General features: G+C 40.3%; 1 protein-coding gene across 4 annotated transcripts; it reads right to left on the bottom strand.

Annotated features, from left to right (window-relative positions):
* Window positions 1-17,712: 17,712 nt before the first annotated feature.
* Window positions 17,713-42,631, bottom strand: LOC143025332 (dnaJ homolog subfamily A member 2-like). Of its 4 annotated transcripts, XM_076184824.1 has the most exons (10): window positions 42,476-42,631; window positions 35,818-35,964; window positions 32,856-33,016; window positions 32,568-32,648; window positions 32,262-32,395; window positions 28,525-28,706; window positions 27,564-27,723; window positions 27,050-27,177; window positions 20,544-20,736; window positions 17,713-20,293 (listed from the first exon to the last, which is right to left on the bottom strand). In XM_076184824.1, the coding sequence occupies exons 1-9, from the start codon at window positions 42,551-42,553 to the stop codon at window positions 20,560-20,562; spliced, it is 1,248 nt and encodes a 415-aa protein (XP_076040939.1). In that variant the 5' UTR covers window positions 42,554-42,631; the 3' UTR covers window positions 17,713-20,293; window positions 20,544-20,559. The 4 variants fall into 4 exon arrangements, with proteins under 4 accessions (XP_076040939.1, XP_076040938.1, XP_076040940.1 ...); XM_076184823.1 differs by having other exon boundaries at window positions 17,713-20,736; XM_076184825.1 differs by lacking the exon at window positions 35,818-35,964 and having other exon boundaries at window positions 17,713-20,736; window positions 42,476-42,585.
* Window positions 42,632-72,089: the final 29,458 nt, after the last annotated feature.

Genomic DNA, 72,089 nt, shown 5'->3' with positions numbered 1-72,089 from the left:
AAAGAGAAGTAAAGCAAAAGGTAAAGGAGGCAAAGAGAAGAGCAGATGTGAAGTGGGGTAAGAGTATGACAGAAAATTTTGAAAGTAATAAAAAGATGTTTTGGAAAGAAATTAAGAGAGGAAGAGGAGGCGACTCAAATAGAGAAGAAAAGGTAAAAGGTGCAGATGGAGAGATGATAATGGAAGAGAAGGCAGTAAGGGGAAGATGGGCAGAATATTTTAGGGAGTTGCTAAATGTGAAGGAGGATAGGGAGGGAAAGATAGTTGCAGTGGGAAATGCTAAGAAAATGAGAGTGATGAGTGAGGAGAATGGAGGAGAAATAAGGAAGGATGAAGTGAAGGCAGTTGTTAAGATGATGAAAGCAGGTAAGGCACCTGGTCTGGATGGATGCCATGTAGAATGTCTAAAAAAAGGAGATACAGTGATGGTGGACTGGCTGGTGAGGCTATTTAATGTTTGCTGGAAAGAGGGTAGAGTGCCGGAGGACTGGAGGAGTGCCTGTATAGTTCCACTTTACAAGGGAAAAGGGTACAAGTGTGAATGTAGTAGTTTCAGAGGGATTAGCTTGTTAAGTGTAGTTGGGAAGGCTTATGGGAGGATCTTGATTGAGAGGATTAGGAGAGGAACAGAGGGAGTAATTGGTGAGGAACAGTGTGGATTTAGGACGGGTAGAGGTTGTGTAGATCAGATCTTTGTGGTAAGACAAATATGTGAGAAAGCTATAGGAAAGGGGAAGGGTGTTTTTTGGGCTTTTATGGATCTGGAAAAGGCTTACGATAGGGTAGACAGAAAGGCACTGTGGGAGGTTATGCAGATATATGGGGTAGGAGGAAAGCTTCTAGGAGCTGTCAAGAGTTTTTATGAGAGTAGTAGAGCTTGTGTCAGGATTAGAAATGGAGAGTGAATGGTTCGAGGTAAAGGTGGGACTTCGTCAAGGATGCGTTATGTCGCCCTGGCTGTTCAACTTATACATGGATGGGGTAGTGCGAGAGGTAAATGCAAGGGTAGTGGGTCAGGGATTCGAGATGGTTAAAGAAAATGGAGAAAAGTGGGAGGTGAGCCAGCTGTTGTTTGCTGACGACACTGCGCTTGTGGCAGGATCGGAGGAGGGATTGAGGAAATTGGTGACAGAGTTTGGGAGAGTATGTGATAGAAGAAAGCTAAAGATAAATGTGGGTAAAAGTAAGGTGATGAGATGTACAAGGGGTGAAAGTGGCAGTAGACTGGAAGTGAGCATTAAGGGAGAGCGACTGGAGGAAGTGGATAGTTTTAGATACTTGGTTGCAAATGTGGCAGGAAAAGGTGGAGTGAAGGTGGAGGTAGAATGTAGATTGAGAGAAGCGAGTAAATGCCTTGGTGGATTGAAGAGTGTAATGAGAAATAGACATTTGGGAATGGATGCTAAGAGGAGACTGTATGAAGGAGTGATTGTGCCAACAGTACTGTATGGGGCTGAAACATGGAACATAAGAGAGGAAGAGAGAAGGAGTTTGAATGTGTTTGAGATGAGGTGTCTGAGAAGTATGATGGGGGTTACTAGGCTAGATAGAGTGAGAAATGAGGAGGTGAGGAGAAGAACGGGGGTGGAAAGGGAGTTGGGAGATAGGGTTGATGAAAGAGTATTAGGATGGTTTGGACACATGGAAAGAATGAGTGAAGAAAGACTAGTAAAAGAGGTATGGAAGGCAGATGTGGAGGGAGTGAACATGAAGGGACGTCCTAGGATGAGGTGGATGGATGGGGTGAAGGGGGCTTTGGGGAAGAGGGGAATGTCTGTTGAGGAAGGACGGGAGAGGACAGAAGACAGGGGTGAATGGAGAATGGTTGTATATGGATAATGTTGTGATGCATGAGGTGGAATGGGCGGGAGGATGGGGGGTGAGGTAGTATGTGTGAGCAAAATTTGATGCAGCCCGAAGGGATTTCTCCCTGTCTTCTCCTTTTATGCATGGGGGGACGGAGAGGGGGGGTCGCCGATTTAATGAAGCGGCCTTGCTGTGGATGTGCTGTGTCTTGCGACACTGCTTCTGACCCAGGGCGGTGGACAAGGTGCAGGGATGACCCGTCATCCAGTAATGTGGTGCCGTCGATTGATTTAGTGTTTAACCAAGAGCACCTCCAATGGGAGTGATCAGAGATACCCACATAAGAACGATTTGGGAAATAAAAAAAATCAAGGTATACGCTGCCACCACCCAATCGTCTATATGGATATATCTGACCATAAATGGAAACTGCTCCTTGTTATTCACGTCTGACTCCGTCCCCTTTCCTCAGGTCGTTCGGGGTTGGTTCTGGGTAGCGAAAAGGCCTATGCCCAAGTGGGGGTAGTAAAAGAAAATAAGCGAAGGTCTGCTTTGTGTTAATTATTACACTGAAGCAAAAATATAGTAAGGAAATACAAAAGTATATTGTGGTTTTCTCCAACTAATCTATTGATCCTTACAATATGAAAAATATATGGGTATGCGAGACATTTAATAACACAGTTTTTTTCTTTCTTATGGGCATCATAAGTAAGGTCACAGGCACGTGGAAAAACGTAGTTATTTACGCTCCAACCTTCCGGTCACTGTATAAGTCTACTTATAATATTGTGTCTACCTTCAAGCACTGTGTCTACCTTCAACCCCGTATTCTTATTAGAGAACGATCACAGACAGAATCGTACTCTAAGGATTACACCCTCATAGCTAATATATATACGCAAAGTGTTTGTGAAGTACACTCCCTTAAACCCTGTTATCGGAATCATTTTTGGCATCAGATTAAAATTTTAGCTGCGCACAAAAAGAACGAGACGGCTATGTGTTCGTATCTATGGGTAAACTACTAACCTCCCTGTTGTATTATTTCGTAAAACTTCATTTCGCTTCTCAACAGAGCCCCTAGCTGCTACAATCTCTCCCTAAACTATTTCTCTAGTGGAATCCTGAACTGAAAGTTGGGAATTTTTCCTATTACTCTTAAAATTAATGGCCTTAGCTTACGCCTCTGTCCGAACGTTTAGTGACGTCACGGGTGGGCGGAGCTACGGTGCGCCCGCTATGTTCGAGAACATTCTAATGTCGTCTCGAAGCCTTAGTTGAAACAAAATCAGCTGAAATCTATTTGTAGCTATCTCCTATTGTATGTTTTTCTTCAATGATTATAGTAAGGCTCTTTGCCAACACATCTTGATAGGCAGACATAGAATAGAATAAATTCATGGTCTATTAAGGCTCTATTTTCTACTTTGCTTCTTGGTTGAGTAAAACCGTCACGACGTCCATAATACCCAGTCTCTCAAATCAACACTCAAATAAATAAATAGATAAATAAAACGAAATTCCAAAAATAATATCCCTTCAAAATTCCTGTCCTTACACTAAGATGGGAGGGAGGGTGGATGGGTGTGGAGTGTATTCAGGGATGGAATGGGTGGGAATGATTTTATGCCTTTTCCTTTTTGGCTACCTCCCTTGTAAGGGGGAAAAAGCCTTGGTATATGTATGTGTGTATGATTTTCATATAATTTGATCAAAGAGAAGTCACGTTTTTATCCTCTGTTAAATTACCGACCATAGCTACGAATACCGTCCGACTCACTAATTACCGAGCAAACCCGAACAAGGACGGTTTTTGCTCAAATGCACAATTCTATATAAAGAATTAGAATATGGTTGCATCATTTGACATATTTTCTTTATGGTGTGTGATTTCCATGTAATTTGATGAAAGATAAGTTACGTTTTTAGCCTCTGCAAAATTACCGGCAACAGCTACGATTCGTCCAGCCCGCCATCTATAATCACTGGTGGGATGGATCAAACGTTGCATTGTGTTTCTGTCCGGAGTGAATTATGCAGAGAGAAAATTGTTGGGAAAATAAAAACACGAGAACCTATATATATATTCAATGAAAAAATAAAAACTCAATCATGTTCAGAAGTCCAGCAGAATTATGTCATGATATTAAGCTAGTATGCAAAAATTCCCACCCACATGCACACCACTGTAATAGATCAGTGGTAGTATGGATCACGGATCCGGGACATAATCCCTCCCGGACACAAATCTCCCCGGACAAAATACCTCCGGACAATATCCCTCCTGGACAGAATCCCTCCACAAAAGTGAGCGGGCTGGACAAAATCCCTCCACATTATATACCATCACATGCAAAGTAATTAACATCTTACCTTACTGAGGTGCTAATGCATACAGTACAGACATTTATATACTTGTTTGAATAAATCATTTATGAAAACAGTTTATTGCTTCACTACTACACCTTACAAACATATATGAAAATATTATATATATATTAAGCTACATAAATATACATATATTCACATATACAGTCAAATATTATATGAGAATATATATTAAAATACATTGATATATAAATACATTAATATATTAAAATACATAAATAAACATATACTCAAGGAGGGATTGTGTCCAGGAGGGATATTGTCCGGAGGGATTTTGTCCGGGGGGATTGTGTCCAGGAGGGATTATGTCCAGACACCATGGATCACACAGAATTTCTTAAGTTTAGTTTATTACAAATTCCAACCATACCTTACTCGCAATTCGGCATAAACGTAGGTCGGGTATGTGTGTGTGTGTGTGTGTGGAGGGGGAAGGGGGGATTCAAATGAAAGAGAAGTTGCGTTTTTAGCCTCTGCTAAATTACCGACCACAGCTACGATTCGTCCAGCCCTCCATCCATGATCACTGGTGGTATGGATCAAACGGGATCAGGTGATTTCGGCCCAGGGTTTTTCTGGGCCGAAATCGACGGTGATTTCGGCTCAGCGAAAATAACCTTTTCAGCTTGAAGTTTTGGTGCCCTGTATAATTTCAATTTAGATAATTTATTTCATAAATTTAATTTCGTTTTCACACAGTATGTGCAAAAAATATTGTTACTTGAAATGATATATAAGTATTTTTTCAATTCTTTGTATAATATATTTTCTTTCAATAAGTAAATAATAATAACAACATTTGGAGGACTGGCCGAAACGTCCTACCCTGCAGAGTTCTGGCCGAAACGTCCTACCCTGCAGAGTTCTGGCCGAAACGTCTGGGACCGAAACATCCTACATTCGATGCGCTTCCCTCCTGCATGCTCACTAATGATGTTGAACTTCTGGGCTGGGTTGTTCAAAACAAAAATTTGCACTATCTTGGCGTTAAATATATCTTGACATTAAACATCATGGTAACACAGAGCGTTACCATGACATTTAACATCAAGATAAACTAACGCCAGAATTAGTTTTTTGAACAACCCAACCCTAGAGTCTGTAGTAACGTGATGTATCCTACGACCCGTCACACACTGATCTAAGAAATCTTCAAGTTCCTGTAGTTGGCAAGCGTAGTTCGCAAGGGTGTCCCTGCCAGCCAGCGGTCAGCCAATCAGGAACTTGGAAAGCTTCTCACGTTCCCGCCAGCCTCCCTAAAAGGTCGGCGTTTCGCCGAGATGGGCAGAACAGTACCCATACAACACCCGCCCGTCTGCCCCTCCCTCGCACCGCCACTGAATCAACTCTTCAGGAACTCAAACCCAACCTGGGGAAAAACAGGCAACGCATGCCCCACCTGTGGCTCATCAGGAACGCGCTCGCCAGCGGTGGTGGCGAGGAGATATATCTCCTTTGCTGCTGCCGGTCTGGTTACGGACCGATCTCTTCGTTGACGTCGGCAGGCGGGTTCACACCGCCCGCCTGTCACCCCCCCTCGCACCGCCACTGGATCAACTCTACAGGACTTCAAACCCAACCTGGGGAAAAACAGGCTGCTCACGCCCCACCTGTGGCTTAACAGGAACGCGCTCTGCACACGGGAAGTGAACTCTACTCACTTCCCGTAAGTTACACACACACACACCTCTCACGAACATAGCCACGCCACACGCAAAAACATCTACACTTACTTTTTCTTCGACTAAAATTCGCTTCCTTTCTAACTTTCTCTTCTACTACATCTTCTCATTTCAGTTTACCTCCCACTAAAGATTTTTCCGTTTTTCCACCTTTCTCTACTACTACGCCTCCTACCATTTTCTAAATTTTCGTTGGTGATCCTAATCCTAACCCCGGCGTCAGCACCTCCGTCCAAGCTCCCGGTCCATTTCTCCCGAGCCACGACCACCAATATACCCCTAATCGCTCGCAAATCGCCCGGTGGCAATAGCCCTCTGTTATACGCTACTATCTTTTTATTTTCTTACAGACATTCTTCCCCTCCCACAAAGCCCGATCCCGCGCAAGCGGGTGGTCTTTCCTAGAGATTCAGAATTCAGAACAGTACCTGACCAGCGCACAAACTTACATATCGTCCAGTCTTCTAGCCGTCCCATCGAGCCTCGCCGTCATCATCTGCTACCGCCTCGCTGACGTTAGGCTCCACTAAGCTGTGGCCTTAGTCCGAGCTTCACCTATATTTCTCATGTGACACTTATAGTGTCGCACCTTGTGGCTAATTACCAAAAGAAAGAGATTAGATATTTTGTGTTGATTTTCATTTGTCCTGCCGTTGTTCCGAACTAAAACTACTACAAAGTGGTGACCCCGGTGAAGGACAACTAGGATTATGGAAAGCATACAAGTGAAACTTCCCAGTTTCTCCCGTGACTTGGAGAGCTGGCTAGTTCACACAGAGGTCTATTTAGCCACTCAAGGTAACGTGCCGCTCTACCAACGGACGTCATCGCCCTTGTCCGTAACGTCATCTCCTCTCCTCCGCAAGAAGGCAAGTATTCCGCCCTCAAGACTGCCTTACGGAAGCTTTACACCAAGCCCGACGACCAGCTCTTCCAAGATATCCAGCATAGTGAACTCGTCGACATCACCCCGTCACAATTATACACCCGTATGGCCGCCCTCAACACCCGGGCAAAGGTGTCATTGCCCAAGGAACTCCTCCGCTCCATTCACCTCTCCAAGATGCCGGACGCCCTCCACTTACACCTGGAAGCTCTAGCCGGCGATAAGGACGACGAACAATACTGCGAAATAGCAGATAGATTGTTCCAACGTCATATCTCGGTAAAAGTCCGGTCAGCCAGCAGCTTCCACCCCAGTGACAAACCAGTGCAAAGTGTTCAGTGTAGTGACAACCCAGGTGTTAGTGACAATAGTGCTGAGTGAAAAAATTCCCGTGTCATATAGTGCCAGTGACCAAAGTGTGCAGCAGCTACGACAGGAAGTGGCCGACATGAAAGCTTTGCTCAACCAGTTTTTAGCCGAGAAGGGAAGCCATCAACCACCACGTAGCCCCGCTCCACGACAGGATACTACCTCCTGCTGGTACCATACCCGCTTCGGAGCCAAGGCGCTCAGATGCACGCAACCATGCGGCTGGTCGCAGGGAAACGCCAAACGCGGGGGTCGGTAACCACCCCTACCCCCGCTAACCATACCCACACCCTCCTCTCAGTGCATGATCGCCATTCTGGCCTATCCTTCCTGGTAGACACAGGTTCAGCCGTCAGCATCATACCCCCGACGGAAGAACCCAACCACGGTACACGTTGGTCATCCTACGACCTGCTCGCAGCCAACGGTACGCCCATCGCAACGTGCGGCAGCCACCACAGCGTCCTGGAACTCAGCGATGTCAAGTTCTCTTGAACATTCGTCATAGCAGCGGTACAGCAACCCATCCTTGGCTACGACTTCCTCCAGCACTACAATATGGTAGTTAGCACCAAGGACAAGTGCTTGTACCAAGGCACAACAAGCATACCAGGAACCACCACTAACGCAACTTCCCACCAGATATCGTCACTCCAGCCCGATGGCGATCATGCACGCATCCTGCAGGAGTTTCCCCAGCTAACATCGCCAGACAAGACCAACACCACCACCACCACCCCTCACAGCATCATGCACCACATCCAGACCGCCAGTATACAGCAAGTCTCGACGACTTTCCCCAGAAAAGTTGGCCGCTGCCAAACAGGAGTTCCAAGAACTCCTAGACCAGGACATCATCCAACCATCGGAGAGTGCTTGGGCATCACCACTCCACATGGTTCCCAAGCCACCCCCACCGCCCAACCAATGGCGGGCTTGCGGTGACTACCGTCAACTTAACCGCATCACGAAGCCCGACCGCTACCCCATCCCTCACGCTCAGGACTTCCACTTCAAGCTTCACGGGAAACAGGTCTTCTCTAAGATCGACCTGGTCAGGGCGTTTCATCAAATCCCTGTAGCGCCTCTTCGAATGGAAGATGATGGCCTTTGGCCTCCGGAATGCCGCCCAGACGTTCCAGTGGTTCATAGACCATGCCCTGAGAGACTTCGACTTCATCACCGTTTACATCGACGACATCCTCGTAGCCTCCGATACTTACGACCAGCACCGCCAACACCTCCGCCTCCTCTTCCGCCGCCTCCAAGATTATGGCCTCCGGGTACACCCGTCCAAGTGTCTCCTCGGAGTTTCATCTCTCGACTTCCTCGGACACCGTATCTCAACGGCAGGCCTGTATCCTCTCTCAAAAAATCGACACCATAAAAGACTTCCCACAGCTAACATCCATCAAAATGCTCCGACGATTCCTAGGAATCGTCAATTATTACCATAGATTCGTCCCCGACGCAGCTGGAAAACTCGCTCCCTTGAACGACCTCACCAAGAACCAATCCAAGCGGTCGGTCAAACCTGTGAAGTGGTCTTCCGAAGCGACCCAAGCATTCGGGCAAGTCAATGCGGCAATCGCTGAAGCCGCCCGCTTGTCCTACCCGGTAGCTCACGCCCCCACATTCCTTACCACCGATGCCTCCTTTTCAGCAATTGGCGCCGTCCTCCAACAGAAGATCAACGGCCAGCTCCAGCCTATTGCCTTTTTCTCCAAACATCTGGACCCTCTTCAAATTCGCTACAGCGCCTTCGACAGGGAACTGCTAGCCATAGTCTCGGCCGTCAAGCACTTCCTTTACTTCCTTGAAGGCCGACCTTTCGTCATCCTTACAGACCACAAGCCACTCGCCCATGCCCTAGACAGGGTCTCTGACCATCACTTCCCAAGAGTCTCCCGGCAGCTGTCATTCCTCTCCCAATTTGATACTCGAATTGAGTATATCAAGGGAGAGGATAACCAGGTGGCCGACGCCTTATCTAGAATCACCTCCAGCATCCTCCCTGACCACAACAGCGACTACTCACGCATCGTCGCATCTCAGAATAACGACAGTGAACTCCGCCTCCTACGTATGCACGACACCTCATCCTTACAGCTAAGACAGCTTCCTAACAACCCTGTACCATTGTGGTGTGCCGTCTCCACAGGCAAACCCCGCCCGTACATCCCCTCCTTCCATGACCACAGTCATCCGGACATCCGCGCGACACGACGCCTCATCACGGATCGAGTCGTCTGGTCAGGCATCAACAAGGTTGTCAGACAATGGACCCGGACCTGCCTCCCCTGCCAGACGGCCAAGGTTACGCGCCACGTCCACGCACCACTCCAGCGTTTTCCTACACCCACGGCACGTTTCCAGTCAACCCAAGTGGACATTGTGGGCCCCCTTCCGCCTTCTCGTGGCATGCGTTACCTCCTTACGTGTATCGACAGGTACACCAGTTGGCCAGAAGCGATCCCCCTTCCGGATATATCCGCCGAGACTACCGCCCGTGCTTTCCTCTCCGGTTGGGTATCCAGATTCGGCGCACCTCACATCATTGTCACCGATAGGGGCCCTCAGTTCGAATCTGACCTATGGTCCAGCCTCCTCAGGTTCCTTGGCACCAAACGCAACCGGACTAGCGCTTACCACCCCCAACCCAATGGACTCGTGGAACGGTTCCACCGCCAACTGAAGGAGTCGCTTAAGGCACAACCCTCATGCGACTGGGTCGACGCCCTTCTCCTGGTGCTTCTCACGATCCGCGTCACACCAAAGGTCGACAACGACATTTCCCCATCTCAGGTACTTTATGCTGAGAACCTTCGCCTCACTGGGGAAATTACCACGCCTGCCGTCATGCCCTCCTCCAACTTATCAAGGAGACATTCGCCAACACCCGTCCAACCCCCCCTCGCCCACCACAACCTCAACCGGAGCACCTTCCCCCGGCCCTGTCTACAAGTGACTACGTCTTCCTCAGGCGAGACTCCAAACGAACTCCTCTTCAACGCCCATACGATGGCCCCTTCCGAGTCCTCACCAGATCAACAAAACACTTCGTGATCAACCGTGATGCCAAACCGGATCGCGTCTCCATCGACAGGCTCAAGCCGGCCCACCTCCCCACCACTCCCCCTACCAAACCTCCAGGGCCACTACAATACCTCTTACAACATGGTCCTAACCCCATCCTCACCACCGAACCAAGTCATTCCCCACCCCCCGAAAAACTCTCCCCTCCAAACCAATACTCCCCGCCTGCCCCTAACTCACCACCACCACAGCACCTGCAGCAGCCCCCCCCCAAACTCACACAGATCACGCGTACGCGACGGCGAACCCTTCTCCTATCCCACAACCACACCCTTCTACAACTGTTCCCGGCACCCCCCAAGATCCTCCCCACCCCACGCCCCCGCTCGACCATGCATTGCAACAATTCTCACCCAGCCATATGTCTCCACAGCTCCATACTCAACCGACCTCCCATCACCAGGCCTCCGACCTCGACACCACCACCCTGCACTCGAGCCCCCCTCCATCAAGGCCCTCCTCGCCAGACATGCCCCCTGACGGCATGACCACTCGTTCGGGGCGATTGATCCGAAGGCCAGACCGGTTCAAGTACGTCGCGCGCGTCGCTCCCTATTCTCCTCGACGCCCGCTTTCAAAGAGCGGGAGGAGTGGTGTAGTGACGTGATGTATCCTACGACCCGTCACACACTGATCTAAGAAACCTTCAAGTTCCTGTAGTTGGCAAGCGTAGTTCGCAAGGGTGTCCCTGCCAGCCAGCGGTCAGCCAATCAGGAACTTGGAAAGCTCCTCACGTTCCCGCCAGCGTTTCGCCGAGATGGGCAGAACAGTACCTGACCAGCGCACAAACTACATCTCGTCCAGTCTTCTAGCCGTCCCATCGAGCCTCGCCGTCATCATCTGCTACCGCCTCGCTGACGTTAGGCTCCACGTCCAGCTACAACCATAAGCTCCACTAAGCTGTGGCCTTAGTCCGACCTTCACCTATATTTCTCATGTGACACTTCTAGTGTCGCACCTTGTGGCTAATTACCAAAAGAAAGAGATTAGATATTTTGTGTTGATTTTCATTTGTCCTGCCGTTGTTCCGAACTAACAATACAATTTTAGGCAACTTTTTGTGCAACAATTACACCATTTACCTTAGTCCACACATGAAAGTTGTATAATTTCAATTTAGATAATTTGTTTCATTTCATTTCATTTTCACACAGTATGTGCAAACAATATTGTTACTTGAAATGATAAATAAATAATGATAGCAACATTTGGAGGACTGCTATTATTATTTATTAATCATTGAAAGAAAATATATTATTAAAAGAATAATATATCACCGGCGATTTCGGCCCAGAAAAACCCTGGGCCGAAATCACCCGAAGCCGGATCAAACTCTCGATTGCGCATTGAGTAAAACCCCCCTTGTTCGGATTTGGTCTGTTGTCAGCGAAAATCACACATTCTAAAGAAAATAGTTCAAATAATTCAACTATATGCAACCATATGCTATTTTTTTTATATAAAATTACGCATTTGTGTAAAAACTGGTCTGTTATTAGTCAGTGAAAGTCACACATCTTAAAGAAAATAGTTCAAATAATTCAACTATATGCAATCTATTACACTAATAACACAATAGTAAGAAACTTAATAGGATGTATTTTGATCCATACCACCAGTGATCATACATGGCAGGCTGGACGAATCGTAGCTGTGGTCGGTAATTATGCAGAGGCTAAAAACGTATTTTTTTTTCAAATTACATGGAAATCACACATTATAAAGAAAATAGTTCAAATGATGCAACCATATTCCAATTTTTTATATAGAATTTTGCATTTGAGCAAAAACCGTCCTTGTTCGGTAATTAGCGTGTCGGACGGTATTCGTAGCTATGGTCGGTAATTTAACAGAGGATAAAAACGTGACTTCTCTTTGATCAAATTAAATGGAAATCACACATTTTATAGAAAATATGTCAAATAATGCAACTGTATATATATAAAATTGCGCATTTGAGCAAAAACCGTCCTTGTTTGGGTTTGGTCGCTAATTAGCTATTGCATATCTGATCTCAAACGGTATAGAGTACGTACATGACTTTGTATGTGTATATGTTACAGTAAGAATACATACCTAGGGATTACGCGTAATCCCTGAATGTTTATTCAGTGAATACGCGTAATCCCCGTTTCACTAACCTAACCTAACCGAACCTAAGGTAACCTAACCTAAACTAAGGTTAGGTTAGTGAAACGGGGATTACGCGTATTCACTGAATAAACGGTTAGTGAAACGGAGATTACGCGTATTCACCGAATAAACATTCAGGGATTACGCGTAATCCCTAGGTACGGGTTCTTACTGTAACATATACAGCATTGAAGACGGTTGTAGTCTCCTTAATTACAGATTAGATGTGGTTTATCAATTATTTTCATCGTGAACAGACAAGTACGTTGCAGAACGGGGACGTTTTGGTACTACCACACCGAGGACGTTTTGACTGGATACCCCCCAAAAGTGCCCTTCACAAAAATATATAAAAATGAATGAAAAATGATTTCTCACAGGTTTTTTCCATTTCCTTACCATTCAGAAATTTTGTGAAAATGGTGTTGCACAGTTTACACACACACACACACGAATAATACAAAAAAGTAAGTGCCCAAAGCAACTGCCCCTTGCAATGTCTGTGCACGTTACTGCTGTTGATAAGCAGTCCAAATTTTGGCAAGATCATCCTCGCTTTGGTGTTTGAATATAACCAATGCCATCTATCTAGTGCACCCAATTTATTGTTGGAGGAGATAAGGACTGCCAAAACTTCGGCCAATAGTGAGAGGAGCTACCCGACTTGGGGGCTTTGTCGATAAACAAAACCCAAATTTCGGAAAGATCATCCTTACCTTGGTGTTTAAATATAAATAATAGTGCCATGTATTGAGTGCACCCAGTGTATTGTAGGAGGAGCTTAGAAAAAGCCCACCAAAACTTCAGTCAATGAGTGGAGCCACCCGATTTATGGGCCTCTGTTGATAAACAAGATCCAAATTTTTAGAGAAATCATCCTTGTGCAGTTTACGGAATCATTGTTTGATATGGTGTACTAAAGGCCATTAAATACCTTTGTCCATCTATATATTTAGGCTGATTTATGTACAAATTTTCTCCCATTAATTTATAATTACTCTTTAGCTAACTGAAATGTATATGAATTTGTTCTAACGCTTTAAATTTGTTTGTACTGTATATGTGGGTGAATTTATATATATATTTTTGCATATTACAGGAGTTGAACTGCATAAAATTTGTTATTATTCAATATCTACATGACGAGTTATTCTGGTGTACACCAGTTTATAAGAATTTTATTTTATTTAATTCTATTTTATTTTTTAGTATGGAAACTAACATCCAATATCAAGTAATATGTGAATGTCACTGAGGTTTACAAATAATCTTTTTATAACTTTTCACCCATTACTCTACCAGGTACCTCAGCATGGCAGGTTCTAATCTTGAAGACAAAGGACCTTCATGCAAAGTATGAAGACAGCTTAGTATTCACCAACTAACACTTGAAGCATCTTTCCCATTTCCAAAGTCCACTGGAGATGGGATCTCACAACAATAGTGGCCTGTCAAGGGTTGTAATACAAAGACAAGTTCCTATCTTTACACAAGAAGTTAGTTAACCCAATGAGATAATAGAGGTTTAATTTCCTTCCACTAACTCTCCCATATTTCAGCAGTAGTATGAGTGTTAAAAGGATTGCTGAAGAACTGTTAGTAACAGTATCACCTACTTCCCTTTCCAACAGTTCATTCTTCACACTCAGAATTCCTGAAGAACTGGCCCAAATTCATCTTAAGCAGGTCAGAGTTACTCTTTAAAAGAAAACCAAGCATTTGAAACCGAGGTCAGACTGGTCCTTTTGGGTTTCATTGCATCTGAACCCAGAGCTGGGAATCGGCATGTTGTTTCCTTGTTTCATTGACCACAAGTTCATAATCCTACTGTGGCTGTCTCTGGCAATAAACATTATACTGCTGTGTCATGATATGACACAGAGACGCAGGTGTGGTGTAGTAGCTTGTATAAATTATGTAACATATGCCCATGCATCCTAGCAAGAGCTATATTGCTAGCCATCTTTAATGAAAATGCAAATTGATGTTCAATTCAACCACTACTAGGTTATCTCAAGCTAGATAATGAGATACAGAATAATAATAACTTATGATAAACGACCAGTTACAAGAGTTTTTGCTGTGTAGTATGACAGAGTGCACAACTAGGGCATTTTGCTGCAGACGTCAAAGGTCATCAAAACAATGGCACATAAAAGTAATATCATCATATATTATGCAATTAGTTTAGATAAATAGCAATTGATACGTCAGCCTTCTTCGCACAAAAATAAAATGGAAGGATTGTGTGAAGCCAGGCAAATAGGAATATAGACTAGGCCTATAGATGCAACTAATTGGCACCTGCAATAGGCACTTGCATGCATTCCCTACATAAAAAGGGCCATGGGACATACACACACATTTATGCCATTGTTCAAACCCCTCTGTACGTAATTTTTATATTATGCCTGTATAGTTCCACTTTACAAGGGAAAAGGGGACAAGTGTGAGTGTAGTAGCTTCTGAGGGATCAGCTTGTTAAGTGTAGTTGCAAAGGCTTATGGGCGGATCTTGATTGAGAGGATTAGGAGAGTAACAGAGGGAGTAATTGATGAGGAACAGTGTGGGTTTAGGACAGGTAGGGGTTGCGTACATCAGATTTTTGCGGCAAGACAGGTATGTGAGAAAACTATAGGAAAAGGTAAGGATTTTTTTGGGCTTCTATGGATCTGAAGATAAGAGGGAAGGATGAGGGTGGAATATATAGGAAATGGATTGGGTGGGAGTGGTTTCTATGCCTTTTCTTTTTGGCTACCCCCAGTGTAAGGCGAAAAAGCCTTTGGTATATGTATATATGGATCTGATAAATGCTTATGACAGGGTAGACAGGAAGGGTGGCACTGTGATAGATATTGCAGATATATGGGATAGGAGGAAAGCTTTTAAGAGCAGTCAGAGTTTTTACGAGAGTGGCAGAGCGTGTGTTAGGATTAGAAATGGAGAGTGGTTTAAGGTAAAGGTGGGACTTCATCAGGGATGTGTTATTTGGCCCTGGCTGTTCAATCTATACATAGATGGGGTGGTGCAAGAGGTAAATGCACAGTCAGGGATTGGAGATGATTAAAGAAAATGGAGAAAAGTGGGAGATAAGCCATTTGTTTGCTGACGACTGCATTTGTAGCAGGATCAGAGGAGGGATTATGGAAGTTTGCGAAGGTGTGAAAAAGAAGGAAGCTGAAGACGTGGGTAAAAGGTGATGAGATGTACAAGGGGAGAAAGTGGCAGCAGACTGGAAGCGAGTATTAAGGGAAAAACTGGAGGAAGTGAATAGTTTTAGATACTTGGGTGCAAATGTGGCAGTAAAGGGACAAGTGGAGGTAGAATGTAGATTGATAGAAGAGAGTAAATGCCTTGGGGGATTAAAAAGTGTAATGAGAAATGGACATTTGGGAATGGATGCTAAGAGGAGATTGTATGAAGGAGTGATTGTGCCAACAGCACTGTATGGGGCAGAAATATGGAACATGAGAGGAGAGGAGTTTGAATGTGTTTGAGATGAGGTGCCTGAGAAGTATGATAGGGGTTACTAGGCTGGATAGAGTGGGAAATGAGGCAAGGAGAACAGGGGTGGAGAGGGAGTTTAGAGATGGGGTTGATAAAAGAGTATTGGGCTGGTTTGGACACATGGAAAGAATGAGTGAAGAAAAGACTGGTAAAAGAGGTGTAGAAGGCCGAGGTAGGAGTGAACATGAGGGGTGAACCTACGATGAGATGGATGGATAAATGGGGCTTTGGGAAAGGTGAATGTTGGGTTGAGGAAGGACAGGAGGACAGAAGATAGGGATGAATGGTGAATGGTTGTATATGGATGATGCTGTGATGCATGAGGTGGAATGGGTGGTGAGGGAGTATGTGTAAGAAATATATTGATGCAGCCCGAAGGTATTTCTCCCCGTTTTCTGCATGAGGCGATGGATTACCAATTTAATGAAGCAGCCTTGCTGTGGATGTGTTGTGTCTTGCAACACTGCTTCTGACCCAGGGCAGTGGGCATGATGTGGGGATGACCTGTCATCCAGGAGGTGCCAAGATAGGAGGGAGGGAAGAGGATATAGGGGAGTGGAGTATATTAGGGATGAAATGGATAGGAGTGGGTTTTATGCCCTTGTTTTTTGGCTACCTCCCTTATAAAGGGGAAAAAATCCTTTGGTATATGTATACTATGTAATTAAAATAGTTAAATCTTGCCTTTAGCCTTTAGTTCAAATTCAGTGTAAAATAAAAATTATCCCAATAAAAGGCATAAAGCATGCTGGCAATTGGATTGATAGAACTGATCAAATTGTGGCCAGGTTTGATACTGCAAATCATATACAATACACTAATCTGTGACAGCTGTCTATGTTCTCCTTGTGTAAGACCGTCACTAATTTACAGTATGGTTGTAGCAGGGGAGGTGCTGTGTGACAGCCATCATGAAAGGTTGGAGGAAATAGTTGTGGAATTAGCAGCCTGTGGAAGGAAATAATGCGTCACAAATGGAGACAAAATGAGGCACAACACTACACAATCTAACTTTGTGTATCCTCCCTGATGACTGGGAAAAGTCATGTCGCGCACACAAAACAATGATGTTGCAATTACGTTATCATGCTCCTGCATTTAATATTCATCTATGCATGCACCCATTTCAAGAAATATTAATCATAAGCAGAAATTGCAAGAGGATAGATAAATGAAGGTGTGACAATACATTTTCTGGCAACTTTCTAAGCAAAGGACACCCACACTGGCTTGGCACCAAATGTAAAAAGCTACATGCAGGGAAGCAGACTAGACCACAACACAGTACAAGACAGATCACTTAGTTCCAGTGCTATTGTAAGCATGAAAACTCAAAAAGAGGAATAGCAACATCAGTAACAAAGCAATTAGGAAGCAATAAAACAATGATCTGTTCTCAGTTACGAAATTTGTTTTAATTGTATGTAAACCAGATCATTATACCTACTAAATCTGTTGTAGAGATGGGCAATCATTTGGTGTGTGACAGGCTTGATGGCTTCTACAGTGGCCTGATTGCCATAAAATGGAACTTACTTTCTTTACCTGTTAATGACCGATCACATGTATTTTTACTGGCTGCTTCCTTTTAAATTCATTCTGCCAAGGGTCAAACCCTGTCTTAATTAACTCATCCATGATGGTGAACATTCCTATACATTTCTTTGGTTATCACCAGGTGATTTCACTCAGCTGAATGTCTCTCCCCATCATTTATGTGTTAATCAAATGTAATTCAACATTTTAAGCTCACCAGTTTTCCAAGAACCTTACCAATGGGTAACAATTTATGATCCCTTCTAGTTACCTATATCTACAAAATATGATAAACATAACATCTGAAACTATTATAAAATTTATTCATCTTTTACACAACTGAAAACACCTGTTTTCCCCTATAATTGGGGCTCTACAGACATTCTGCTCATTGAGACTGCTAGCAAGAATACACACTATGTCACATTTCCAGCCAAATTGTAATGAGGCTATAATGATATTTACATCATAGCAATGCATTTCAAGACTAACACCCACATTTATAGTCACATCAGTGTTTACAAGTATGCGACAAGAAATGTGTTAAGTAATGACATGTTAACAAATACAGTGCCTTCATCATAGCCACATTACAATTTGACTAAAAATGACTATGACAAATGTCCCTGCGGAGTGCAGAGCACTTACCCCTATCTTCTGTTACTTTTATGAATAAAGAAAACAGAAGGGTTACATTTTGCTATTTAATGGAGCTATATTGACAAACCAAATGTCATGTCTTGAAACACTGGCATGTGCAATGACAAAGATATGATGCATTATACAGCTGCGCCTACCCAGCCAAATAAAAGTGTAATTGTGAAGGTAGACCACCACCTTTTAATATACCACCTCAATGGGCTTCTCACTCAACTTACTGAGACCTCTGTTTGTACATCCCTGGTCCATGAAAGTACCTATGCATTTTAAGGGGTTCTAAAGTATGTATATATTACACCAAACAAGGGAGATAACAGTAAAAAGTAGGAAAGCAGCCTCTCTTTTCCGTATCAAGGCAGAAATCAAAAGGACCAAGTGTTTTTCTCGACACAAATAAGCACAGGACTGGGGAAAGTTAATGCAACATTTATGGACATAGAAAATGTGTATGATGTATGACAGATACAGGTGTTTCATAGAATTCTGGCAATGTCTGCAGGGAAAGGAAAAGTGATGGGTAGGGAAGAGGTATGCAAATGTATGTGTATAGCTATGTAAGACTGGAACACATTGTGTCAAGGTGGAGACAACCAAGAAAGAGGATATTATCTCTATGATCAACATATCCAGAGATGAAGTGATTTCAGTGATTTCTTTAGAGAAATGTGGCAAAAATATGCAGATGAGAGAAGAACTCCAGTAGGGAGGAGAAAAGATAGCCACCAGATGGTAAACTCTGTAGATAATGTGAAATTAAATATTATTTTATTTTTTGGAAAATACTTAAGAATGGGAAACTCAAGACCTATGTAAATAAGAACTTTAAGGAGAAATAAGAAAGCTCTTAAGAACCAGCTAGTTATTTTGAAGGATCACCAATTTATATTTTACTTATGGAGTGCAAATAGGGCCTTGAGAAAACAAATAGCACATACAAGTAAAGGAAAAGAAGAATAAGGCTCAGCTAATATAGCATGAGTGTGTGGAAGGAAAACTTGCAAAGGTAAAAATACTATGTGTACATCACCGTTGGAGCCTGACTGTGGGATGTGGTGGTAGAGGAGACTGGGATGATGGATGTAAGAAGTGGAGGGTTTGGAGGATGAGGATTATTCATCCGTTTGTCTTTATCTAAAAGGGTACGGAAACCAGTCCCACCCTTCCTCATTTGGTTTTGGATAAACCCACCTGTGATGGTCAGCAACCCCTTAATGGAAAAAGCCCAAGACAGAAAAACATGTATCTTGTATTATGTACTTACATGTGATATACATATATCACAATGAAAAGTGTCACTTTTCATCACAAAACGAGCAATTACTTGCTTGATGGAAAACAATGATTAAAGAAGTGATACATGAAAGAGGTAAGGGCGACAAAATCTGTTATTTAATTTTTAAGACATTTTTTACACAGTTACTACCTGACCTACTTCATGCATCAGACCTAAATCATATTTACACTGTGTCATACAGTCATAATAATCTAATATCCATCCAACAGTGCTCTACAGAATGCCAAATTCTTGCCAAGTATTTATGGATCTAATTACAAAATGCCTCCAATGTATACTACAGAGGCATAATGCTTGACCAAATGGCAATGAGGCATATGAGAGCACTGGAGAAGACTGTATTGACAATCCTTTAAATGTGCTAGCAGCTGGGCACCAAAATGAAAATATTGTGATATGAGATATGGCCTGGAGAGAGAGAAAAGAGAAGAAAAGAAATGAAGAAGAATAAGAAAAAAAAAAAAAAAAAATGCATGTGTGTAATATAATACATATATACATATATATATATATATATATATGTACACACACACACACATGGAATTTTCAAAACATGAACAAAATTTTGCTGTGGACCAAATGAATCATGAGAAGACAAACCACAGGAACAACAGCCATTCACAATCAACTTACTTGAAACAGATTTTGGCTCTGGAAATGAACCACATACACACAGCAGCTACAGTATGTCAACAAGACAAACATGAAAACAATGCTGGAGATAAATAAGAATCAATGCCATGTACTGATTTATACTCCTTCCTACTCGCTATATGGAATCGGCTTTGGATTTTGACCAAGGCCCTTGTGGCTTTCAGGTTCCCAACTGGTCTGAGCCCATAAACGCAGCCAACACTACCATGCAACAGCATGCACTCCCACACTTCCGTGGCACTGCATGCACTGCATTTATCAACGAGCTTCTGGATGTCCCTAGAATAAAATTGAATAGTCAGGATGAAATAGCCAACAATCAAGAACAAAGACCTCCTATACAATTACAAAACCTAGGTCATAGCCACCTATGTTGGGCTTAAACCTCTTCAAAACACATCCAATAAATCCTTATGGTTTTGAACCCCTTACACAAAACTAGTTCAGGTTATCAACCCAATATTTTACATCCAAAACTCTTGACTCATTGATTGGGCCAACACCAAGTATCATCCACCAAAAGCCTCACCCCCTATATCCTGAATCTACTGATGGGCACATTGGACATGCGGCCCTCCTGTTGGGTGATGATCATCATCGTCATCAGTAAGATGACTACGACCACTTGAATAATGAGGATCTAATTCTTGCATGTCCACTTCCTCAGCGTCTGGTGGAATGGTGGGATTTTCTTCCTGACGACCCAAAATTGTCTCCAAATCCTAAAAATTAAAGAGAAATTATTTTACCAACCTAAATGAGAACAGACATATACATACCAACAGCTTTTCCCCCTCTTACAAGGGAAGTAGCAATGTTTATGGACATAGAAAATGTGTATGATGTATGACAGTAAATATAGGTGTTTCATAGTGTTTTGGCAATGAATGAAGGGAAAAGAAAAATGATGGGCAGGGAAGAGACATGCAAATATATGTGTATAGCCATGTAAGGGGGAGGGTGAAGAGGGAGCAAAATCATTTCACCCATGATCCACCCAATCAGACTTCTCCAAATCCATCATCTAATTATTTTTTTCTTAACAGACATCCTACTGATTTGGTTTAACATTGTCAACTCCTGATTTTTGTAGCATGAATTTTAATGAAACAATACCCTTGGTCAATCTCATTGCTGGCAGGGTTCTAACTGCTGTCATCTCAACCTCCACTACAAGTAGCAATGCTCTAATCCATTTCAACAATAAGCAACCTATTAACTGGATTAAACTTATAGGCTTAATTACCCCATTCATATTGACTGCCATCCCTCATCCATTGTGTGTGTGTGTTTATTTAAGGAAACAATTTATAACGAATAGCAGAGATAACTAAAAAGGATACATACATATACAAACAGCTTCTTCCCCCTTACAAGGGAGGTAGCCAAAGTCAATGGCTAAATCCACTCCCACCCATTTCATCCCCAAACTCCACCACCCCTCCCTCCCTCTTTTCTTAGCTCCTCCTGCATGATGGGTTATCCCTGCATCTTGCCTACTGCCCTGGGTTAGAAGCAATGTAGCGAGACACAATACATCCACATCAATGCCACTTCACTTAATTGTTGTCCCTGTGTCCTCTCATGCAGAAAAAGAGAAGTGAAGAAATCCCTTTGGGATGTGTCAAAATATCATTCACACATACTCCCTCACCCCCCATCCCCCACCCACTCCCTTCCATACATAAAAGCATCATCCATACATTCTCCACTCACCCCTATCTTCTGTCTTCCCCTTCCTTCCTCAACAGGCATTCCCCTCTTTCCCAATGCCCCTTTTACTCCATCCATCCATCTCACCCATTCTTGCTCCTTCATGTTCACTTCCTCTACCTCTGACTTTAACACCTCTTTTACTAATCTTTTTTTTTTTTATTCTTTCAATGATTCCAAACCATCCCAATATTCTTCATCAAAAACTATCTCCCAACTCCCTTCAGACCATACAAAACAAAGCATTAAAAACAATTACAGGCTGCACATATACTACACCTACAGACCACTACACTATGAAACAAGTCCTCAAAGTCAAAGATCACCTTGACATGGAAGGCACAGAAACACTTTCTGCAGCCTCCACAAACACAGCACACCTGCTACACTACATAGAATACCCAAACACATACATGCACAAAAAACACACACACTCACACACACTCTTCTCTTCCTCCAAAACCACCAAATACCAGCCTCTGGGAACATATAATCACATCACTCACTGCTCCATTAACACACTAAAAGACAACACATTGCTGCATGCCAGACCCCCTGATATCCATCTCTCTGCATCCTCTCTTCCACGAAAGGACAGAGTCCACCTGGCCAGACTGTGATGCGGCCACCACCCAGCCCTTCTAAGCTACCAGAAGAGACTGAATGACTGCATTGTGGACAAATACCCAGGATGTAACACCCCCATACTATTCAACACATCATGGAAGACTGCAAAATACACAAACAACACAACATACACTCCATAAAGGATTTGCGGGAAAACCCCATTTTGGCCGTGGCATTCCTTGAGGAGACTGGATTGCTCGGACAGACAGTCTATGGAACAACAACAACAACTCCCTTTCCAACCTCATTCTCCTTCTCACCACCTTGTTTCTCACTATATCTAGCCTAGTAACCCCCTACCATACTTCTTAGGCACTTCAACTCAAATTCATTTAAAACTCTTTCTCTTCCTATCTTGTGTTCCATGCTTCTGCCCCATACAGTGCAGTCAGCACAATCACTCCTTCATACAATCTCTTCGCATCAATTTCAAAGTGTCTATTTCTCATTACATTTTTTAACCCCCCCCAGGCATTTACTTGCTTCTCTCAATCTACATTCTACCTTCACCTCCACTCCTCTCTTTCCTGCCACATTTGCACCCAAGTATCTAAAGCTATCCACTTCCTCCAGTCTCCCTTAACCACTTCCATACGGTAATGCCTACGTAGGCGTCATGAGGAGCAAATGGGTACGTGATGATGCCAGCGTCTTGATTATATTTATTGTAGTCGTACCTGCGTGACCCTCATTCTCTCTAAACTGGCTTCATCATATTTTCTATGGTTATCAAAATTCACGGGTGAAAGAGAATGAGCGATTGAGCAGTGACTTTATTTTTTATAATGCGATTATTATGACGCAACATCGCACGTCGGGCAGCTACTGCTGCCAGACGTGCAATGTGCCCCGGAGTGAAGAGGTTAATACTCACTTCCTATTTGCTGCCACATTCTCCCCTTGTGCATCTCATCACCTTAATTTTACCCACATTGATCTTCAACTTCCTTCTTTCACACACACATTCCCAAACTCCATCACTAACTTCCTTAATCCCTCCTCTGATCCTTTAACCATCTCAAATCCCCAGCCCATTACCCTTGCACTCTTGCACAACCCCATCTATGTATTAATTGAACAGCCAGTGACATAACATATCCCTACCAAAGCCCACCTTTACATCAAACCACGCACTCTCTCAGTTTCTAATTCTAACATAGGCTCTACTACACTTGTAAGAACTCTTGACTGCTCTTAACAGCTTTCCTCCTATCCCATATATCTGCAACATCTCTCACAGTGCCTTTCTGTACAGTCATCAGCCTTTTCCAAACCTATAAAGGCCAAAAAAAACATCCTTACCTTTTCCTAAAGCTTTCCGATATACCTGCCTTACCACAAAAATCTGATCCAAGCAACCCCTACCCTAAACCCACACTGTTCTTCACCAATTATGCCCTCTGCTGTTCTCTAAATCTTCTCAATCAAAACCCTCCAATAAGCCTTCCCAACTACACTCAACAAAATTATCTCTCACACTACTACACTCACACTTGTCCCAGTTTCCCTTGTAAAGTGGTACAGGCACTCTGACACTTTACTCTTTTAGACAAACATTAAACAACCACACCAGCCACATTTGCATCATCACTGTACCTCCCTTTTTTACTCTCCGCATGACACCCATCTAACCCAGGTGCCTTACCTCATCTCATCATTTTAATAATTGCTTTCACATCATCTTTCCTTATTTCTCTTCCATTTTTCTCATTCATAACGGCTATTTAATTTGCACTTCCCACTGCAACTACCTTTCCCTCCCTATCCTTCTTCACATTTAGCAACTCCCTAAAATACTCTGTCTGTCTTCCTCTGCACCTTTTACCTTTTCTTCTCTACTTGATTCACCTCCACTTCTTTTAATTTCCTTCCAAAACCTATTTCTATTATTTTCAAAAATTTCTGTCCTACTCTTACCCCATTTCAAATTTGCTCTCCTCTTTGCCTCCTTTATCTTATGCTTTACTTCTTTTTTTCTTTGTACCTCTCATATGATTCTCTTGTCCTATTTGTAACTAATCTGTGAATTCTCATTTCTTCTCTTCTACAACCTTCTTTGCTTCATCATCCCACCAATTGCTACCCTTCCTTCTATTTCCTCCTGTCCTTGTTCCACACACCATCTTTGCACACCTTGTAATTCCCTCCTTGAACCATCCCCATTCCTCTACTCCTAGTTCTATTCTATCCTTCACTCTCACTTTTCTTGTACTCTTTTCTTTTTCATTTAAGCAGTTTCCTCTAAGCACGTCCCTACCTTCTGTCCTTTTCCTTTCTTCATCTATTCTCCACTCTCAACTTATCTTCCACTAAAAAAGGATTTGATATTCCTCCACTCTCTCCCCTTAGAACATGAACATCCAAAATCTTCCTACTCTTCTGATTATGACTACATATTCCATTAAAGCCCTATTTACCATGTGTACTTATCTTTGACTTTCTTCCTAAACAACGAATTTGCTATCATCAAGTCTTTAGACACATCATCATCTCTCCACTAAGATTTTCTCCTGGAACTCCACTCTCCTACCACTCCATCTATTGGTTCATCCCCCACCCTAGCATCGAGATCTCCTAATACCACTACACTGACATTTTTCCCTAAACCCTCTATACACTCATTTAAATCTATCCAAAAAGTGTCCCTTTCCTTTACATACTTCTAACTATCAGGCCCATATGCACTTACAAAAACCCACATCTCCTTTCTCAGTTTCACCATCCATATTAACCTTGATGAAACCTCCTTCCACTCCAACACACACCTATCTCTTCATTTATTAGTATAGCCACCCCTTCTCTCCCTCCTCTCTTCACTCCAGTAAATGTCTTGGTGGATTAAAAAGTGTAATGAGAAATAGACATTTGGGAATGGATGCTAAGAGGAGGTTATATGAAGGAGTGATTGTGCTGATGGCATTGTACGGGGCAGAAACATGGAACATAAGAGAGGAAGAGAGGAGTTTGAATGTGTTTGAGGTGAAATGTCTGAGGAGGTGAGGAGGAGAACAGGGGTGGAAAGGGCGTTGGGAGATAGGGTTGATGAAAGAGTATTAGGATGGTTTGGACATGGAAAGAATGAGTGAAGATTAATAAAAGAGGTGTGGAAGGCAGAGGTGGAAGGAGTGAATATGAGGGGGCATCCTAGGATGAGATGGATGGATGGATAGGGCTTTACAAAAGAGAGGAATGTCTGTTGAGGAAGAACAGAAGAGGACAGAAAATAGGGGTGAATGGAGAAGGATTGTGTATGCATGAGAAATAAATCGACACAGCCAGAAAGGATTTCTCCCCGTCTTCTTTTCTGCATGAGGGGATGGAGAGGGGGGTTCGCCGAATTAACCCCTTGAGTACCGGATGTGTTTTGTGACACCTGCGTGTCATGGCTGAGTGCACCCGCCAGGAACCAAGCGTGCTGTGTGTATTGAGGGCTCTCAAGGCCTCAGTTTTTGGGTTATTTCTACCCACGTGGTGGCAAGTGTCTGTGTTTACAAACATAGGGCTCCAGCCGTTCATGGGACGGTTTGAAACGTTTGTTTACGTAAGGTTGACGGGTCGGTAATGAAGGGGTTAAAGAAGTGGCCTTGCTGTGTCCTGCGACACTGCTTCTGACCCAGGGCAGTGGACAGGATGCAGGGATGACCCTTCATCCAGGAGGTGCCAAGATGTGAGGGAGGGAAGAGAGTGGAGGGTAGTGGAGTATGTAGGGGATGGAATGGGTGGGAGTGGTCTCTATGCCTTTTTCTTTTTGGCTACCTCCCATGTAAGGTGGAAAAAAGCCTTTGGTATATGTATGTAAAGAGTGGGGGGACAGTCTCCTTATAATAAAGTAGCATAATTTCTCTATGAATAGAGATTTCCTCTATCACACACAAAATGTGTGGCTCTGGTCCATAGGGGCACCCCATATAGACCCTAAAGTATCAACTGCATGCTACTGATATTATCAACCTTTTTGGTGTCCAACGCGCACACATATCGAGCGAGTACTCAAACATCTCCCAACCAACTCTCCAGATCTCAAGCAAGGGATGTTCTATTGTCCCTAGTGACCCAAGGACTAGACTTTCCAGTCAATGCCCAGGATGCCAGTGCAGAATGGACCTTGCATTTTTTCCAATAACAATAGCTCGCCAGCATTTCAGGGAAATGCCCCAACTACTCAACTACACTAAGAACTGTCTGGTGCCATTACTGTTGATCAAACCAGGCACAATGAACCCTTTCCTCTTGATGCATCATCATATGGCACCACTGTAAATTTGTACATTTGCATATAAAATCTAGCAACCCCCGAGGTTACTTTGTATGTAGACACCAGAAAAAATACTGGAATCAGTAAAGAAAAGACACTGCTCAGTTTTTGCTTCTCCAACACACAGACTTTATCTCTCCTAATAATGTAGATAGAACTACAAATCTACACTGAGCAGCTTTTAACCCCACAATAACATGCAGCCAATACCCCAGATGGGGTATTGGATAACACATGATGAACATGAACTATCAAATATAAATGAGGCTTCTTGAATAGAAAGGGGAAAATGCTGGTGTCATACGTAAGCCATTTTGCCTCTTAAACATCAAATGCTCTAAGAACCATATTTCTATAACGAGGTGTGGCATTTACCCCTTTCTACTTTAGATGCTTCAAATATTAAGTACAGTACGGTATAAAGATGGAATAAAACTCACCTTTAATTTTTGTTCAGGAGCAAAATATTTATCAGGGAATGTGACGTCAAAGCGAATGTATAGATTGCCTTTTTCAAAAACATTTCTGTAAATGGGCATGCCTTCACCTTCAATACCACGCAGACAACCTGTAATATAAAAATACAAATTAAACACCCATTATATTTCAGAAACAATCTATTTATATACCAAGGTATTCTTTACCCCTTATATGGGAGGTGACCAAGTCAAAGGCACCCACCCACTCCATCACTCTTGCTTCCCTCTCATTTTAGCTCCTTGTGGATATTGCAGAACCACTTATCGAAAACATTAAGTATATCATTTTCCACCTCCTTGGTCTGTCATCCTACCCCATTTATTTACTTTTTGCAACACATAGGGGAACATTATGGTAATAATCTTCTCCTCATAGTTTAATTACATCAAGACAAGGGGGTAAAATCAATGACATGTACATAAATCAACAAATGTACACAACCTTGTCAAGAACTGCTTAAAGCTTCTTACTTACCAGGCTCTAGAACAGTTCCTGGTGGATTCCTGATAGCAATCTGACGACCGTCAAGATGTTTAATAACCATGGTGAAACCACAAAGTGCCTCAGTCAGTGTAATATCATATTTCATGTATAGATCAACACCATCCCTCTTGAAAAGTTCATGTGGTTTTTCCTGCAAGAATATAAAGACACATAAATACTTTTCCCTCTTTCCCTGCAACTTGTATGCCCACAAAATGAGGTCATCTCACTCCATCCTGTTTAACCTTTAAAACACAATTTATACTGTATTTTTAAGGGATTTGTGGGAAAACCCTGTTCCACCCATGGGAGACAGGACAGGTTGGCTAGACAGTCTAGGGAATAAAAACAAACTCTAAATTGTGATATACCCATCCTTCATCTATCTCACACTCATTAGTTGTGGAATGTCATCCCCGTCTGCTGCCCATTCTTCAGGTCATAGGGTATACATGGTGGAGTCTGCCATATACTGAATGACCAAGTTTTATATACATACATATATATATAATATACATACATACATATATATATATATATAAAATATACATACATATACCAAAGGCTTTTTCCCCTTACATGGGGGGTAGCCACAAAGAAAAAGGCATAGAAACCACTCCCACCCATTCCATTTCCTATTTATTCCACTCCCCTCCACCCTCCTCCCTCCCTCTTATCTTGGCAGCTCCTGGATGACGGGTCATCCCTGCATCCTGTCCACTGCCCTGGGTCAGAAGCAGTGTCGCAAGACACAGCGCATCCACAGCAAGGCCACTTCATAAATTCGGCGACCCCCCCCTCTCCGACCCCTCATGCACACACACATTCGAATAGTGTCATTCAAATAGAGAATCCACTGTACTGTATATGGAAAACACTTTGGAGACTAACTTGCCATATACCAAAAAACAAATAAGAAAATAGCAAGCGGCAACTCTGCTGACATGCTCACCTGTAGTACAATAATAACATCCCCGGGTTCGACCCCAGGCATTTGATCACCTTCTCCTTTGAAGGTGATACGCTGGTCTTCCCGCATACCTTTATCTACATGCACCTCAAGAAGCTTTGTCTGTTGTGTCACTTTCTTCCCTCGGCATGATGTGCATCGGTCACGCTCACTGATTACCTGACCTGAAATGAACCAAATCTCTCAACATTTGCATGCTGAACATTTCCATCTCTCTCAAAAGAGCAACACCTAAAACAGCTAATATAATGTATAAAGAAAGACTATTAGCACTGCCATATTAATACAGAAGATAGATAATATGATAGCATTTTTCAGAGGTAAGCAAGAGTTTCACAAACACTTCATTCTTCATTTGTGCATCCCTTAAACTTCATGTCCCTGCTCCTCAAAGTGCCAAGGGTACAATCACCCGTTCAAACAAAATTGAATACTGAGATACTGCAATGAGGTAGAGCTTAGGAGGGAAAAGCCGTCAGAGAGGGTAGATCAAAGAGATGACATGGCTTAAGATATGAAAAGAACGAACAAATAAAGACTCAAAAATGTGAAAGTGGATACCACTGGAGACACTTGAGAGGAGAACCAAGACAGATGTGAATGGCTTGGGTAGAGATGGCATTTCAGTGTGCAAGGAATGTTTGTGGAGCACAATAGGCATTTACTTACTTCTTTCAATCTACATTCTACCTCCACTTCCACTTCTCCCTTTACTACCACATTAACACCAAAGTATCTGAAGCTATCCACTTCCTCTAGTCTCTCTAATATTCAGATCCAATGTGCTGCCACATTCTCCCCTTGTACATCTCTATCTTACTTTTACCCACATTTATCTTCCACTTCCAGCAAAGATGCTGGGGTGACCCATCATCCAGAAGCCAAGATAAGAGTGAGGGGGATGTGTGAATGGCAGTGGTGTGTGTTGAGATGGAATGGATGGGAATGGATTTTATACCTTTGTTCTTGGCTACCTCCCTTGTAAGGGTAAAAAAGTTTTGGTATATGTACGTATGTAGTTGTCTTTAACCACTTTGGTATGATGATGCCTACTTAGCAGTCATGAGGTGCAAGTGTACACAAGGATGTCAGCGTTATATTTTTTTCTAGTACACGAGTTAGCCTCAGATTCTGTGAATTGGTTTGATCACGTTTTCTATGTTTATTATTACTCAGAGTAAAAATGACGAGTAATACAGCAGTGACTTTACATCTTATAATGTGAGTAGGGTGATGCATTGTACATATGGCAGCAGATACTGTGCGCCAGAATTTAACTTGTACTGAAGTGGATACCACTACTTTTGTTTAGGTTGTAACATTCAGTGAACAGATGGGTCTTCAGCTTCGTTTTAAACATCTCTCTGCTGTCACTACTCTTAATGACTTCAGCCAGCTTGTTATACAGTCTTGGTGCACATCTTACAAAACCTCTGGAATAAATTTCAAAGTTGTTCCTCAGCTCATCTAATCAATGCAGGTCTAGACAATGTCTCAACATCATAGACGTCTCTTATTGGTATTCTCCTAACCACTTCTGCATGAGGGGATGGGGGTTCGCTGATTTAATGAAGTGGCCTTGCTGTGGATGATGTACTGTGTTTTCCAACACTACTCTTGACCCAGGGCAGAGGAGGTGCCAAGACAAGAGGGAGGAGGGGAGTGGAGTATTTTGGGGATGGAATGGGTGGGAGTGGTTTTCATGCCTTTGTTTTTTAGCTACCTCCCTTGTAAAGGGGAAAAAGCCTTTGGTATGTATGTACTTCAGTGTGACTCAAATTCTTGCACACAGCCTCAGCTACCAAATTATGATTTCTCACTCTACTTGCATTATAAAATATAAAGTCACTGATATATTACTTGTTCTCTTTTACTCTGAGTAATAATAAACACAGAAAACATCATCAAACCAGTTCAAGGAATCCAGGGGCAACTCATGTACAACTGCAAAAATATATATATATATATATATAATGAAGATGCTGACACCGGCATCCTTGTGTACCTTCTCGTGCTTCATACCGAAATGGTTAATAAATCTCTTCTATATCCTGGTTTCCCAAACTTTAAGGCTTGGTAAGTACTAAGTTGAGACAGAAAAAGAGGACAGGGAGAAATCCCTTCAGGTTGTGTCAAAATATCATTCACACATAACCACTCCCTGCATTGCTTTTGACCCAGAATAATGGGCAAGATGCAGAAATGACTTATCATCCAGGAGCCAAGAGAAGTGGCCATAAGCAAGCATTCTGATACATATGTACATACACATATCATGGGCTTTTACCCCTTACAAGGGGGTTAGCCAAAGTCAATAGACATAAATCCACTCCCACCCATTTCATCCACACACTCAACTCCCATTCACCACCCCTCCCTCACTTTTTTTCTTGGCTCCTCTCCATGATGAAGGGTTGTCCCTGCATCTCACTCATTGCCCTGGGTCAGAAACAATGCAGCATGATAATACATCCACAGAGAGGCCGCTTTATTCAATCGGCAACCCCCTTCTCTGTCCCCTCACACAAAAAAGAGAAGATGTGGAGAAACCCCTTTGGGCTGCATCAGAATATAATTCACACCCACTCCCTCACCCCCCACCCTCTCCCTTCTATGCATCACAGCATCATACATGCACAAACATTCTCCACTCACCCTTCTGTCTTCTCCCTCCTTACCTCAGCAGACATCCCCCTCTTTCCCAACACCTTTTACAAGAGAGGAATGTCTGTATAGGAAGGACAGGACAGGACAGAAGATAGGGGTGAATGGAGAAGGGTTGTGTATAGATGAGGCTATGATGCATGAGGGGGAGTGGGTGGGGGATGGGGGTGAGGAAGTATGTACGAGAAAAAATTTGACGCAGCCCAAAGGGATTTCTCCCCGTCTTCTCCTTTCCTGCATGAGGGGGCGGAGAGAGGGGATCACCGAATATATGAAGCGGCCTTGCTGTGGATGTGCTGTGTCTTGTGACACTGCTTCAGACCCAGGGCAGTGGACAGGATGACCCGTCATCCAGGAGCTGCCATGATAGGAGGGAGGGTGGAGGGGAGTGGAATACATGGGAAATGAAATGGGTGGGAGTGATTTTTATGCCTTTTTCTTTTTGGCTAACCCCCGTGTAAGGGGAAGCCTTTGGTATATGTATGTATCCATCTCATCCTTGGTCGCACCCCCATATGCACATGACCTAACAATATCCCACCACAGGAACTACAAATCAGAAGCCAAGACCACCCAAACACCAACTACAACACCGGCTCAGACCAAACTGAACTTAGAAACCATCAGTGACTGCTCAACCCAGACAAATCAAAGAAACATCAGGTTTAACCACTTCAGTACGGAACTTAAATCTCGCGGGCAGCAGCCAATGCCAGCCGTATGACGTGTCGTAATAATACTCGCATCATAAAATATAGTCACCGCTTATATCGATCGTTCTCTCTTTCACCCGCGAATTTTGAAAACCACAGAGAATGAGATTCAGGGCACATTTGAGAGAATGTAAAAACACAGGGGCAACTACAATAAATATAATCAAGACGCTGATATGGCAGCGTCGCGAATCCACTTGCTCCTCATGACGCCTACGTGTGCGGCACCGTATGGAAGGGGTTAAGGCAATGCAGTGACCCAATACTTCTACAGAGCAGTCAAACAATACAGGTGAATTCAAAGCTGAATTTGACATTTAGGAAACACATACAACTTCTTACCTTCTCCTTCACAATCTGTGCACCGACTCTGCATTTGTTGAACCATGCCTGGTCCCAGTTGTGTGATGGTTACTTTAATACCTCTACCATTACATGTGCGACATGGCTGTGTGGCTCCTGGCCTCCCACCAATACTGGAAAAATCATACCCAATACAAAGTTATATAACTAGCAATCAAATAATGTACTACTTTTATATTCTAATACATACTGACAAACTGTTACAGAAAAAAATAAATACAAATTTTCTTCAAATGAACTTTCTTGTGGGAACTATATATATGTATACACTATATATAAACTTACCCATTACAAGGTGCACAAATTACATTCTTGGAAAGTTGAAGTTTTGCAACTTTTCCATTATATACATCCTCTAAAGAAACCCTGAAATATAATAACAGATTAATTTGTATACAATTATTCCCATACATTTAATACCTACATAAATATCTATTGTCAGCTGACTTCAAAATTAGATGGACAAAAGATGTGCAACATCACCATGGCTATTTAACCTATACAGAATATAAAAGGAACGAGTGAAAGCATGAGCCACAAGCTGATTAGCAAAGAAGTGTCGGAAAATCTTACTTAAGCTTATGGACTGTATTTTCTCCCTTTTGTGGCCCCCTTCTTCCTGTTCTCATGCCGCCTCCAAAACCTCCGAACATTCCACCAAATGGGGATCCTCCAAAGAAGTGGCTGAAGAGGTCTTCTGCACTTCCTGGGAAACCACTTTCCATTCCACCTTCCTGCAATATCCAAGTTTTTTTTTTCTGGTTAATAATTTTACACTCATCCATGTTTTGTCCATCTTCTCAGTAAAACTAAATTCAGCCTCAGTTCATCACAAAATCATTAGTTTATGACAAATGCATACAAAATTGAGCCACATTCATAATTTGTGCTTTCATACAAATCTATAAGGTGATGAATATGATTACCTGCACACTGTGCAAGGATGACTCAACATAAATACTTGTGTTCAGTTTCCTAGGGATATGATAATCTATACACCTGGGTCTCTTAATCCAACAATTGCCAACCGCCACTTGTGCGGATGTTTAGACCCAGGACATAAACCCACTTTAAGAATTGGCCCAGGACATAAAACACCACAAATTCCCAAAGTGGGCTCAAATGTCTGCACAAGTGGTGGTTGGTGAGAACTGCATTAAGGGGGCTGTCGCGCTCGAAAACGAACTTCGTCAATTATGATCGGAATTTCGCGAATTTGTAATATGTTATATATACATATACTGAGATGTTCACCACCAATTTTCATATCATTTGGTTGAAAAACAATGAAGTTATTAATAAAAAAAAAAAAAAAAAAAAAACGTTTTTTGACCAATTACAAACTTTCTATCTCCTCATTTATTCACTGACTGAGCATGCTGAAAAAAATACCACAAATGCTCTATAGCCATACCTAAAAAATTATTGTGCAGTTTTTGGAACTTCCTCTTAGTTTAGGAGAAAGAATGATTTTTTCTCTGCGACAATCTTCATGCATTCTATGTCATTCACATGTTATTATAAAGTGTAGCTGGTACCTGGTCCCCCTTTTTACAAGGTATTAGCAGCTCAGAAGGCGAGGGTTTCAGGAGGCACCACCTCCCTCATTGTCGCCAGGTTCGCTTACTAGAAAGCTCCCGGCTGGAAATCGGAGCTGAACGATAGTTTTCTCTTCCTCTTTCCGGTCTTTGGTGTCCCTTTCCGTTCTGTGTCTTTGTCTTGTTCCTCAAGTGCTTTTGTAATGATGGGATTGACTCCAACCAAGTGAGAAAGAAGATTATGTGTCCTTCCAAAGTTATGATCAATGACAGTCGCTCGTGACGAAAAGCACTCGGAGCATTTCATTTGAAGAGGCACGTGATGGTACGTCACGCATGCTCGATGTTTGCGGTGACGTCATTTGAGAAAAGAGGATATGGAGGGGTAGAGGAGTGCGATAATGCGCGATCAGCGTAACCAAGCCCGGGCGCGCGCAGCAGCACTGCTATGAGTCATCTCCAGTAATAACCGAGGCAGAAGTACACTCTTTCTCAATAATTTGATTCAGTTTCTTAGCTTTCATGAAACGCACGTTTCTTCTTCGAATGTTTAGGCATTCTTGAAATGATTATAGCTTCAAATAAAAGTAAATAAAAGTTCTCCAAGGAGCGACAATTCGCTTTCTCCGCCTACTCACAATAATTCTCTCAGTTTACTCACGAGTGCAAAGAGCTATCCCCGTGTAGGACAAGTTTCCAGCTAGTCTATATTAGTGAATAACAAAATACATCGCATTTGTGCCATTTTTATTGCAATGAATTAACTTAGTCGAACATATGTGCAGCGAAGGTGTACTGGGAAGTGGGGGTTAGAAAAATAGCCATAACTCCTTTATTTTTTGGTATTTCGCTGAAATATTTCAGGGTATTTCCCCCCCGAATATTTCAATTTTTTCGGAAATTCACCGCGACGGCCCCCTTAAGAGACCTAGGTGTATTCTAGAATTTAAGAATGGACCTCCCTGACAATAATTCATTTTTAAACCTATTACTTCATTAATTTGTTATGAAGGAGCAATTGTGCCTATGGCAATGAACAGGGCAAAGACTTGGAATGCAAGAGAGGCAGAAAGAAGTTTAAATGTGTTCAAAATGAAGTGTCTAAGAAGTATGGTAGGGGATTACAAGGTTGGTTAGTGAGAAAGGAGGAGGTAAGGAGGAAAGTGGGGGTGGAAAGACAGCTGGCAGATAGGGTTATTGAAAGATTATTGGGATAGTTTGGCTCCATGAAAAGAATGAGCAATGAAAGATTAGCAAAAGAGGTGGATAGAATGAGCTTGAAGGGAAGACTGAGGATGAGGTGTATGGATGGGGAGAAAATGGCTTTAAGCAAGAGAGGAATATTTGTTGAGCATGGGAGAAGGCAGGGATAGGGGTAAGTGGATGATGGTTGTGTATACACATTTCCATACAGCCTGAAGGGATTTCTCCCTGCTTTTTTGATTTTCCTCACATGGGGAGGAGGGAGTGTTGCCATATAAGTGAAGTGGCCCTGTTGTGGATGTGCTAGGTCTTGCTCTATTGTTTCTAACCCAGGCAGTGGAGAAGAAACAGGGATGACCCTTCATACATGAGGAGCTAAGAGGGAAACAATGGTGGTGGATGGGAGTGGATTGCGAGCATGACATGACTTGTCTACCTCCCTTATAAGGGAGAAGAAACCCTTTGATAGATAAATCATTAAACTGTGAAATGTATTTTTGGATCAACACTACAAACCATGATGAATAAGCATTTTTCTTGTAAAAATTTGTATCAATTTTTGCTTTTTATCAACTACTCATTTATTTCCTTCATTTCTAAAATGGATACAGTTGTATTAAAAAATTATATATATATATATATATATATAACTGGTTTACACATTCATATAAACTATGTCAATTGTATAAAATATGTTTCAATAGAAAATGGCTGATTTTTCAATCTTCAACTAAACATCTATATACAAAGGCCTCATTCCCTTATAATAACCAAAATTATATACAAACACTAACCTGCAATCCTCTTAAGCCACAGCGGTCATACATTTCTCTTTTCTGGGGGTCAGATAGCACTTCATATGCAAAAGATATTTCCTTAAACTTATCTCCTGCTGCTGGATTTTTGTCAGGATGGTACTCCTTAGCTAGTTTCCTGTATTGCTGAAAAAATAACATTTACATAAAGTAAATGTAAAATTCTAGCAACTTATCAGTACTAAGCTACTTTTATATTTACACTGAAGTATTTGTGTACAAAGATATTTGAACAATCATATACCATGACATTAGACCCCCATCCCAACTCAACTTAACTTTCGGCATATCTCTAAAGATTTTTTCACATTAAATTAACAACAGATGTGGCAGGTTTAACATCCACAGTAATATGCATACGAGCTCAGACACAACTAGGTAAATACAATCACAGTAGAGTTGGGTGTTCAACAGACAGTTGTCTCTTAACATCCAATTATAAAAATTATGATGTTGATGGAGCAAATATTACATTATGGAGATCCTACAAAATGGCCATCAAACAGAATTACTTCCCCATCCTCACTGCCAGTCTTCAAAAACTCATCATCACCACCTCCATATACAGGTGCAGCTCCAAGAGTAGGATACCATGTCTAGACTAAGTCCAGCTCTACCTACTTGACTGCATCAGTCTTTGTCCTCAAAAAAAAAAAAAAAAAAAATGCAGGTGAGCAAAAATGCAATTGCCTAAATTTTCTCCATGACTGCTAGGCAAGCACTTTTTTCATACTGTTGGAATTGAATCATGACACACTAAACTGAGACATCTTTTTTCTTTAACCTATGACTATTACAGGGGGCCTGTCTCCTTAATAATAAGTGGGAGATGTTAAGTTCTTTCTGCCTTTTTATGCAGTTGCCCTGGAACAAGGTAGGCTTACTCGATGAATATACAGTGATGATCAGCTTCATTCTGTGGTAAACATCGTCATTGAGGCGCGTGAAATTTGAACTTCGATTTTTCACAGGTAAGTGTTTTAGTGCTCATTTCGAATTTAGGCACTTTATGGCACAGGTGCAAATATGCATACCTTAAAATACAAGCACTGCTGCATTTCCTGACAACCAGCAGCTCCTCCCCTCCTCCTTCTATTACTGCTGCAGTAAAACCAGTTACTTTGAAAGTTCCCCACTAGCAGATATCCACCCATTTTTTCCCCCCAAGAGATCTACTGGATGGCACAAGGACAACTGACAGTTTTTTTTTGAAGTGCACACCTATGCCACATAGAATTAAAAAATTAAATATTGATTTTGTAAATTATAATACATCAATGTAACACATTTTTCTTGGCAGAAATCAATAATGGAAAACATTGCTAAAAGCTATACACAGCCAGGTCAACTCCTTTAGACAATCATCTTTGTTTTGATAGTTCGGAGGTTGACAACGACCCCGATGAGCTCTAGAATTAAAGGTACCGCATTAATAAATGTAAGGTTAGAATAGATGAATTTATCATACTTTAATTTCTTCATCCTCTATATCTACCAAAACAAAGATGGCATCTCAAGCAGTCAAAGCACCAACGTTTTTTTGTGTATCACTTTTAGCAACTTTTTCCATTATTGATTTCCAAAGAAAAACATATATTACATTGATATATTATAATTTACAAAATTAATACATAGGTGTGCACTTCTAAAAATGTACCCAACTGGCAGCTGCTGTGTGACTGGTCTTTTAACCAGTGAAACTTGGGGGAATATCACTAATCCTTCAGAGCACTTAAAACATTTCTGTGAGGGGCAGAGAGGGAGGGAGGAAAACAGGAAGAGAAAGATAAATAGGAGGGAGGGTGGTTCTTTGCTAGGAGGGTTTGAGGGTGTTGAGAAGGGGGTGGAATTGGTGTGTCCATGTTTTTTTCTGGGAAGTGGTATTTTTGATAGGTGGGATTTGTGTTCGTGATTTTTGTTGATACGGAGAGTAGGTTAGTGTTGAAATGAGGTGTATTTCAGCTGCAGGCCTTCTGGAAGAGACCAGGGGCATTGGGCTGACTGACTGATTGCTATAGTATCCCTAAATAAGCATGACTAACTTGAGGATCTGTGGTATTCTATAATAGTCTCTACCATGTAATACAGAGGCAAGCAACATCAATTCTTTTAATACATTAAAAAAATTTGTACAAAATTTCAGTGAAAATTCCCAAAGAAAAATAATCTTTTCAGCAGGAGATAATCTATACAATAAAAAACCAGTATCACCAATGATATGGCAATATTCCACAAATTCGTAAATATCTATCCTATTCCGACAAATAATCTAACCTAACCTAGAGCATCAGAATATTACATAATGACAATAGCCTTACCCCAACTTCAATGTATGAACATGTTACTTAAAAAGATAACATTTGTAAGACGCAATAACTTCCAAATTAATCTCTCCAGTGATTGCTAATGGAGGCAAGACTTGTATACTTCTATGTACCATGATTCTTTTCCCTCTTACATGGGAGGTAGCCAAGTCGAAGGCATGTACCATTCCCCTCCACCTACCTTTCCCCCCTCTCATCTTAGCTCCTCATGGATGAGAGGTCATCCCTGTATTCCACCCACTGCCTTGGGTCAGAAGCAATGTAGCAAGACACTATATACTATTATCTGTATACTTTTAACGGTAATTTTTCTTTAGAAGTGCACACCTATGTGATAAAGGAACAGAAAAATATATTTTTTTTCATAAATTATAATACATCAACATAATACATGTTATTCTTGGTGGAAATTAATAACAGAAAAAAGTTGTTAAAAGCTATACACAAACAAATGTAGCCTCTTCAACTATTTGAGATGCCATCTTTGTTTTGGTAGATGTGGAGATAAAACAAAATTAAAGTATGATAAATTTGTCTATTCTAACCTAACTTGCATTTAGTAGGGTGGTACCCGTATCAGGGTCGTCATCTTCGACCTCCAAATCTATCAAAACAAAGATGGGCGTCTAAAGGAGTCGACAACTTCATTAGTTTGTGCATTGCTTTTAACAACATTGTTATTGATTCCTGCCAAGAAAATATTCATTACACTGATGTATTATCATTTACAAAATTAATATTTTTATTATATTGCATAGGTGTGCACTTCTGAAAACATATCCTATTAACTTATCAAATAATAAGATATAGAAAACCAAATCCGAGACCGATCAAATTCAATTTCTGATTAATATCCCCTATAAAATAAAATAAACTGAATATCTGAACTAGCCCAATAATTTAACTGGAGATGAAATAAAAATAAATAATAATAATATAGATGTTTATCTTGAAGGACATGTTTGTACCCATCATAAGTTGTCACCATTTATACTGTGCCATCATAATTTATCATTCTTTTGCAGCGATTGTGTTCAGAATAAATCTATCTATAAAGCAATAAATTTTCCTCCTTATAAGGGAGGTAGCTAACATGTATACCTGTTCCCATCCATTACACTCCCCTCCACCCTTTCCCACCCCTCCCATCCCAGCTCTTCATGGATGACTGATCATCCCTGCATCTACCAACTGTCCCGGGTCAAATACAATGCAGATAGACACAATGCATCCACACTTAATTGACAACCTCCCCTCTCCATTCCCTCATACAGAAAATGAGAGGGAGAAATCCCTTGAGCTACATCAAAATATTATTGAAACATATGCACCCCCTACCCCTCCCTTCCTTGTATAACAGCATCATCCATACATAGTCATTTTCTACTCATCCCTATCTTCTGGCTTCTCCCTTTCTTGCTTAACCCTGTGGTAGGGGAGAAAGGCTAAATTTTCGGAAGAGCACACCTATGCAATATAGCATTAGAAAACTAAATATCAATTTTGTAAACTATTATATATATATATATAATATATACTTTTTTCTTGGTGGAAATCAGTAACAGAAAAGGTTGCTAAAAGTGATACACTTACAAATGTAGCTGCTTGAGACACCTTCTTTGTTTTGGTAGATGTGGTGGTTGAAGAAATTAAAGTACAGGAGTCCCTCAAATAACGCAGATTCGAATAACACGGATTCAATCATTAGCGGATTTTATTTCAAAACCATCTCAAATGTAGAGAACCCTTTTAAAATTCGCGCCGAGTTGGGCACGCATACGCACACACGCGGCAACATCGCAAACATCTGTGGTGACTGCTTTCTATTTTACTATATACAGTCGATCCTCATATAACGCGGTCATTATGTACACTGAGAACTGCTCAAACAAGGGTGTGGGGCGAGGGAATAGCTGTGGGTGGCTGCCTGTGGTTACGTGTCACCCTCCGGGTACTGATGCAGGAGGGAGGTAGGGGAGGAGAGGGGGAGTAGGGTGTGGTAGGGGGGTAGCCAACAAGGTTTAGCTTGTCGCTTCCACCATCTGCGCCGTGCTATCGTGAAAGTTTACCGCCCTAACCTGTTGAAGAGTAAGGTTTCTTTCGTTTGGAACAACTAATAAGTCTGATAATGACTGTGCTTGTCGTGTCTTAATTTCTCTTATGAGGTTCTTGTTGTTTCTGGCGGTGGTGGTTTGGGAGATCAAAAACAGACATATACACGCTTGCACAAGTGTAGACACGCACACGTACACGTGTTAGACAACCAGTGTATGTTGTGAATGCGCATGCGTGTACACACAAATACGAACAGACACATACACACTTGCACGCACACACACACACATACATCACACACACACACATATACATACACCACATACACACACACACACGTGTATACGCCACACACACACATGTATATACGCCACATACATGCATATACGCCACACACACACACATGTATATACGCACAAACACATACATACGCCACAAACTCCACATACATACACGCACACACACAAACACACGCATGCACACGTACACATACATACGGTTCTCGGTACTTAATATGGAAAGTCAGCATATGCGGATTTGGTCATACGCGGTAATTTCAGGAACCTAACCCCGCATTATTTGAGGGACTCCTGTATGATAAATTAATCAGTTTTAACCTAACTTGCATTTAGTAATGCAATACCTGTAATTTTACAGGTCATACATTGCCATTATCGCTGTCATCAGGGATGTTGACAACAAGGTTTGGTATATCTAATCAGACTAGGGGGTATACAGGAGTTGCATAGCCTTAAGAAATGTATAAATCTCAGCTCCGTAGCACTGTTTTTAATATGTACCGTGTGAGGTACTAACGGAAGTAGTGAGGGCATGTTACAGATCCTATGGTCACAGCTTCATTCGGCAGTGTATTTACTTTTAGTGTGACTGGAAAGACAACATGGCATATCCTTTCCATAATGTATTTGCTTTTGGCAATCTTTTTGTTATTGATTTCCAACAAGAAAAACTTGTAACAGTGTTCCCACTTGGGTCATAAAAGGCGACTAAAAAGGGATGGAGGTTAGGACTAGGCATTCTACTCTCTGTAGCACCATAAGTACTCTAAGAATATATATATATATATATATATATATATATATATATATATATATATATATATATATATATATATATATATATATATACCGGTATACATATATACACACACACACAAAACCAAGATAGGAAAGGCATTAAAAACAAGCAAATGAGACCTGCCTGAAAATAATAGATACATACTTGAAGGATGGCACCAAAACTAAATAATAAAAAAAATTAGTAAATGGACCCCATATTAAATAATGTAAAATTTAACAAATTGTTAATATGTACATTAATGCATTCAAGGCAACTGCTGTAGATTACTACAGCACCATATATTAGTGAAGATACATGATTAGAGGCATTAAGCATCCCTGAAACGTTAAAATTCCTGAAGAACACAAGCACATTTTAAACATGAAACCTCTATGGTACAATAACTCCTAACCTAATAGAAAAAAAAATTATCATTCAAATGCAAAAGAGAACAAAGTGGAAAATGCATTTGCATGTTACTAAAACAGAACAGACTTCAAACATTCTTGGCAAGTAATGTTATAGCTAGGGTGAGATGGTCATCCTCCATTGCTGTACCCCTCAGGCACACAATGGCCTTCATAACAGATCCTTCATATTTTGTAATAAACAATGGACCTATTATTCATCGGCGGCAGTTTTTTTTCAGAAAATAAATATGCCTAAATATATATATTATAATAATAGTAATAAATAAATAAATCCCCACCTACATCATACGTACCAAGAAAGTAGAGCCCATTACTTGTAAACAATTGCACAACCAATACAACAGACCAACAATTCCTATTCTTCATTCACTTTTCACTTGCACACACAGCGTAAAATCTAACCACTAAAATAACGATTTAAATTTGAACACAGGATTGCAATCGACACTATCTACAACAAACGCAATTGCACCATTCTTGTGACATCATCCATAATACCTAAATCAAACCTAACTAAAGTCTAAGTCTTCGGAATAGGGTAGTTAATATATTATAAACACATAATGGAATGCCGAGATAATCAATATGTTTTCTTTGGATATTATAGTACATTGAAACCAGACCAAAGAATCGCAATCCAGCATGGGATGACCGAAGGACTCGAATCGGTAAATTACTATATCAACAACCACAACTCTATCTCGTATTGCAACACTCTACATATTAAATATACAATACTGTACTTACTCTTTTAATATCTGCAACTGTAGCAGACTTAGGAACGCCGAGGGCGTCGTATAATTTTGAATCAGCCATCCTTCCCATTGACTACTCTGAACACCCTGGCTCCTGAAGTATAAGCACAAGGAAATTCAATATACGAGAACATTCTGAGCTGTAAAACAAAAGCATATCGAGTCCCGTATTATTGGTTTCAATTTCTTAAGCCAATCTAACACTACTTATAAAAGTTCAAATACTATGTTATGTATGACAACATGCAACTATAGGTTGGAAAACGGCGTAACAATAAGAAGGCAGGATGATTATCAGTGGAGCAAAAGCAAATTTTAATATCATAGGCACGGTGACGCCCTGTACAGATCTTATTACGGCTGATGGTAGATAATTTGATAATATTAGGCTGGTGTCACCTTTGTGAAAGGCGCAATACCATCTCGGCCGATCCTTTGTGCATGTTAGTCCTTTAGAGATTTTATGCTGGCTAAGATCTGACCAATTTATTTAGCCGAGAAAACGTAATTTGTATAATAATGGAAATAATAAAATTGCACATAACTGTAATCTCGCATAACATTATTTCAATATTTGTATATCTCCCTTATTGTCGATTTCCTCATTTATTTATTCTGGGGACATCTTTGTTTACTCTGGTATACTTAGCAATCTCCAATGTTCGTATTTATTTTCTGCTCCACTACACGGATCTACGTATTCTATCAGAGAAGGACTTGAATTTACCTAATTTCATTTAACTAACTACAATATAGATTTTTTGTTATGCTTATAATGCGTCTCCATGTCGCCATTTTTCACAATTTCCATTCAACTAATGTATAATGTTCGTATGATTATTTCTAATTTGTTGTGGGTGTGGCTAGGTGCAAACATACCTTTAAAATGAGACGAATAATTATAATCAGAGATACTGTAATTTGCTCAACCTATTATCTTATCTCCCTGAATGAAAGGTAATCCTTGTTCCCCTATCACCATTCTGGTCAGAAAGACACGGCGGGGCTTAACAAGCGATGCTGCCCTACCCCCACATCTTTATTACATGGCGACCCTCGCTCTTCCACCAGTCGAGAATATAGAGAACACACAAGAAGAATCACTTCAGGCCACGTCACTTTATCAACCGTTCAGACACAATCCACTCTATTCATTATCTACCCTACCACAAGTTTTACTACTCGCATAAATATTGTTAAAATGATTGTCTTCACCACCTTTCCCCTTAACCCATACATCTACAACTCATCGCACAATGTCTTCCTGTCAACTCTGGCATATGCCTTCTCCGGATCCATAAAACCCCCGATGACATCATTACCTTTTGACCAAAACTTCTTGCATATCTGCCTTTCCACGAAATTTTTATATTTTCGCCTTTCTTTTCCACTCGCATTCTTCTTCCCCAATTACTTCTACTGTTCCTCTCATAATTTTCTAAATTAACACTTACCTCCGTATCATTTACTAACTAAACTTAACACACTGATCCCTCTAAAACTACTACATTAATATCTACCCTCTCTTCCTTTGTATAGTGGAGCTACACTAACTCCTCCATTCCTCTGCCAAATATTAAGCAACCTCACTAACCAATCCACTATAACTGTTCCCCCTTCGTCAGACACAATATAGCACTCTTCTAACCTGGTGACTTTCCAATTTTCATCACTTTAAATACTTTTTGTGTCTTGCTTTTCAGATATCCGTCTCGTTTTCTTCTCTCGTCACGGTAACAATGTTTATGTGTCATATGTGTACTGACTGGTATTACTCATGATTGTCTCTGGTCCCCTTAACCCCCTACGTGTGTTGTCTGTGTGACTTAGTGTAGAATAACAATCTAATGAGGACCACAATGGAAATAAGCGTACATGCTTTTTTTTTGTGTTATCCTCGGCAATTTGCAATTATTATTATTTCGAACTTTTCTGGCATCTTCCAATACCACAGTGAAACCCTTCTTAACCTTCCACGTTCAACAAATTCCCGAAATGCTCTACCCTTCTTTCCTTCTATTAACATCTGTATGTTTTCCCCCTTTATCTATTCCTCTCAACCTGACTCACTCTCTCCACTTCCTTCCAAGACATATTTTTATCCTTTTCAAAAATCTGTCAATATCCTATCCCCATTTTACATCTGCTCTTCTCTTTGCTTCCCTGATACTGAATTTTGTCTCGCCTCTTTTTTATGTCCCTTTTATATGCTTCTCTAGTTCTATTCTATAGGCAATCCTTATATATTCGCTTCTTCTCTTCCACCACCTCTTCATGCAACCATTCACTGCCTCTTCTTTTGTTCCTTCACATTCACCTCATCCTACATACAATCTTTGTGCATTTTATCATGCTCTCCTTGAAACGTACCCATTAGTCTTCTATTCCTGCTCTCCCCCAACACACACCTACCAGAAGGTGAAAGATATGTGGTATATTGTCGTCGTCGTCCCCTAGACTGTCTGGCAGAACAGTCCCGTCTTCCGGCCATTGCGTTCCACAGGGAGATGGGACTGCTTGGCCAGACAGCCTAGGGAACGACGACAACAACAGTCTACCACGCTTCTTTCAACATCTGATACTCTTTCTCTTTACATGTCTCATCTGATTTATCCTCAGCACCACTCTACCTACTCTACTCTACAGGAAGGCATTGTGGTATTGCAGATATATGGTAAAGGAGGAGAGCTTCTAAGAACAGTCAAGAGTTTTTATGAGAGTAGTAGAGCTTGTGTTAGAGTTAGAAATGGAGAGAGTGAGCGGTTTGAGGTAAACATGGGACTTCGTCAGGGATGTATTATTTGGCCCTGGCTGTTCAATTTATACATGGATTGGGTGGTGCGAGAGGTAAATGCAAGGGTAGTGGATTAGGGATTGGAGATGGTTAAAGAAAATGGAGAAAAGTGGGAGATAAGCCAGTTGTTGTTTGCTAAGAACACTGCATTTGTGGCAGGATCAGAGGAGGGATTGAGGAAGTTAGTGACAGAGTTTGGTAAGGTGTGCGAAAGAAGGAAGTTGAAGATAAATGTGGGTAAAAGTAAGGTGATGAGATGTACAAGGAGAGAAAGTGGCAGCAGACTGGAAGTAAGTATTAAGGGAGAGAGACTGGAGGAAGTGGATAGTCTTAGATACTTGAGTGCGAATATGGCAGGAAAGAGAGGAGTGGGGGTGGAGGTAGAATGTAGATTGAGGGAAGCGAGTAAATGCCTAGGTGGATTAAAAAGTGTAATGAGAAATAGACATTTGGGAATGGATGCTAAGAGGAGATTGTATGAAGGAGTGATTGTGCCGACAGCACTGTACAGGGCAGAAACATGGAACATAAAAGAGGAAGAGAGGAGGAGTTTGAACGTGTTTGAGATAAGGTGCCTGAGAAATATCATAGGGGCTACTAGGCTGGGTAAAGTGAGAAATGAGGAGGTGAGATGGAGAACGGGAGTGGAAGGGGAGTTGAGAGATAGGGTTGATGAGAGTATTAGGATGGTTTGGACACATGGAAAGAATATATACATACATACACACAGGGTGGGATAAAGCAACTTGCTTATTTGGAAAATAAATTAAAACAAAAGTAATGCAGGTATATGTTTAATTCTTTGAACAACAACAAGTACAACATTTAAAATTTACGTTTTCCTAGTTAAGATGATATCAGGCAGATGGCGTCCATTATTCTCAATGCACCTCGTTAATCGAATTCGGAAGTTTCGTTCAACTCTGTCCAGCACATCGACGGGTATGTTTGGCGACAGCTTGACGAATGTTGTCCTTCAGGTGAGCCAGGGTCCTAGGACGATCTTTGTAAACAAGTGATTTTAGATAGCCCCATAAAAATAGTTGCAGGATGCTAAATCAGGGGACCGTGCTGGCCACTGCAGATCGCCCGTCAAGGAGATGAGGCGTCATGGGAAGTGTTGACGCAAAACAGACATTGACACACGCGCTGTGTGTGCCGTGGAATTTTAATTCTTCATAAAGGATTCGCCTCACAGAACGAGCAGACAACCCAACAGCAGCTGCATGTTTGTGGGCAGAGCGTTTAGGGGATCGCAAAACTGAAAGCCCTACCACGTCAATGTTTTAGGGTGACCTTGCTGTTCGTGGAAGCCCATTTTTTTTTCTTCATATCACCAGCTTCCTTGAAAATGTTTACTCATGAAACAATCGTTTGCCGGCCAGGAACACGACCATGGGGCGCAATATTGAAATGTGTACAAAATGCACGTTGCGTGCCGATGATTGAGCGACCGCTGGAAAAGTATGCTTCGACAGCGAACGCGCGCTCCACCTTTGCCCAATCCATGATGCTAACTGAACACGCAGTACAACTTTACGCCCTCTCGAATGTGCCTACCCCCACCCTTCTCAGAGCAACCGTCGCTTCAGGGCGCCAAATCAAAATAAGCAAGTTGCTCTGCCCGACCCTGTACATATGCATACCAAAGACTTTCCCCCCTTTACAAGGAAGGTAGCCACAAAACAAAGGCATAGAAACCACACCCACCCATTCCATCCCCTACATACTGCACTCTACCCTCTTCCCTCCCTCTTGGCACCTCCTGGATGACGGGTCATCCCTGCATCTTGTCCACTGCCTTGGGTCAGAAGCAGTGTCGTAAGACACAGCACATCCACAGCAAGGCTGCTTCATTAAATCGGCGACCCCCCCTCTCCGTCCCCTTATGCAGAAAAGAAGACGGGGAGAAATCCCTTCGGGCTGAGTCAATTTATTTCTCATGCATACTCCTTCACCCCCCATCCCCCTCATGCATCACAACATCATCCATACACAACCATTCTCCATTCACCCCTATCTTCTGTCTTCTCCCGTTCTTCCTCAACAGACATACCCCTCTTTCCCAATGCCCCTTTTACCCCATCCATCCATCTCATCCTAGGTCGCCCCCTCATGTTCACTACTTCCACCTCTGCCTTCCACACCCGTTTTACTAACCTTTCTTTACTCATTTTTTCCATGTGCCCAAACCACCCCAATACTCTTTCATCACCCCTATCTCTCAACTCCCTTTCCACTCCTGTTCTCCTCCTCACCTCCTCATTTCTCACTCTGTCTAGCCTAGTAACCCCTATCATACATCCCAGACATTTCATCTCAAGCACATTCAAACTCCTCTCTTCCTCTCTTATGTTCCATGTTTCTGCCCCGTACAGTGCTGTTGGTACAATCACTCCTTCACACAATCTCCTCTTAGCATCCATTCCCAAATGTCTATTTCTCATTACATTTTTTTAATCCCCAAAGGCATTTACTTGCTTCTCTCAATCTACATTCTACCTCCACCCCCACTCCTCTCTTTCCTGCCACATTCGTACCCAAGTATCTAAGACTATCCACTTCCTCCAGTCTCTCCCTTAATACTTACTTCCAGTCTGCTGCCACTTTCTCCCCTTGTATCTCATCACCTTACTTTTACCCACATTTATCTTCAACTTCCTTCTTTTGCATACCTTCCCATACTCTATCACCAACATGCTCAATCCCTCCTCTGATCCTACCGCAAGTGCATTGTTGTTAGCAAACAACTGGCTTATCTCCCACTTTTCTCCATTTTCTTTAACCATCGCCAATCCCTGATTCACCACCCTTGCATTTACCTCTCGTACCACCTTACCCATGTATAAATTGAACAGCTAGGGCGACAAAACACATCCCTGACGAAGTCCCACCTTTACCTTAATCCACTCACTCTCTCCATTTCTAATTCTAACACAAGCTCTACTACTCTCATAAAAATATTGACAGCTCTTAAAAGCTTAACTCCTATCCCATATATCTGCAATACCTCCCACAGTGCCTTCCTGTCTACCCTGTCATAAGCCTTTTCCAAACCCATAAAAGCTCAAAATAAATCCTTACCTTTCCCTATAGCTTTCTCACATATCCGTCCTACCACAAAAATCTAATCTACGCAACCCCTACCCGTCCTAAACCCACACTATTCCTCCCCTAATCCTCTCAGTCAAGACCATCACATATGCCTTCCCAACTACACTCAACAAGCTGATCCCTCTGAAACTTCTACACTCACGCTTGTCCCCTTTTCCCTTGTAAAGCGGAACTATGCAGGCACTCCTCCAGTCCCCCGGCACTCTACCCTATCCTGAACAAATATTAAATAACCTCACCAGCCAGTCCACCATCACTGTACCTCCTTTTTTCAGACATTCTGCATGGCATCCATCTAACCCAGGTACCTTACCTGCTCTCAGCATCTTAACAGCTGCCTTCACTTCATTTTCCTTATTTCTCCTCCATTTTCCTTACTCATCACATTCATTTTCTTAGCACTTCCCATTACAACTACCTTTCCCTCCCATTCCTCTTTCACATTTAGCAATTCTCTAAAATACTCTGCCCACCTTCCACTCACTGCCTTCTCTTCAATTATCATCTCTCCACCTACACCTTTTACCTTTTCTTCTCTACTTGAGTGAAGAAAAACTAGTAAAAAAGGTGTGGAAGGCAGAGGTGGAAGGAGTGAACATGAGGGGGTAACCTAGGATGAGAGGGGTGGTGGATGGGGGTAAAAGGGTAATTGGGAAAGAGGGGAATGTCTGTTGAGGAAGGATGGGAGAAGACAGAAGATAGGGGTGAGTGGAGAATGGTTGTGTATGGGTGATACTGTGATGCATGGGGGGAGTGGGTGGTGATGGGGGGTGAGGGAGTATGTGTGAGAAATAAATTGACGCAGCCCGAAGGGATTTCTCCCCGTCTTTTCCTTTTCTGCGTGAGGGGATGGGGAGGGAGAGTTGCCGATTTAATGAAGCGGCTTTGCTGTGGATGTGCTGTGTCTTGCGACACTGCTTCTGAACCGGACCAGTGGGCAAGATGCAGGGATGACCTGTCATCCAGGGGGTGCCAAGATAAGAGGGAGGGAGGGGGGTGGATGGGAGTGGAGTATGTTGGGGATGGAATGGGTGGGAGTGGATTTTATGCCTTTGTTTTTTTGGCTACCTCCCTTGTAAGGGGAAAAAGCCTTTGGTATATATATGTATGTACTACTTTACCTCTATCCCTTTTCCTCTTTCTCTACGTTTCCTCCTCTCTCAATTTCCCTTCTACCAGACAATGATTTGACAATCCACTTCCCTCTCCCCTGAAACCATTAATGTCTAGAACTCTTCCAATCCTCCCGTTGGGTATCACTACATGGTTCATTTATGCCTTATCAAACACCCTTTCCCACATATAATTATGTTTGTCTCTCTTTTCAAACATTGAGTTCTTTATTATCAACTCTATATCAAACCTAACATCTCTTCACTATATTTCTTAACTGGCACTTTAGACACCCCAATTATTCCATCTATCGGCTCATCTACTCTAGCATAGAGGTATAAAAAATACTACATTCACATTCTTACAAAATCTTTATACGCTCATTATGATAAAAAATATCCCTCTCCTATTCCCTTTTCTCATCACCACGACTGTATACACTCACATAAACTCACATCTCCAATCCTAATTTCACCTTTGGCCACATCATCCTCGAAAACACTTCCCTCCACTCCACTATGCTCTTTGTTATCTCACCACTCAACAACCTGCAATCCTGCCTCTTCCCTCCCTCACCCACTCGTTACTCCTGACACTATTCCTATCCTTTTAATTTAGTCTATTCTTATTTACTCGTTAGTTGGCTGTTAGAGGACTAAGCAAACCCTTGCACTGAAATGTTTTATATTTTCTTTCCCAAATTTCTTGTTAGATTTACATTGCCAATAGCTTTCAGCTGTTCTAGTGAGCAACGTAAAGGTACGGTTCTTGCACACGCAATAGTACTGGATTTAACCTGTAGATTGGGAAGAAAATGAAGTTTCATCGGACAGGCTCCTCTGGTCGGTGGATATCATATCTGCGCATGCGTAGCCACAAATGATGCCGTAGATATGGCTCAACATCCTTCATAACATTCGTGAAACTTACAACCTCGCTGTGCCTTCTACTTAGCCTTCATAGGTGTGCAACATGGATTCTTCGGACCCAGTCATCCTCGGGAACCTTGAGGCTGACATGGAGTTAGGTGACAAGGATGATACACATCAGGAAAGGACAACGTTGCTACCCTATTAACGCCGTGACCCGCTTCAACCTGCCAACCAGATCCCTTCTTCGCCAGGCGCCCCATGACCCATCGTTCAGAAAAAAAAATTCATCCTCAGTAGCCAAGTCCTCCAATTGAAACTGGGTAGCGGGGCACACCCGTCCTAGAATGCAGCATTTCACGTTCCGCATGACTTGCAGAACTCTCATGCAAGCCCCCGTCTCAGCGTGTCCTCTCATTCTTAGTGTTTGTTCCCAGAGATGACAGCGCCAAACTTCTTTAAACAACCTGTGTATCGACATCAGACTGAGGTCAACAGAGCCTTCCACCTTGACTGTAACGAGGCTGATTGTAAACTAACCTGTCTGTTCCACTTTTGGCCTCAACCTGCCCCTCTTTCGGGTTCCCCAAATTTCCAAAAAAGATGTTATGAAGTAGCAGCAACCCCCCCCCCTCCCCCACACTGCTGGTTCATAACATTGGGAATTGGCGTCATGGATTCCCCGTTGCCCATGGCGAGACTTTGCGCCCTGGGTTCGTTACTGAGATGAAAACCAAGCTTGGGAACAACTGAGGGAGAACGCTGAATTCATGCCTGGTGAAAGTGGAATGTGGTATCAACCTGCATTCTTCTCCCATAAAATTTCTACTATGAAAAACATGCAACTTAATTGTAGTAAGTCCTATGATGATGTTAAGGGAGTTATTGTTGACTTTTTTTTTATTGTAAGTAATAGTTGTATTAGTGTTTCATGCAGAGACATCAGATTATCTATTTTTTTCGTTATATATTTTGTAATTTTATTTTAATTTTTTTTTCTCACAGTATTTCCTTTCCTTAATCTTCTCCCTCCTCCTCCCCAACTCACTCCTCTTCCAGTAAGTGGAAGGACACATGAAAAATAGGTGTAAATCAATCTGTTTCCCCCAGGTGTCTTTTGCAGAAGACCCTAGGCTAGTAGGCTAATCTGCAATGGGCATTAGACAGGCCAATAAGTCATTGGGGGAAAAAGGTATCTGTAGATGAGCACAAAAACTTAATGAAGAGGGTATTTGTGCCCATGGCACTGTAGGAGCACAAATTTGGAATTTGGAATCTAATGGAAGCAGAAGGGAAAAACCTGTTTAAGACGAAGTGTTTAAAAAGTATGATGAGAGTTATGAGGATAAAGTGAGAAATGTGTAGCCTTCATGAAAGAGAGAGCAGGAGTGGAAATAGAACTGGCAGGTATGGTTGATCAATGAATACTGGGATGGTTTGGGCACGTGGAAAGTATGAATGAAGAGACAATCAAAAAGAGTGTATGAGTATACTTGATGGGAAAAGCAAGAATACATTGGATGGATGGGGTGAAAGGAGCATTGAATGGAATAAGAATGTCTATTGACCATGGAAAGGAAAGGGAAAGAGACAGGTGTCAGTAGAAAGTGGTTGTCAATGGATGAAGAACTGACATGACCACAAATTATTTCTTCTTGTCTACTGTATAAATTTTTGAGTGGATGTGTGGGTTGGGGGGTTGCCATGTAATGAAGTTGAAGGGGGGGGGGTCAGTTTTAGCTGTCAGGTCCTGCTGTGGTGTCGTATATTGCATTTGATAAAATCAGTGAGCAGGAGGCAGGGATAACCTTTTATCTACAAAGCGCTACAATGGAAGGGACAAGAAATGTGTTTCCAGACGAATGTGGGGTGGGTGAAAATGTAGGTACAGTACAAGGCTGCAGTGCCAATTTTATAGGTGCTGGAATTCTGGAGGGCCAAAGAAAAGCCTGCCATTCCTATCATGGTAAGGTCTACTGTATGTACAGTGGGCATTTTTTTGCCATAATTTTGCCATAAAAAAAGTAAAATAATTCAGACGAGTAAAATGGGTATATTGTGAATAAATATACCGCAGAGGTGCTTGAGCGGCACTGGCAGCACTGCACCCCTGGTGCAATATAGAGTATACTTACACACACACACACACACACACACACACACACACACACACACACACACACACACACACACACACATATATATATATATATATATATATACATATACATATATATATATATATATATATATATATATATATATATATATATATATATATATATATATATATATTACAATAGTAGGGTAGCAGGTCCTCTTTCAGGCAGATATGATTAAACTTTGCAGCAGCTTCTGCATTCACGAGTTTCTTGCTGACATGTTCAACTTTTCTAATACTTGAACGTTGGATATCGTTGAATTGTCTTATTATGTGTCCAAACTTCATTTGGAAAGAATGTAGACAATACTAACTTCTTAATTTTACTAGTAGAGCTTTCGCCTAACTATGGAACATTAGGAGAGACGGGGAATCGGCCAGTCATAGGAGAGACGGAGAATCGGACAGCCACTAGGAGAGACGGGAAAAAAACAGTCACTAGGAGAGAAGGGAAATCAGACAGTCACTAGGAGAGACGGGAAATCAAACAGTCACTCAGGAGACAGGATCTGATGTTCCACCCACTGGGTCAACGGTGAACCTATGTCTGTGATCTATATACTTAGAAGTAGGAATGATAAATTGGTCAGGATTTTGTTTGTTCATGGTGGGGTTTTGTCTTTTAATGTGAAGTGCTTCTAAGATGAGAAGGCGTCTGTAGTTTGATTCCTTTTGTAGTATGATGGTTCCTTCTTCCAGATCCTTCCTTGTGACTGGGGATTGATGTGTGTCAATGTGATGTTGTTTTATGGCTCCATTAGAGAGGTGAAGGGTGAGGCGTCTTGATAGTTTTGTTGTAGTCGACCCTATGTACTTTTCATTAAGGGTTTCACAGTTCCCTTTTTTACATGTGTATTCGTACACAAGGTGGCTACGTTGGAATACCGGGGTTTGCTGGCTAGGGCTATTCTTAAGGAGGAGGTGGGACGTTTTCCTATTCTGGTACCAAATGTTTAGGTGGATTTTGTCGTCACTGTTGGAGGGTCTGACGTTTTTTCCGATGATCTTCCTGATGGCGTCCTCGTCTGCTCTATAATGGGAGGACATAATGTTCTTGTAAAATATAGTAATCTTATGTCCTGTTTGAATGTTGTCGGTCGGGGGTCTGTACCATCTGTCCAGGTGTGTATTGATGACATTTTGTACCTCTTTGTTTGAGAAACCGTTGTTGACCAGGACTTGTGTGATCCTGTCTAGCTCGGCGTGGGTACGGTTCCAATCACTACAGTGCGACAGGGCTCTTCTGACGTAAGCATCTATGGTGGACTTACGGTGTCGTGATGGGCATTCATTGTTCCCGTTTAGGCAAAGACCACGGTTGGATGGTTTGGAGTAAACTCCGGTCTTGAAACTTTGAGAGCTGGCATCGATCTTAACGTCCAGGAAAGGGAGTTGTCCGTTGACGCTGTTCTCTGTGGTGAAATTTAGGCCATAAACACGTTGTAAGGTAGTCTTTAGGTCTTCTAACTCCCTTTGGTCCCTTACGAGGACAAAAATATCGTCCACGTACCGAGTATAAATAGGAGGCTTACGGGTGGTGCTGAAAACCTCCCTCTCCACCATGCACATGAAAAACAAAATTAGCAAAGAGGACACCTAGAGGTGAGCCCATCGCGACACCGTCAATTTGTCTGTAAAGTTGTCCCCTCAGGGTACACTTCTTGTAGGATGTCATTAATTGTCCTATCTACATCTATATTTGTGAAGAGGCTCTCAACATCGAGAGTTGGACGAAACGTCAGAAATAAAACTTCAACGGATTCTTGGCGTTTAAACTCACCACCATACCACACACACACACACACACACACACACACACACACACACACACACACACACACACACACACACACACACACACACACACACACACACACACACACACACAATCGTCGGATTGACGGCGAAGATTAGAGCTCCGGATTTTTTTTTCTCGTGGATTTCAACTACGAGAGAGTACCTTTTTGTATGTATAGGGAAGGGGAAAGCTCGTGGTGTAGTGGGAAGGCGATGAAAAAGGAGAAGGGGAGGGATTACTGAGGGAAATGGAAGGAAATGAGGAAGGGGAGGACTTGGTGCAGGCAGTCAGACGCCATGTAAACAAACGCGGGCCGGATCAATTTAGTGACGAAGAAGGGATTAACAAAAATGTAAAGATTAGAAATATAGATATGAGCAGCACAATGGAAAGTGAAGATAACAATTTCCAAGGATTTAATGAAGGGGGGGGGGGAGCCAACCCTCCCCAATTAGCAAGCCTAGAAGAAAAAAAAATAGAAAATTGTCAAATATTGGGAGGACAGGTTCGGTGAACTCACGCAAAGAGTTGAAAAATTGGAAGAATCAGAGAAGGTGAACCAAAAACTAACTAAAGAAGTAGAAGTATTAAAAAGACAGTTATAAGAAGTAAAAGATGAGAATAAGGAATTAAAGAAGAAGAATAAAGAGTCCATAGCAAAAGAAGCACAGGGTTGGAAGAAAAAATCCAAGAGAACAGCAAAATTGCATTTAATGATATAGTAAAACAACAGATGAAAGAACAAACTGAAGACACAGTTATTAAAGTGACGAGGCAGAAGGAGAATATAGTAAGAGACTTAGCAGATAAAAAGAAATATATAATTATATTAGGAATGGAAGAGAAGTATAATCTAAATAGGACCACAAGAATCAAAGAGGAAAAAGAAAAAGTAAGCAGTTTATTAGAATTAGTTCAAGAAGATGAACCTGAAATCGGGAAACAAATTGAAGAAATGTATAGGCTCAGGAAATATAGTACAGATAAGACCAGACCAATTAAGGTTAAATTCAGGTCACAAACGACAGTAGGGAGTATCTTAGCAAAAACAGGGAAACTAGCAAACAGTGAACAATATAAAAAGGTATGGATAAAAAGAGAAATGAATAAAGAGGAAAGAGAGGATGAGAAAAAAAACAAGAAGCTAAAGAAAAAAACGAGATGAGATCAGAGTCAGAAAAAGAGGAATTCTATTGGAGAGTAGTGAATATGAAAGTGAGGAAATGGGACATACCGGAGAAAAACAAAAGGGAAACAGAAAATACAATGGAAGTAGCAGAAAATTAAGAGTGTCTTACACAAATATAGATGGATTAACAACAGGATTGAATGAATTGAATGATTATCTGAAGGAAAAAGAACCGGACATAATGGGAATTGTAGAGACAAAATTATTAGGTCCATTACTACCCAACAGTGTAGGACATGATGCATATAATTATTGGATTACAAACAGAGAGACAAAACAAGGGGGTGGAGTTATGTTCCTGACTAAGAAGGATATAAACGTGAGGAATGTCACATATGGAAAGAATACAGTAGAGATGATTATGATCGAAGTGGAAGACAGAGATAAGAAGAGCAGAAAGTTTGTAATAAATTATGTCCCTCCAAAAACAGCCTCGTGGGAAGAGAGTGAACATAAAAGTATGTTAGAAGACACAAGGATAACATTAAATAAGATAATGGAAGTTGGAGGAAGAATAGTTATAATGGGCGACTTTAATTGCAAAGAAGTCTACTGGGAAGAGATGACAATAAAGGGTGGAGACGACTGGTGGGGAAATGTTCTACTTGAGATGATTATTGACCATACAATGACACAATGGATTCAAGAGAACACTAGGTATAGAAATGAAGAAAAACCATCGAGACTAGACCTAATAATCACACCAGAACCTGAAATAGTGGACAAGATTGAATATAAGACACCAATAAGTAAAAGTGACCACATTGTGGTTGAACTGGAACTAAATGAGGAAAAATACATGAAAAGAAATGAACAATATAGAAAAGGAAGAATGATGTATGATTTTTTTTTTATAAAACAAGAGAATTCTTTCAAAAAGAAAACTGGGAAAGAATATACAAAGAGGAAACAACAGTGGAAGAGTAATGGAATTAAAAAAATATATATATATATATATACATATATATATATATATATATATATATATATATATATATATATATGTATATATATAAAGGAGTGGAAAAGTATGTCCCAAGACAAAAGCAAGAAAAAGAATATGTAAAGTGCTGGTACAACAAAAGTTGTAGGGAGTTAAAAAATAAAAGAGATAAAGCTTGGACAAAATGGAAAAAAAAAACTGAAAAATGGAAAATATATACTAGTTATAGAAATGAATATGTACAAATGTGCAGAGAGGAAAAGAGAAAGGATGAAAAAGATGTCATAGAAAAATGTAAAGATCAACCAAAACTATTTTACAGATTGTAAACAACAAACTGAAAAACAAACAAGATTTAGAGAAATTACGACAAGGAGGAGTTGAATACACAGAGGAAATAGAAATGGCAGAAATTATGAACAAGCATCTTAAATCGGTGTTCACAAGGGAAAATACAACCTGGAGAGATCGAATGGGAAGAGAAAGTCCCCCTTCCCCCCCCCCTGAAAGAAATAGAAGTAACAAAGAATGAAATAATGAAACACTTGAGTAATCTTGATGTCAGAAAATCGTATGGACCAGATGAAATGGCAAACTGGATTTTGAAAGAATGCAGGAATGAACTGGCAGACAAAATACATAGCATAATAAACAGTTCCTTGAAAGAAGGGAAAGTTCCAAAAGATTGGAGAAGAGCAAATATAGTACCTATATATAAAGGGGGAAATAAAGAAGACCCTACCAACTATAGACCAGCGTGACCGGACTTTTGGCCGAAGGACATTTGGCCGACGTACATATGGCCGACGGACATTTGGCCTAATGGACATTTGGCTTAGTGGACATTTGGCCTAATGGATATTTGGCCGAATGTACATTTAACTAAGGGACGTTTGGCTTATTGGACATTTTGACTAATGGAAATTTGACTTAGTGGACTCACTCTTACTGTCTCTCTCACTCTCATATTTGTCTGTCTGTCTGTGTTTAACACAAATAATTTTTTATCTGAAAATTAGCCAGTTTACGAATAAGATATTTAAAATACTGAATTGTATGTATTTATAGTAACTGCCATTCTGAACTCACCAAACTTAAACAACACAACTAGCTCAGTCCTTCACCTTATTGGTTAAACATGCAGTTCACTCGCTCATGTTTATATGAGCGAGTGAACTATGACATTTGGCCTAATGGACATTTAACTAAGGGACGTTTGGCTTATGTTTATATGAGCGCTCATGTTTATATGAGCGAGTGAACTATGAATTCCTTCAGTTTGAATTTTACGTCTGTTCTGGACATTAAGCTCTGTTGTAACCTTTTTGAAGTTTGTAAATTTATCATTTCCATTTTATTGTGTTAGTTTCAAATATTTTTATTAGTTTTTTACTTTTCCACTTTTTACTATATCACTGTGATTTTGATTTTTTTTTTTTTTTTTAACTTTAGCTATTTTTATCAGATGTTAATCCCAATTTTACTTGTTTACATTTTCTGAGGGCAATTACTCACAATCTTTAAATACTTTTTTAATTTTTTGTCTACAATAAATTCTTTTTAGTCACATTTTACTACAATAAACTTTTTACTACAATGAACTATTTTAATTGAATTTCCTCTCTGCAATAAACATCTTGTTAACCAAATGAGTTTTTACAATATACTTTAAAGTATTGGCTGTTACTATACTTTTTCGGCCAAATGTCCCTTAGCTAAATGTACATTCGGCCAAATTTCCATTAGGCCTAATGTCCACAAAGCCAAATATCCATTAGGCCAAATGTCCGTCGGCCATATGTACGTCGGCCAAATGTCTTTCGGCCAAAAGTCTGGGTACCATAGACCAGTCTCTCTAACAAGTATAATAGCAAAAAGTTGTGAAAGAATTATCAAAAGTAGATGGATAACGTAATTTAGAAAAAAAAAAAAACGTGCTAAATCCAAGGCAATTTGGATTCAAACAAGGACGATCATGCGTCACCAATTTAATATGTTTCTATTCAAGGCTAATAGATATAATACAAGAAAGAGATGGATGGGCTGATTGTGCATTTCTAGACCTAAAAAAAGCTTTTGACAAAGTACCACATAAGAAGTTGCTTAAAAAATTATAAACTGAAGGAGGAATACAAGGCAAACTGCTTAAATGAATGGAAGACTTTTTGCAAGAAAGAAAAATGAGAATAGTGATAAGTGACAAACACTCAAATTGGGATGAAGTAATAAGTGGTGTTCCACAAGGAATAGTTCTGGCCCCAATAATGTTTGCTATATATATTAATGATATGGATGGAGAAATTGAAAGTTATATGAGCTTCTTTGCGGATGATACAAAACTGTTAAAAAAGTGAACACTGAAGAAGATTGTGAGTCACTAGAGAGTGATCTCAATAAAGTATGGGAATGGAGTAGGAAGTGGGGGATGTAGTTCAATACAAAAAAGTGTAGTATAATGGAATTTGAAAAAAAAAATAACAGGATCACATAAATTGGGAGAAGAAGGAATAAAAAAAGTAGAAAATGAGAAGGACCTGGGAGTCATTATTATGAATAATATGTCACCTGAGAAACATATAAACAAGATTTTTGGAGAAACTTATAATTTAATAAGAACAATCAAAGTGGCATTTACATACCTAGATGAAGAAATGGTGAAGAAAATACTAATCACTTTGATAAGACCAAGATTGGAATATGCAGCGACAATGTGGTTACCAAGTACAAAAAAATGTATAACAAAACTTGAAAGAATACAAAGAGCAATTACAAAATTGGCACCAACACTCTCAAAACTATCATATGAAGAGAGACTAGCAAAACTTAAGATACAGACATTAGAGCAAAGAAGAGAGAGAGGAGATTTTATAACTATTTATAGAATCATGAAAGGCATAGAAACTATTGATAGAGATGATCTAATAAAATGGGATGATAGAAATACAAGAGGACACGGAAAGAAAATCAAGAAAGACAGCGATAGAAGAGATCTGAAAAAGAACAGCTTTCCTCACAGAGTAATAGACAGTTGGAACAAGTTAGATCAGAAAGTGGTGTGTGCAAAAAACAATTCATGAATTTAAAACCAGTTTAGATAAAATGAGATATGAAGACGGGACACCACGAGCATAGCCCCCCCCCTCCCGTAAAATACTAGGTAAATACAACTAGGTAAATACACACACACACACACACACACACACACACACACACACACACACACACACACACACATTATATATATATATATATGTGTGTGTGTGTGTGTGTGTGTGTGTGTGTGTGTGTGTGTGTGTGTGTGTGTGTGTGTGTGTGTGTGTGTGTCAATGGCATATCACTAAATTCAGCCTTATGCACTACCACCAAGAAAGGTCATACTTCTTTTCTAGTTGCCAATGACACTAATGCTCCCCTCCATCTCAAACTTGGTACAAACTTATGTGATTTTCTAGTGTATCCTTCAAGAGTAAAAGTCATCGATGACCACAATTCTTCCTTGCCAATTTGTACCATTACCTACGATGTGCCTCATGCACAGGTTCCTATTGACGCATCTCACTTCAATTCCCTTGACTTCCTCGATGCTCAACAGGATTTAGATTCTCTATGCAATGCCTTTCCACATGTCATTGCCTTGGCTGGTGAATCTCTAGGTTCTGACCTCATTCACCATCACATTCCCCTTCGCGATGGCTCCAAACCTTGCTACATTCCGGCTTACAGAATGCCGCACAGCAAACGTAAAATTGTGGACAAGCTCATTGCAGACATGCTTGCCCAAGATATCATTGAGTCCTCCATTTCTGAATGGAATTTCCCCTTGTTTGTTGTACCCAAACCAGATGGTACTTTCCGTCCTGTTGTAGATTTTCGAGAACTAAACAAGATCACCATTCCAGAACGAACCCCCATTCCTGTCTTACAAGAAATTTTACATTCTGTTGGTCAGAATAATACTGTCTTTTCAACTTTAGACCTAATGTCCGGCTATTTCCAGATTCCTCTTACTCCAGAAAGCCGACCCCTGACAGCCTTCTCAACCCCTTCTGGTCATTTTCAATTCAAACGCTTAGCTATGGGTCTAACCTCTGCTCCTTCTGTCTTCACAAGGCTTATGCATACTGTTCTTGATGGCTTGGTGATAATGTCTTCATGTATTTGGATGACATCTTCTAAGTCAATACCAGAACACCTTCAAACCCTTCAACAGGTATTTTCTCGTCTTGCTGATGCCAACCTCAAACTCAAGTTGAGCAAATGCTCTTTCCTTAAGAAAGAAATTCGTTTTCTTGGTCATGTCCTCACTTCTCATGGCATTCTTACTGTTCCTGATAAAGTCAAAGCTGTTGCTGACTTCCCTCGTCCCACAGACGTTGAGCACCTTCGCTCCTTTCTTGGACTTTCAGGATATTACCGAAGGTACATCTGGAATTATTCTACTATTGCAGCTCCTCTTACTTCACTGCTAAAGAAGGATGTTCCTTTTCACTGGTCGTCTGCCCAGGAACAAGCTTTTGCAGACTTAAAGAATGCCCTTACTACTGCTCCTGTCTTAGCTTTTCCTGACTATAACTTACCTTTCATTCTCTACACTGATGCTTCTTTCCAAGGTCTTGGTGCTGTCCTTGTGCAAGAACAAGACACACACCTTCGCCCCATTGCCTTTGCTAGGAGACTCCTTAACAAAGCTGAACGTAACTATTCTGTTACCGAAATTGATGCCTTAGCGGTTATTTATACTCTTCGACATTTTAAAGAAATCATTCTTGGTTACCCTATCACAGTCCATACAGACCACCAGGCGCTTCTTCAGCTTTTTAAAGGCAAGAACCTGTTCGGGAAACTTGCTCGCTGGTTCTTGACCATTCAGGAATTCAACCCCACCTTCTCTTGTGTGCAAGGTAAAGCAAACAATAATGCTGACGCACTTTCTCGGAATGTTGCTGCTATCAATTCCCTCCCTCGGCCAGTCACTCTTACTCATACGCGTATTCATGCAGCTCAAAGATCCGACCCAATGTGGAAACGTGTGATATTTTCTCTCGAGTCAGGAGATACATCAGATCTTACAGAGTTCCCTACCTCCTTGGAACACTTCAGACTCGTCGATGACGTTTTTTACCACGAAACCACGCTTTCCAACAAGCATGAACCAAACAGATGTGTACAACAACTCGTAGTTATTACAAAGTTTCTGCTCTACTGTATTCTTTCCATATGTGACATTCCTTACGTTTATATCCTTCTTAGTCAGAAACATGACTTCTCCCCCTTGTTTTGTCTCTGTTTCTAATCCAATAATTATATGCACCATGCCCTACACTGTTGGGTGGCAGTGGACCTTTTAATTTTGTCTCTACAATTCCCATTATGTCCGGTTCTTTTTCCTTCAGATAATCATTCTGTTCATTCAAGCCTGTTATTAATCCATCTATATTTGTGAAAGACACTTTTAATTTCCTGCTACCTCCATTGTATTTTCTGTTTCCCTTTTGTTTTTCTCTGTTATGATCCATTTCTTCACTTTCATATTCACTACTCTCCAATAGAATTCCTCTTTTTCTGACTGTTTTTTTTTTCTCTCTCGTTTTTTTCTTAGGCTCTTGTCTTTTCACTTTTCCTCCTCTCTTTCCTCTTTATTCATTTCTCTTTTTATCCATACCTTTTCATATTGTTCACTGTCTGTTAGTTTCCCTGTTTTTGCTAAGATATTCTCTGCTGTTGTTTGTGACCTGAATTTAACCTTAATTGGTCTGGTTTTATCTGTACTATATTTCCCGAGCCTACCTATTTCTTCAATTTGTTTCTCTATTTCAGGTTCATCTTTCTGAACTAATTATAATATATTGTTTACTTTTTCTTTTTCCTCCTTAATTCTCGTAGTCCTATTTAAGTTATACTTCTCTTCCATTCCTAATATTATTATACATTTATTTTTATCTGCTAAGTCTCTTAATATATTCTCCTTCTACCTCATTACTTTAATAACTGTATTTTCTGTTTGTTCTTTCATGTGCTGTGTCACTATGTCTTTAAATACAATTTTATTGTTCTCTTGGACTTTCTTCCAACACTGTGCTTCTTTTGCTATGGACTCTTTATTCTCTCTATTATTCCTCTTTAATTCCTCATTCTCATCTTTTACTTCCTTTAACCGTTTTTTTTTTCTTCAATTCTTCTACTTCTTTAGTTAGGTTTTGGTTTTCTTTCTTTAATTGTTCCAATTTATCAACTCGCTGTGCAATCTATGTAAGTTGACCTAGCCTACTTTCCCAGTGTTGAGCCATTTTTTTCTAGTCTTTCCTCTAGCCTTGCCAATCGGGGGAGGTTGGTATCCCCTCTTCATTAAATCCATTGAAATTATTATCTTCATTTTCAATTTTGTTTGTTTTGTTCTTATTTATATTTCTAAACTTAATGATTTTACTGAAATTATATACTTCTCCTGCGTCAGCTGAGGACCTTTTGTTTACAGTTTTTCCCGTCAGGTGGAGCCCGTACGCCTCTTTCCTCATTTCCTTCCATTTCCCTCAGTAATCCCTCTCCTTCTCCTTTTTCATCACCTTCCCACTACACCACGAGCTTTCCCCTTCCCTATAAATACAAAAAGGTACTTCCTCGTTGTTGAGATCCACGAAAAATTCCCTTCTTCTTCGAAGCTCCAATCTTCGCTATGAATCCGTCTACGTGTGTGTGTGTGTATTTTACGGAAAGTGGAGCTATGCTCGTGGTGTCCCGTTTTCACATCCCGTTTTATCTAGACTGTTTTTAAATTCGTGTATCGTTTTTGCACACACCACATTCTCATCTAACTTGTTCCAAACATCTATTACCCTGTGGGGAAAGCTGTTCTTTTTCAGGTCTCTTATATAACTGTCTTTCTTGATTTTCTTTCCGTGTCCTCTTGTATTTCTACTATTCCATTTTATTATATCCTTTCTATCAATAGTTTTTATGCCTTTCATGATTATATAGTTATCAAATCTCCTCTCTCTCTTCTTTGCTCTAATGTCTGTAGCTCAAGTTTTGCTAGTCTCTCTTCATATGATAGTTCTGAGAGTGTTGGTGCCAATTTCGTAATTGCTCTTTGTATTCTTTCAAGTTTTGTTATACATTTTTTTGTACTTGGTGACCACGTTGTCGCTGCATACTCCAATCTTGGTCTTATCAAAGTGACTAGTATTTTCTTCACCATTTCTTTGTCCAGGTATGTAAATGCCACTTTGATTGTTGTTATTGAATTCTAAGTTTCTCCAAAAATTTTGTTTAAATGTTTCCCAGGGGACATATTATTCATAATAATGACTCCCAAGTTCTTCTCATTTTCCTTTATTTTTTCTTCCTCTCCCAAATTATATGATCCCACTATTCTTTTTTTTTTTTTTTTGCCTTTTCCAAATTCCATTATACTACACTTTTTAATATTGAATTCCATCTCCCACTTCCTACTCCATTCCCACACTTTAATGAGATCACTCTGCAGCGACTCACAATCTTCTACAGTGTTTACTTTTTCAACAGTTTTACATCGTCCGCAAAGAAGCTCATATAACTTTCAATTCATTTATCCATATCATCAATATATATAGCAAACATTATTGGCGCCAGTACTGTTACTTGTGGAACTCCACTAATCACTTCATCCCAATTAGAATGTTTCTCTTATCACCCCTCTCATTTTTCTTTCATGCAAGAAGTCTTCTATCCACTTAAGTAGTTTGTCCTGTATTCCTCCTGCAGTTTCTAATTTCTTTAGCAATTTCTTATGTGGCATCTTATCAAAAGCTTTTTTCAGATCTAGAAAGGCACAATCAGCCTATCCACCTCTTTCTTGTATTACATCTATTAGTCTTGAATGGAAACACATCAAATTGGATTTAGTATTTTTCCCCAAATGCCTTACTCATCTAATTTTGATAATTCTTTCACAAATTTTAGCTATCGTACTTGTAAGAGAGACCGGTCTATAGTTAGTAGGATATTCCTTGTTCCCCCCTTAATTCATTGATACCATATTTGATCTTTTCCAATCTTCTGGAAATGTTCCTTCTTTCAATTAACTGCTTATTAGACTATGTATTTTGTCTGTTAGTTTGTTCCTGCATTATCTCAAAATCCAGTTTGCCATTTCATCTAGACCATGTGATTTTCTAACATCGAGATTACTCAAGTGATTCATTATTTCTTTCCTTCTTACTTCTATTTCTTTCATAAGGGAGACTTTCTCCTCCCACTCGATATCTCTAAGTTGTATGTTCTCCCTCGTAAACACTGATTTAAAATGCTTGTTCATAATTTATGCCATTTCTATTTCCTCTGTGTATTCAACTCCTTGTAGTTTCACTAATTCTTATTTGGTTTTCAGTTTGTTGTTTACAAATCTATAAAATAGTTTTGGTTGATCTTAACATTTTTCTATGACATCCTTTTCGTATTTTCTCTTTTCTTCTCTGCGCACTTGTACATATTCATGTCTATAACCAGTATATATTTTCCATTTTTCAGGTCTTTTGTCTTTCTTCCATTTTATGCAAGCTTTATGCCTTTTATCTTTTAACTCCCTACATCTTTTGTTGTACCAACATTTTACATATCCCTTTTCTTGTTTTTATCTTGGAACATACTTTTCCACTCCTTTAAATATTTTTGTCAATTTTTTCCATTTCTCTTCTGTTTCCTCCTTGTGTATCCTTTCCCAGTCTGTTTATTTTTTTTTTATCTTATTTTATATAAAAAAAAAATCCATACATCAATCTTCCCATTCTACATTGTTCGTTTTTTCATGTATTTTTCTCATTCAGTTCCAGTTCAACTAATTTGTGGTCACTTTTACTTATTGGTGTATTATATTCAATCTTATCCACTATTTCAGGTTCTGATGTGATTATTAGGTCTAGTCTCGATGGCTCTTCCTCATTTCTATATTTAGTCTCTTGTATCCATTGTGTCATTGTATGTTCTATAATCATATCAAGTTGTACATTTCCCCATAGATCGTGTCCCCCTATGACTGTCATCTCTTCTCAGCAGATTTCTTTACAATTAAAGTCACTCATTATATCTATTCCTTCTCAATCTTCCATTATCTTATTTAGTGTTATCCTTGTGTCCTCTAACATATTTTTGTATTCTCTCTATTCCCACGAAGCCGTTTTAGGAGGCATATAATTGACCACAAACTTCCTGCTCTTCTTGTTCCTGCCCTCTATTTCCATCATAGTCATCTCCACTCTATTCTTTCCATATGTAACATTACTCACATTTATATCCTTCTTAGTCAGGAACATAACTCCACCATCTTGTTTTACTTCTCTGTTTCTAATCCAATAATTATATGCGCCATGTCCTACACTGTTCAGTGGTAATGGACCTTTCAAATTTGTCTCTACAATTCCTATTATGTCTGGTTCTTTGTCCTTCAGGTAATCATTCAGTTCATTCAAGCCTGTTAAGCCATCTATATTTGTGAAAGACACTTTTAATTTTCTGTTACCTCCATCGTATTTTCTGTTTCCCTTCCGTTTTTGTCTACTATTAACCATTTCCTCACTTTCATGTCCACTACTCTCCAATAGAATTTCTCTTTGTCTGACTCTGTTCCGTTCTCGCTTTTTCCCCTTAGCTTCAATTTTTTTTCATCTATCTTTTTATCCATGCCTGTTTGTACTGTTCACTTTTTGCTAGTTTCCCTGTTTTTTATGACATTCACTGCTGTCGTTTGTGACCTGAATTTAAACTTAATTGGCCTGGTCTTGTGTATATATTTCTTCAATTTCTTTCTCTATTTCTTGTTCATCTTCTTGAACTATTTTAATACCTTGTTTACCTTTTCCTTTACTCTTGTAGTCCTATTTGGGTTATGCTTCTCTTCCTTTCCTAATATATTTGTACATTTCTTTTTATCTGCTATGTCTCTTACTATATTCTCCTTTTCTCTTCTCTTATCACTTTAATAACTGTGTCCTTAGTTTGTTATTCATCAGTTGTTTCACTATATCTCTAAATTCAATTTTGTTATTCTCTTGGACTTTTTGCCAACTACTTACCTCTTTTGCTATGGACTCTATATTCTCTTTATTATTCGCTCTCTGACTCTCGTACCGTTCACACCCTCCGCTCAGCGCTCCCTACGAGGAAGTAATACATCATGGCACATACCAGAAACAGCAACAGCTCCAAGAAACTTGAAGATATGGTGGGGAGTCTTGTGAAAGCAAGAGAAGAGGACAGACAGTTCCTGATGCAAGCAAGGAAAGAAGACCAACAGTTCCTAAGCGAGCTGAAAGAGATAGTTAAACAACAAAGGCAGGAGATACAAGATCTCAAATCGACTGTAGTTAATCTCCAAGCTAGAGTGGAAGACCTAGAGCAGTACACGGGGAGAGAAGATATCACCATCAGTGGTTTAAAGATTGTGAAAACGTATTCGGAAGCCGTGAAAGATGATTCCGACTATAGTGTGGATAACAGTGGACAGAATATTGTAGAAACTCAAGTGATCCATACACTGGGAAAAAGAAAACAGGACGGTACTCAAAATGTGATCGTGAGATTCGTATCAAGAAAGTCGAAGGTGAACGTGCTGAAAAACGACAAGAAATTGAAGGGGACGGGCATCTACGTGAATGAGCACCTGACGGAACGAACCGGAGAGATTGCCAGAACAGCACGCGATATGAGGAAACAAGGGAAGATCATCTCGACATGCAAGGTGTATATCAAGTGCAAGGATGAAAAAGTACATCAAGTAAGTAATCTTGAACAATTAGTTGAATTTCAATAGTTCACATTCCTTAATCTTCTAACACAAACATAACCATGAACACTACAACTAACACAAAAACTAAAACAAACATAACAAAAAACTGTTCTTCATGCCATACCCTTGTCCCTACCAATCACCTAAAATGTACATTATGCAAACATTTACATAATTTCATGTGTGCAAATATACCCGTAAATAATGCCAAAAATAACCCAAATATTTTCAGAAACTGGTTCTGCACAGACTGCTCAAAAACACCTATCATGCCATCTCAAACACAGAAATTATTTTGTTTTGTTTTCCGCGTCAAATCTCGCATAAAAAAAAACCCAGAAGTATATACCGCCATTAAGAAGTATAAAGAAATAGACAAAATATCAGAAAAGGAATTTTCGATATTTAATCACAATAATACCCAAATTGACCCCGAATTAAATTTCTACTCAAAACTAACAAAAGACAGCGATTACTATAGTGATACACAATTTGACACAGTATTTCGTGATATTGATGGTTTCACACTAATTCACATTAATGCAAGGAGCCTAAACGCTAATTATCAGAAAATTGACTGTTATCTCAAGTTACTCAATAAAAGCTTTGACGTTATAGTGATAAGCGAAACATGGATTGACCCAGGATGTCTAGTAAACTTCCTACAAGACTATACTCCCTACAGTGTTAATAGACAGATCCAAAAAAGCGGCAGTCTCTATCTTCATAAAAAAAAAATCAATTTCATGCAAACTAATAAATCAATCCATTAATTCGCATGAAAACCTATTTGATTGCGTAGCTGTTGAGATTTTCAATAAAAAAAAAATACCGTCATAACAAGTATTTACAGAAAGCCAGGCACATACATATATGAGTTCACAAATATGCTTGAAGAAATCATAACTCCATTTAGAAATAAAAACCTATATCTCTGTGGTGACTTCAACATAGATTTACTTAAGTATGAGACTCACGAACAAACAAGACACTTTACAGATATTATTTTCTCTTTAGGTATATATCCTTTGATAAATAAACCAACCCGAATAACAAATACAAGTGAAACAATGATAGATAACATTTTCACCAATATTGTAAACTCCGAGATTCATAGTGGTATCTTAATAAGTGACATAAGTGACCATCTACCGGTATTCACTATCAATCCAAAAGAAATGCACTGCATAACAAAACCCAGAATTGTACTAAAACGTAAAATAGACGAAAAAAGTATTGCAAAATTAAATCAATGCTTAAAAGAAGAAAATTGGGATCAGGTTTACGAGTCAGAAAATGACAATCTATCATATAACGAATTTGTAAGCATTATCATGAGTAATGTAAACAAATGCTGCCCAGAGAGAGAAGTAGAAATGAAACCATGTAACATAAACTCAAAACCATGGTTTACAAACGGTCTGAAGAACGCGTGTCGAAAGAAAAACCAACTTTACAAGAAATCTATTAAAAGCAAGTCCTTGACAGACGAAAACAAATACAAAGCGTACAAAAACAAACTTACAACAATTTTACGCAACTGCGAAAAAAATACTGACACACTGCTGGAAAATTATAAAGGTAATATAAAAAAGACATGGGAAGTAATAAAGTTGTTTATTATAAACAACTTAACTAGGCCCAAAAATGATAACACCGATGAATTCATAGACAATATTATAAACGGAAAAAATAAAAAAGAAGTGGCAAACGAATTTAATGAATTTTTGTCCCATGTAGGACCTAACCTCGCGAAACAAATAAAGACAACACATCAAACTTATGAGACCTTTTTGAAACACCGAATAAATAACACTAGGTTCAACCCGTCACGGAAAACGAACTTATGAACACAGTAAAATCAATACAGAACAAGAAATCACTCGATTGCACAGGAATCAATATGAACCTCGTAAAACAAATTATGCCTATCATCAAAAATAATTTTATGACAATATGCAATAAATCATTTGAACAAGGAATATTTCCAGATGCAATGAAAATAGTTTTCCAAAATTCTTGAGAAGTTATTCACAATTCGCCTTGACTCATTAAAAAAAAAAAAAAAAAATGACGTCATTTACCATAGCCAATATGGTTTTCAACGAAATCTTTCAACGTCAACAGCAGTAATGGAATTAATTGAAGAGATAACTAACAATATAGAACAAAAGAAAAAGACAGCCGGCATATTTATTGATGTAAAAAAGGCATTTGACACAGTAAATCATGAAATCCTAATTCGAAAGGCCGAATACTATGGGCTAAGAGGTACGGTTAATGATTGGATAAAAAGTTATCTAAAAAACAGGAAACAATATGTAGCCATTGAGGAAGAAAGATCACATATTCTACCAGTTACATGCGGAGTACCTCAAGGTTCAGTTCTAGGACCCAAACTATTCTTACTATACATTAATGACATTACAAATGTATCCAACCTTATGAAATTTATACTGTTCGCCGACGATACCACCATTGTATGCTCCGATATAAATTCCGACAAACTGATCAAGACAATTAATGAAGGATCATGTCAGCTATCTAACTGGTTTTCAGCCAATAAACTATCCTTAAATGTATCAAAAACTAACTACCTGCTTTTCTACAAAAATAATGAAAGCACTAAGCCGATCAAAATAAACAACGAAATTATTGAAAAGCGTCCGTCAGTAAATTCCTAGGCGTGTATTTAGACGATCAACTTAATTGGAAACATCATATAAATCACGTGATAAATAAGATGTCCAAAACTTTAGGAATAATGCATAAAATGAGAAATATCCTCAATGAAAATACCCTACGTACCATTTACTATAGTCTACTACTACCATACCTAAACTACTGTTCAGAAATTTGGGGTAATACTTATCAAACTAATCTTCAACGCATAATTACCTCACAAAAAAGGCACTGCGTATAATCTGCAATGTAGGTCGTTTAGAACATACAAATAATTTATTTAAAAAACTAAATCTACTGAAATTCATGGACTTAATAAAGTACAAAACTGCCATTGTTATGCACCAAATCTACAATAAACAAATGAATCAAAACATATTGAAATTTTACTCAACTTACGAAACTCGCTATGCGACTAGGCATACAAACGACTTCTTTAAAACTCAATACAGAACAACCAAAAAAGGCCAATGCTTATCTATTATAGGTGTTAACACATGGAATAAACTTGAAAAGGAATTACCTAAGACAAAATGTTTATCAACATTCAAACGATATTTAAAGAGGTCATTAATCTATAAGTATTAGTATATTGAACATTTAAGGTCCATTTCATGATTGTATTCATGGAGAAACTGTCATGTACCGCCCAAGTCTGCCGCGGATCCGCGCAGTAAGCAATTATCATCCCGTCAACAATCGACCTGACATCTCACCTCTCACCTGACCCCCACAAGATGCGTTGCTCGCACGTGACCCCGATTCCTACGTGAGGTCGGAGTTAATGAGCGTCGTGTCGCATCTCATTGCAAAAAAATATATGTATATGTATGTATGTGTGTGTGTGTATATATGTGTATGTATGTATCATACTAACATGTAACAAAAATGAATAAAAATAATTCTTTCCTTAAAGGGAGAGCAATTCCCCATAAGCATTTCTCCCTTTTCAACAAACAATTTTGTAAAAAAAAAAAAATTGTATATATGCATAAATTGTATTTTATTTTGTTAATTAAACTTAACTAACTCTTTAATTCCTCATTCTCACATTTTACTTCTCTTAACTGTCTTTTTAATTATTCGGTTTCTTTAGTTAGGTTTTGATTTTCCTTCTTAAGTTCTTCCAGCTTATTAATTCTTTGTGTAACTAGCGCGAGTTGGCTAAACCTAACCTCCCATGATTCGTTCATTTTTGTTTGTTTCTCTTCCAGACTTAGTAGTCGGGGGTTGTCATCTCCTCCCTCATTAAATCCATAGAAGTAATTATTTCCTCTTTCCATTGATCTGCTCTTATCTATATTCCTACTCTTAATACTTTTGCTCACCCATTCGACCTCGGCTATGTCGTCTGCACACCTTTTGTTTACACCTCTTCTGACGTTAGGGGCCCGTTCCTCCCCTTCCTCATTTTCTTCCATTTTCCTCAATAATGCCTCCCCTTCCCCTTTCGACAGGTACTCCCTCGTCGCTGAAATCCACGAACATTGCGTTTTCTTCCCGGAGTTCCAATCTTCCCCGTCAATCCGAGGTGTGTGTATTTGTTTACTTGCTCAGTTGTACTTACCTAGCTGTATCTTATGGGAAGGGGAGCTATGCTCGTGGTGTCCCATCTTTGTATTTCAAAGTGTCTAGTTTGCTATTAAATTCGTGTATAGTTTTTGCACACACTATTGTTTCATCCAGTTTGTTCCAGATATCCACCCCTCTGAGTGAATATTTTTAGGTCTCCTCTGCAACTATCCTTTTTAAGTTTCTTATCATGTCCCCTTGTATTTCTCTTATCCCAATTTAATAAGTCCTCTTTATCAAGGACTTCTGTGCTTTTCATGATTCTGTAGATGGTCAGCATGTGGCCTCTTTCTTTTCTTTGTTCCAAAGTTGGTAATTTAGCCAGACTGTATTTACCTAGTTGTATTTTACGGGAAGGGAAGTTATACTCGTGATGTCCCGTCTCCACATCTCGTGTTATCTAGACTGTTTTTAAATTCGTGTATCGTTTTTGCACACACCACATTCTGATTTAACCTGTTCCAAACATCTATTATCTGTCGAAAGACAGAACGTCGAAACGACAGAATGTCGACTGCGACAAAATGTCGAAATTTCAGATATCGACGTGATTATGTACATAAAATCACCGGAAAATGCAAGCCTGTGTTCACGCTCAAGAACAATAACTGA

The sequence above is a fragment of the Oratosquilla oratoria genome, chromosome 5, assembly GCF_046742065.1.
Source record: "Oratosquilla oratoria isolate Oo_2021 chromosome 5, ASM4674206v1, whole genome shotgun sequence".
NCBI classification, from domain to species: domain Eukaryota; kingdom Metazoa; phylum Arthropoda; class Malacostraca; order Stomatopoda; family Squillidae; genus Oratosquilla; species Oratosquilla oratoria.
The sequence above is the reverse complement of the archived record's forward strand: the minus strand, read 5'-3'. Positions and strand labels throughout refer to the sequence as shown.

Coding starts and splice junctions, on each gene's coding strand:
- LOC143025332 (XM_076184823.1), bottom strand. CDS start 42,553: ATGGGAAGGATGGCTGATTCAAAATTATACGACGCCCTCGGCGTTCCT. Junction 35,965..42,475: donor CAGTTGCAGATATTAAAAGA/GTAAGTACAGTA, acceptor TTATTTTTTCAG/CAATACAGGAAACTAGCTAA. Junction 28,707..32,261: donor CACAGATTGTGAAGGAGAAG/GTAAGAAGTTGT, acceptor GGTTCATTTCAG/GTCAGGTAATCAGTGAGCGT.